This window comes from Bactrocera neohumeralis, chromosome 4 (assembly GCF_024586455.1).
Source record: "Bactrocera neohumeralis isolate Rockhampton chromosome 4, APGP_CSIRO_Bneo_wtdbg2-racon-allhic-juicebox.fasta_v2, whole genome shotgun sequence".
In the NCBI taxonomy this organism is placed as follows: Eukaryota; Metazoa; Arthropoda; class Insecta; order Diptera; family Tephritidae; genus Bactrocera; species Bactrocera neohumeralis.
The window spans coordinates 35,652,388-35,724,476 of record NC_065921.1 but is presented as its reverse complement, the minus strand read 5'-3'; the positions used below and the strand labels follow the sequence as shown (position 1 = coordinate 35,724,476).

The 72,089-nt window shown below is 37.2% G+C and overlaps 2 protein-coding genes across 2 annotated transcripts; both read left to right on the top strand.

The window, feature by feature from the left end:
* The first annotated feature begins 3,857 nt into the window (after positions 1-3,857).
* LOC126755093 (nose resistant to fluoxetine protein 6-like) lies at positions 3,858-24,224 on the top strand. Its single transcript, XM_050467425.1, has 8 exons — positions 3,858-4,332; positions 4,462-4,700; positions 4,793-4,986; positions 11,724-12,179; positions 18,358-18,477; positions 18,558-18,668; positions 22,814-23,044; positions 23,275-24,224. Exons 1-8 carry the CDS (start codon positions 4,098-4,100, stop codon positions 24,005-24,007), a joined length of 2,319 nt encoding a protein of 772 aa, XP_050323382.1. The 5' UTR covers positions 3,858-4,097; the 3' UTR covers positions 24,008-24,224.
* A 30,527-nt stretch (positions 24,225-54,751) lies between these two features.
* Positions 54,752-62,504, top strand: LOC126755095 (F-box/LRR-repeat protein 14). Its single transcript, XM_050467427.1, has one exon. The coding sequence runs from the start codon at positions 55,594-55,596 to the stop codon at positions 57,199-57,201; it is 1,608 nt and encodes a 535-aa protein (XP_050323384.1). The 5' UTR covers positions 54,752-55,593; the 3' UTR covers positions 57,202-62,504.
* The last annotated feature ends 9,585 nt before the right edge of the window (positions 62,505-72,089 follow it).

Genomic DNA, 72,089 nt, shown 5'->3' with positions numbered 1-72,089 from the left:
TTTGTATAAATACATTATACATAAAGATCTTGATTATTTATATACATATATGTATATACAATACAATGTCTCCTACGTTACTACTAATAAGTTAATTTTTAAACGAAATTTCTGTTACTGATTAGTTCTGCGGAAAGTGGTTTGTGGATATCTTCCAGTTCATTACATTTGGTTTCGCATAACAGATGCTCTATAGTCTCCTCTTCTTTTATCTCCTGACATATGACAATAGTCATTGTGGGTGTTGCCATCTTCCAATATTCCATTCTTGCCACGTTTGTGTGCTTGTTGAACAAGTTAGGGATTGACTCCACTGAGTCACAGCCATAGTTTTAACATGTTTGGCGATTAAATATCTACAAGTAGCCAGAGGTATATAAGTTCCCTCTTTCCCGGATTCTAATTGCAGCAGGTGCCTGCTCTGGCTAGTTCATCTACTTCACAGTTGACAGAAATATCATTAAGTTCTGGAACCAGGTTTAAGGTTAAATAGGATGTTAGATCCACTAAGAGATCGAGGAATTTCCTTAAAGTAAAGGCAATATTGGTGAAGGAACAACGTACATCTTGGAACATAATCCATACAGGGTGTATCACAATATTACTTTGAGGTAGTAAGGATGGCGGACAGAACAAAAGGCTTTCACTTTTAGAAAAGTTGGATAGGTGATGTTCAGCCTTATCGTAAACTTACATGAATGCCATTTCACATGGAAAAATATACAAATTCGTGTTTTTTTATCCTGAACTATTTGGGAACAATTTTCAATAAAATGTTAGTATACTTTATTAGCTTTTTATTTGATTTTAAATCTTTTTTATACGAATTAAAATCTATTAACAAAATTCATTTGGTGTTTTTGGTAAGCAGTAACGCCGAAAATCTTGATAAAGGAAAGGGTTTTAAAAAAGAAAACCTCCAGAAAGTGTAAGTATTTTGAATGAAGTTACATGAATTTTCCAATGGCAAGGGGCCAACATGGATTTTAGAATCCTTCGATTTTGAAGTTCTAACTCAATGTGAGGTCATTCAAGTTTTTTATACAGTTAGAAGCCGAAAAAATGCCAATGCCAATGCCAAAACAAAACAATATGCAACAGCTTCACAATAATATTTTCGCAATTCGAACATTTCACTCGAAATTCGCAATACAAATTATTCGTTCGGGTGAAAATAAAAATGCATGATTATATGCGCCGTCACAGGGCATTTGTCCTCTTTTCCTTCAGAACCTTGGTCAAACGGATGAAAGGATAGGCAATTGCCTCGTCTTCAGTTGAGTTAAGATATCTTTCCTTGCTCCCAATGTTTCAATCTAAAAGAAATTGGATCACTCACAATTTTGACGAATCCAGCGAGTTATTGGAAGGTGCTTAATTAAGATTCACTTGAGTGCGTATTCGGTGAAAGGGACCAAACGAGGTAACCCGATATTTTGAAGAAAATTTTTTTCAGCGATGGAGCCTCTTTTGGTTAAATGGGTACGTTAGAAAGAAAATTGTTACATTTGAAGTGATGATAAACCAACATCCATTGTTGAGAATTCGTTACATTCTTAAAAAGTTACACTGGGCACTATAGGCAAAGGGAATATTTGGTCCATAGTTCTACAAAAAGAATGTCGACCACAATGTTACAGTAAATAGCGAGCACAAGAGAGACACGATTAATAACTTGTAGCGAAATAAGTAGCATTTCTTTGAAATCGCACTCTTTATAATAATATGACGCGTTTCAATACATTATTTAGATTATATAATTTCATTTAACGTACTTACACTTGAATTTAACCTGATGGATGGGTTTTACGTTACTTACTATATATAATGTATGTATGTCACAGTTATATCAAATGATTAAGCTTATAACACTTCAGAGGCAACGATTTTGCCTTTATTTAGAAGACATCATAAATATTTGCAAAGCCGAGCCCTTTTCAAATTGGTCAGTTATTTGTGCTTTAGATATGGTAGCACTGTGGGTTGAGTATAACAAAAATCATACGAATAATTCAAAAAGTTCATAAGATTGATTTTATCTTTATCAATCTATTAAGTGATTACTCAAAATCAGGTTCACAGTATTGAGGAGGACAACTGCGTCTTTTGCTCATTTTCATGTTCATAAATTTTTTATTTAATAAATATGGGCAGTCCATTATCATACAAACAGACGCGTATATATGCTTTAATAAACGTGCTTCAAATTAAAGTCAAGGCAAATAGTAAAATTAAACGATATTGTAAGGCCAAATGAGGCAGACAATGTTTTCATTTTGCTTCTCCACTGGAATATCCCCAAAAGTGCCGGAGTTCAACAATATTGTCATATACAATATAAGTTCATATGAACATACAGACGTACATGGGTGACACTGACTCCGTAATCGACTTTAAAATTGCATCCAAACAGGTTTGAGTTAGTGGTCTGTTTACTTTTTAAGAATTTATGGGAAGGAGTTAGTTTCAGTAGTGGAAGAGGTCGTGTGGTTCATGTTGTGAACAGTTATACGAGTATGTATGAGTATATGTATGCATTTCTTACATAAGACCCTTAATGAAAGAAACAAAGGAAGAGAAATATTGTATGAAACGAAAAAGGGGTTTTAGTTTTGAATTTTATGTAAAAACAACAAACATTAGACATCTTTGTTTTTATTATTAGCAAAATGAAGGAAGCCCTAGAAGTCATAAGCATAAGCTTACACTACAGATGAAAGGCTGTACCTTTATATAAATGAAAAGTTGAAAAAATTTTTGGAGAAGGTTTTTACCTTGATATCGCAGTAGATAAGAAATCATAAAATTTTTTTTGAAAATCAGTTTTTAGAAAATGCAACATAATGGTCTTAAACATTTTTCATACGGTTTAGAAGATTTGTCTTTTGCTTCAAAATAGGCCTCATTCTTGGTGGTTAAATTTATAAATATTTTCCTTTAGGATTGAATGGCTCTGGGTCCAGATCTGGAGTAAGCCATGCAGTGTGTGCAAAAGCGATTCAAAATCCAATTTATTCTTTTTTTTATAACTTTTATTGCATTGTGATTCAAAACCCACTTCAGAAAAATATTTACTTTTATAATCATGTTTGCTCTTATACTTTGAAATAAATCCACCGTGCACAGTGACACTTAATCGAAGTACGAGTATTGCACCCATTTAGTTTGCACAGTTTGTGGCTCTGTCAAATACGAATATCAATTGATGATCGACACTTGTTGACCATTCTAATTTTGCCATAATTGTGATGCTTAGGTACACATTCATACATTTTTATAAAGGGTGTTTAAATAGAATCACGAGCCTATCCTCAATTTCTTTGAGAGGTAACTTCGTTTGCAACCAGCTCACTTGGATGGCTGACGCTCACTTCCATGGCTGACGCTCACTTGGATGGCTGACAATGACACGTAAAGAGAGAGTTTATCAATGTACTTTTTCTGAACCTACTGACTAGGCTTGTGGGCAACTGAGCTGTGATACCGTCTCAATACCGATAGTATTGGGACATAACATTATCATCTTTATATTTTCCAATAATTTGGCTATGACCATACAACCTCTTTAACGTACTGGAAATGACTACCGCTCTTGACGTCATTTACCAAAAATTTAGGTTCATTTCAATAACAGTCGATCGCCAATAAAACGGCCTCCGCAGAAAAGTCAAAATTCGTATTACATTTTTGAGACACCCTTTATAAAGCGACGTAGTTGTGCTTGTATGAACAGATTTTGCAATTCATAAAAATACGGATAAGTGTTGATTCGTTTGCGCATTTAAATGAGAAATAATTAATAAAAAGGGAGCAAAGTGCGTTGTTGCTGCAGTTGATCTCCTAAGTGAGTACGCGTAGTGCGAAAACCGCTTGTGCGAATCCCTTCAAGTTAGCTGCGTTGATTAAATATTAGCAACCAGCGATTTAGCGTATTTCCCGTGATAGTGGCTCCAGCAGGAAAACTGCAACGTCAGCGTACGTTTATGAAAAAGCGCCAAACCGACAAATCGCCAAAGCCCGGCAGCCTACGCTAATTTTAGCATTTCATCGCTTTGGCTCCTCAGTCACTTTCCGCGCTTAACAACGAAAACACCAAGATGCGGACAATTGTAGCCGTGATTGTGGCCGCGCATTTGGCAATCGTTGTCGTCGAAGCCACAGTCGCGCCGCGCTCTGAACCAGTCTCTTCGGCGGAGACTTCGCTGGCGCGTCTCAACTTCCTGGTTGGTGTGGCGCAGTTGGGCAAGCTCCGTGAAAACGGCACGCGCTGTGGCAGAGAACTTGAAACTCTGCTGAAGGCTGTAGCGGCCAAAGAGTTTTGGAGCATAAAAGGTCTCTGTGTGTTGATTGCTGCCGCTCAAAGCGGTCACTTTATCAGTGTGTTTATTATTTTTGCCACCATATTATTATTATCTGTTTATGTTTAACTTAATTTCTTGTTTCTTATCGACACGCCGCAAGTGCTCGATTCGTTTGGCGTGCCACCGAAGTCCTTCAGTTGGGGCAATAACCACTGGTTCGGCCCGCAGTGGCAGTGCAACGATTTAAATAGGCCATACGTTGTCGCGACCTCGCCAGAGTTTTTACGCACCTACACCTTTGATCCGTTCAATGTCACCAGCCCTTTTCGCATGCGTCTCACCATGGTGTATATGCGTTTCTCCACGCCCCACTTTATCGACTTGCGGCTTCCGTATGAGGTGATTCAAATCTGCAAACTCTTTCATTTTTTAATGGTGTGCTTATGTAAATCTGTGTCAAATGTGTATTTGTGATTTTTCGTGAAATGTAGTCTTTCATTCATATCGGCCTGTGTTTGCCGCAATCCTGCTCAAGTGCCGCTCTGCGTCGCTACACGGATGAGTACTTTCTGCGCGGTGAGTTGACGATGCAACGCGATTTCGAGCTCCAAATGCAATCCGTTGCGGCCAGAGTACCGTCTTTAGGCTTGGATTTCTTGCAGCAAACCGGAACACTAATTTCCATGTAAGTGTATCAATGTTGTTATATGTTTGCTGTTGAGAAAGTAAGCCGCGTTTATTGGCGGGGAGAGTGGAAAAATTTATAAAAGCTGCTTGTAGTTAGAAATCAAAACAAATTAAGTAACATACACTTAGGAAAAGTTGATCAAAGATAGGTCAATGTAACAAAAGCTGTGTAATAAAGCTTTCTGATAGAGTGAACGTATATATTAACGGTTAATGCAGACAACACTAGTTCAGATATTTACGGCTAAACTCTTTTTACTCTCAGTACCCTAGCCTTTCGTTGTTTGCTAAAAATGTGTTATAATTATATTAAGGAACCAGACGGTTCACATAAACTCAAAAAAATCCATAAACGAGCTTATCTTTAAGAAATAAATAATTGGGCTGCTATTTTACTACGCTGTAAATTTGATACCATATTTTATCGGTGGCCTTTGAGGCTTCTTCATCTGAAAAAATTTTTGTTTTAAAATAGCCCAAAGATGCTCTATCAGGTTTAAGTCTGAGAACTGTGGAGGCCAATCGATGAGTTTAATCCTATTGCATTTATAAATCGCCTCGCCAAAGCTCAAGTCCAAATATGTCAAGACGTGGGAGATATGAGTCCTCGAGGATGTTAAGGGGCTATACCAGTGTGACGCATGAAAAATTAGGCGATTTTCGTGAATTTTTTTAAAAGAAAGTACTAGATTGAATGTTTCGACGTTCTATGGACGTAATAAAGTATATTTTTAGCTATATTAAAAAAAAAAAATTTACAAAAATATTGAAAAATAACGGAGTAATGTGCTGTCTGCGGAAGTGCCAAAAAAAAAGTGCCTCAACTGCTGGCATGATTCCGGTCGATTGAGTAGCTGAAACAAAAAAATTCAAAATGTTTATTAAACTTAAATATATTTTCTATACAATGGACTACGATCTTTGAAAAATATCAAAAATTAAGAAAATGGCGCCATTTTGAAAAAAAAAATCGTTTTTTTACGAAAAAAATTGTCGTTTTTTTAATGCCAAATTGACAATTTTCAGCCAATCAAAAAGATCATAGTCTATTGTATAGCAAATGTATTCAACTATATCCAGTTTTAATTTGAAGTCGATCGGTTAATTTCTCGTTGAGTTATAATGTCAGCAAATTTGAAAAATGTCGTTTCGAGAAAAACGCGTTTAAAGTTTCACTTATATATGTTTGCACCTCTGAGCGATCGCTATTTAGAACGCTGCCATTCAAAAACTATTTAAAATACAACCTCGCCGATTTCACAGGATATTTTTGAATATATAAGCTATCGAAAAAAGCAAAAAAAAAATTTTTTTTTTGAAAGTGTCACACTGGTATAGCCCCTTAATGTAATTATCATTAATGCGTCGAACAACACCTACATACATATGTATCTAACTCTCGCGAAAACATCCACTTGCGTGGCAAAAGTGAGTAAACCTACAACAAGTACATCGAATCAAAAGACATTCATCAAGTCGTCAACAGTATAATGTTCAAAATTATTAATGAATTTAACCGGTCCATACAATGTTATTCACTTAAATATAGTTATTAATTATTTGGTCTTCAGTCGTTTAATAATAATTTTATTAGCCTAGTGCTCTGTGCCTGCAATATAATATATGGTATATATTTAATAATTCTTTTACAAAAAAGTGATATAGATGCGCCAATTATTTCTCACGGTGTAAAAAGTAGCTGCCCCTTAAAAGGGACAAGATTACTCAAATTGTTTCAGGTGCAGTGGATGAAGATATCGCAAATGTTGAAACTTGTGTTGCCGGAAATTTCTAAAGAACCATTTGCTGGGTTGGCTACTGAATGGCTTAATTCTAGTGTTATTTTTCTAGCAAATCAAATCAAATATCCTTGTAGAGATTCTAGTCGTCCGGTGCACATAAAAAAAAAGCATACATGGATGACTAGAAAATCGCGTACTTTTAATCAGTTAATTTTCCACTAGCTGATAACGACACCACCGAAAGAACTCAGTATTCCTTTTTCATAAAATATTGGAATGACGAGTTATTTGTAAGAGCAGCTTACTATACTGTGCCCAAAAAATAAGGTGGCATTGTATTTATTTTGAAAATTCTTTATTTATTCTTCCAAATCAATTTCATCCCCTTCAAAGTAATCCCCTCCCGATGCAATGCACTTATGCCAACGGATTTTCCAATCTTCGAAACACTGGTTGTAGTCACTTTCCGGGATGGCCTTCAGTTCCGTCTTCGCTGCGGCTTGAATCTCCTCTATCGTATAAAAACGGTGTCCCCGGAGCGGTCTTTTGAGCTTGGTGAACGGCCAGAAGTCGCACGGCGCCAGATCAGGTGAATACGTTGGTTGCGGAACGATATGGGTTGAGTTTTTGGCGAAATGATCACGAATTACGAGGGCAGTATGGGATGGTGCATTATTGTGGTGTAAAAACCAAGAATTGTCTTTCCACTATTCCGTCCTTTTTAGGCGGATAGCGTTACGCAAACGACGCATAACGTTCAAATAATATTCCTTGTTGACTGTTTGACCGGTTGGGAGGAATTCATAATGCACAACACCACGATAATCGAAGAAAACAGTCAACATGACCTTGATTTTTGAGCGACTTTGGCGCGATTTTTTGGGTCTCGACTATCTTTTGGCACAATATTCGCTCGATTGATCGGTTGTTTCGGGGTTGTAAGCATAGATCCAAGTCTCATCGCCAGTTATGATGCGTTTCATGACACCCTGGTAGTCGGAAAGCATCGTTTCACACACTTCAACGCGACGCCTTTTTTTCCAAAAAATTCAATGTTTTCGGTACCAGTCGAGATTTGACGCGCTTGAGGCCCAAAACATCCTTCAAAATGGTATTGGCTGAGCCTTTCGATATACCAACTTCAGCAAGGTCTCTAATTGTTAATCGACGGTTTTCAACACCAAATCTTTGATTTGTTGAACGTGAGCTTCGTCGGTTGAGGTTGATGGTCGCCCTGGACGCTCTTCGTCTTCGACACGTTCTCGGCCGGCTTGGAACTCACTATACCACTTGTAAACATTTTTTTTAGACATAGCCTCATCACCAAAGGCTTTCAGCACCATCCTCAACGTATCCGCAGCAAAAAAATGATCCCGTAAACAAAATTTAAAGCAAATTCTTTGCTCAACAAATTTCGACATCGCAAAAAACGAAAAACTCACTTTTAGCAGCTCACAAAACGACACGTATGAAACACTAATGAATATTTTGACATCACCTTTTTTGTGCACATTAGAAAGGTTTGAAACTTCCACGTGTTCTAATGTTCCTTGTCAGATGTTGAAACGAGTCTTTGCAAATAAATCTTCCAATTGAGAAACCATCTGCATATACATAAGTGTCATTTCTGCTCAGCCTAGCAGTTCTCCGATTGCACATATTTAATTTACAATTTCTTCCCGTCTTTTCAATTTTTTGAACTTTCGTGGTAAAGTTTTCAAAAAAGGTTTGCAGAAAATGTGATTGCAAACTATATGTTATTAAGTGATGTCAAATTATTACACCATCAATTTTCACATTTCTATTTTAATCGGTTGATTTTCGTGTATGAGAGCGTTATAACCAGTGTTACTAGAGGAATTTGAATGGATAGTTTCATTCACAGTAGACAGTTTACCAAATTGAAGTGGTTTTCAATGGAAATGGTTTTCATTATATTTTCATATATTCGTACAGTTTAGTCCCTTGCTGCATATAACATGGTTAAAGAAAAAGTAAAAGATACATACATACATATGTATATGATAATATTGGTTCCGAATTTTAGCTGCATAAGAGAGTCTAGGAAAGGTCTTATATGACTGTTGCCACATAGTAGAATAGTTATGGGTAGAAAGTGTAGTTCGGTTAAGACTAGTCTTCTTAAAGAAATCAGTTAGGAACACTCAAAACAACAAGTAAAAATAGTAATTACTAACAATTAAGGAAGGGATAAGTTCGGGTGTAACCGAAAATTTCATACTCTTGCAACTAGCCAGGACCAAAGCTGGGGAAATACTTTCAGATGTTGGCAGAACTTCATTTTAAAAATTTTGCGCAAGAATTGAAAATTCATTGCTTGACGAAATAGAGAATGGATAATAATGTTTTTTTTTTATAAATACCATATATAAATTATACGCTGACTGACATATTCGGCAAAATATTAGTTATTATAACCAAATCATTGTAAGTAGTATTGTATATGGAAGTGTGGGTAATCAGGAGTTGCCATTTTTATATATTTTATGCATTAATATATAACATATGATAATATTTCCTAAAGTAGTTCGAAAATGTTATATAAGGCATATGGAAGATCGGGGTAGTATTAACCCGGTTTTATATATTTTTGTGATTACTACATATTATATTATTAACAGAGAAATATGCTCAGAGTTTCATTAAGGTACCTCACAAACCATCACAGGGCTTTCCAATAAAAGTGATATGATTTCTTAAAAAAAAAAACACACTAATTGTTAAGAATGATTTTGAATTAATTCGGAATATAACGCCATTCAAATGGTCTCCTCGGCTTCTTTTATAAGAACGATCGATGAACCCAATTTTTGAGTACTTTTTTCCTTTGATGAATAGCACGTTTAATATTGACTTCTAAAGAGAAGAAGAGAGTCTGGTTTATTGTTAAAGACCAATGACTTCAAAAAACCCCACAAGAAGTAGTGTAATGGTGTTAAATCACAACGTCCTAGAGGAGGTGAATGTAAGGGTGGTTCATGAATAGTTTGTGGATTTTCTACGCAACGGAATCGACAGTTTTGTTTATTTAACGCACCACTCAGATGAGAGTGAGTCACGTCGGAGAAGATGATTTCTTAAAAAAATCGTTATCAGTTTGTTCCAAGGCAAATTCAGCAAATTCACGACGTTTACGGTGGTCAAATGGCTTCATTTCTTGAGTGAGATCAATTTTATACGAATGTAAGCTCAAATCTTTTTTTAAAATCCGCCAGGTTGTGGGTTGTGACAGTCCCCAGTTCTTGAAAACGCCTTGGAATCGACAAAAGCGCACGAAATGTTGCAATTGGAGAACGATTATTTTGATAATAATAATATTTTAAAAAGGGCCGAAACGACACTTACAAATCATATCATCCCTATTGTAAAGCCCTTTATAGGGAGTAGGTTAACTAGATGTTAAAAAAAAAGTTTATGGTAAGCTTTCACCCGATTTTATCCATTTTACGCAGAAAGATATATAATTAATAGAAAAATGCACTCTCATAATTTTATTAAGATGACTCACCTCTTTGCCGAAATATGCAGTATGAAGTCATGCGGTAGTTTGAAAATCCTTCTATTATTGATCCAATTGAACTCCTCTACATATACTTATGTACATGTTTAATATGTAGAATCAGGTGAAATTTAGAAATTTGTTGTATGGTAAGTAGGCGTGGTTGTTATTTAATTTTGTACATTTTCATTCAGAAACATAGAAAATTTAGTTATACCTGTAATACTACCTTCCTGAATTTTGTTAGAATTGGTTGAGTAGGTCCAGAGTATTGGGTTTTCACCTAAATATGGTATGAAAGGGGCCACACCCGTTTCAAAATTTATACCGGCTCCTATAAAGCCCTTTTGTACCATCTATAGATTTATCGCACTTTTAGTAGTTTGTAACAAATTCAAGCTGATTAAGGAATAAATAGGGAAGCCGAAAAAATATTTGCCCTCAGCGAATTTGGTTATTATAACTTGAACGGCCAACTCCCGTTTTAAAATCTTTTTCAGCCCTCGATTCTCCTCCCTATTTCGCATATATACCGACGGTCATGAGCTAAACCAACTCAGCTCAACACGCTGATCATTTATATATGCATTTACTTTTACTAAAAAACTTGTACTAAAAACAAGAAAAAACGTTAACTTCGGTTGCACCGAAGCTAAATACTCTTCATAGGTGCATTTCTGTTAGTAACGTTATGCATTCAGTTTGTATGGAAGCTATATGCTATAGTAATCCGATCTGAACAATTTATTCGAAGATTATATTGTTACTCTAAGCGGTAATCCATGCCAAATTTCGTGAAGATACCACGTCAAATGCGAAAGTTTTCCTTACAAGCTCTTGATTCCGAACGTTCGGTTTGTATGGCAGCAATATGCTATAGTAAGCCGATCTGAACAATTTCATCTGATATTACATTATTTCTATAAACAATAACTCATACAAAATTTCGTGAAGATATATCTTCAAATGAGGAAGTTTCCCATACAAGAACTTGATTCCGATCGTTCAGTTTGTATGGCAGCTATATGTTATAGTGATCCGATATCGGCCGTTCCGACAAATGAGCAGCTTCTTGAAGAAAAAATGACGTTTGCAAAATTTCAAAACGATATCTTAAAAACTGAGGGACTAGTTCGTATATATACAGACAGATAGACGGGGAGACGGGCATGGATAAATCGACTCAGCTCAACATACTGATCATTTCTGTATATACATATAGTAACTTTATAGGGTCTCCGACGCTTCCTTCTTGGTGTTACAAACTTCGTGACAAACTGAATATACCCTGTTCAGGGTATAAAAATTCGAATATATTCCCCGCGGTTATATGCACTCCGCAATTTGTCTCAAACATACATCTAGTACGTCGTGTGGTGAAATTTCGTTGCATGTACAAACTTAAAGCTCACTACTTGCATTCAACTTGTCATCATGCATTTTTATAAATTTAACATGATTTTTCTCCTCCAGCATTGTTCTCACCACACTGGTTCTACTGATGGCTTCAGCGGAGATGGTTTACCGGTCGAAAGCGAAATTGAAGCTCCAACAAATGTTACATACAAAAGCTCCACACACTACTGTGATGATAGATGACGTGCACAAAACAAATGTTCCGATAGAGTCCGCATATGAAAGTACTGCAGTTAAAAGCTCAACGGTTGAAGAGATTTTATTATGTTTCCGTTTTACTGAGAATTGGCAGCGCGCTTTGAAAGCCGACCGCATGAATTCAAATTCAAACTTTGTGGGTGTTATTGCCGGCGTGCGCACTGTTATTTGCCTGTGGGTTTCCACTTTTCACGTATACTACTATTCGGTCTTCGCTCTGTCCAATGCGCCGATGCTGTTCGTGGCAATGGGGAGTTTTCTTAACCAACCGCTTTTAGAGGCCATTTTTTTCGTGGATGTTTTCTTTGTCATAAGGTATGTATTACATATATATTAAAAAAAAAGTCATTGGAATTTAAATCAGATGTAACTGTTTATGCGAGGTAAACTTTAGATTTTACTAACATTGCATAGGAGTTAGACATAATTCTACTCTATGGCAGAACAATTTGATAAGGTTCTCATCAAATTGAGGGGTGGAAGATATTCGTGAAAAAAGTTTTTTGATTATAAGGAGTTATTTGTTTGAATGAAAAAATTCAAAGTTTTAAAACCTAATCAACGTGATTTCACTCACTGAATCAAGTATTGATATTAGCGTTCGGTACTAAAGCATCGCAGAAAGATCGAAGAAATCCGGTGTTCGAAGCAGAATACGCCTATTCTTTATATATGTATAAAAGAATCTGTTAGTTACGCTGGTTATAACTCAAAAATGGCTAAACCGATTTGGCTGAAAATTGGTGTGCAGGTAGCTTAGAACCAGAGGACGGATATACGACATTTTTATGTATTTTCTATTTTATCACTTTTTTTAATTTTTCGCCAGCAGGTGCTCCTTTCTACAGCAATTTTATATCTTAATTTAGTGCTCCGATTATGCCCATCTACGAACACGACACATTTTGTTTGTGCCAAAGAACCCACATACCAAGTTTCGTTAAGATATCTCAATTTTTACTCAAGTTACAGCTTGCACGGACGGACAAACGAACTGAAGGGCGCACAGACAGACATTCACCCGGATTTAAACTTTTTTCGTCATCCTGATCATTTATATACAAGGTGGTTCCAAAGTAAACAGGACTTTTTGAATCTAGCGCCCCCTGTTGGCGCCATCTATATACTGACTGGTGCGTTAGAGTTTGCTATCGATCTTTATCGATTGTCCAGTGAGAATTTCATGACATTTCATGGATATTGAAGTGAAGTTATTGTGTTTTAAGTGTCAGTATGTTTGTGTTATGTGCGAAAATGAGCTTCGAACAAAGAGACAACATTAAATTTTGTTTTAAAATTGGTAAAACTTTTACCGAAATGTTTCAATTGATGAAACAAGTTTATGGCGATGATTGCCTTTCCTGTAGCAGAGTGCACGAGTGGTTTCAACGTTTTCAAAGTAGTCGTGAGGACATAAATGACGATCAACATGTGGGCCAATCAAAATCCGTGATCACCGGAAATTCCATCGAAACTGTGCGTGAATTCCTCAAAAGTCAGCCGAAATCATCATTGAAATTCATGGAAATGGAATTGAACATCTCCAAAACATCGATTTATTGCATTTTGACCGAACATTTGGGCTTACGAAAGGTGTGTGCACGGTTTGTTCCGCACAAATTGACTGACGACCAAAAATTGCTCAGAATCCGTCTCACCGATCGACGCTTGTGACCGATTATTTGACCAAAAATCACATTTTAACCAATAACCACTCCCCGTATTCACCTGATATGGCACCGTGCGACTTCTTCCTTTTCGGAAAAATGCATTTGCCCATGAAAGGAAAGCGTTATGCAGACTTAGAGGCCATTCAAAAGGCTTGCACTGGCATACTGGCGGCCATACCGGCCAACGAGCTAAAACACTCCTTCGACATGCTTTTGGACCGTGCAAAAAGCTGTATTGAAGCAGACGGAGACTATTTTGAATAAAATAAATTGATTTTGCCGAAAAAACCTTTTGCCCCTTTTTTTTAATGTCCTGTTTACCGCACCTTGTATATACTACATATGTATATAATCCTATATCTATCTCAATTAGTTTGAGGTGATACGTACAACCGCTAGATGACCAAAATATAATACTATGTAGCTACTGGTTGCAAGCGTATTAAAAATATTAAGAATAATAACAACATTTAGTTACTGCAAGAGTACAGTAATTTTCGTATACATGGATTATACTGATTGTTGCTACTGAACAAGGCGATTTTGTTTTAGGGCGCACCATGTGGAACCTGTAATACACTTTTAATATATTAACAACAATTTGCCTTGATAGTTGTTGCATCGCCAAGTCATTGCTACATGCTAGATTATAGGCGAACGGAGCACAAAAAGTAGTGAAATAGCTGAAGTAATGGTAAAAAGTTCAATTATAATTATGCAGTACAATGCAATATTTAAATGGCAACGATGCAATTTTCAGCAGTGCTATCTGGAGATAGCCGACAGCCCGGTAATTTTTCGGTGTTCTTAAGCCACTGAGATTAACGAATGAATCGTTTTTATAGTGGAGTGTTGAAATACCTCAATTTACCATAAAAGTATGCGAAGATTTTCAAATAGATCCACCTTCAGATATAATACGATATTGGGAATGGTAGAACAGAACTGGAACCAAATTGATTTACGACAAAAATTGATTAATTAAGAGTACATTCCTTAAAATAAAAATTATTTGTTTGGATCATAATTGGAGGATGGAGTCATTTGTAAAAATTCACGCAAGTGAAGAAAGTTCTCTCACTGTCATTCACTTTGGAGTGGCCAGAAACGATTATTTTATGCATCACAGAAATAAGCATGCACTGTGTTTATCCGTTTTTTCGTGAGAAAAATGTGCCTCAGAACTAATAATAATATCCATTTTTTATTTCAGTTATTTCATATTTTAATTAAAAGCAAAAACAAAAAAACAGAAACTTAAATTAATAATTTTTCAAATTAGAGAAAAAAATGTTTAAATAGCTAAAAATTATGTCACCAAAGTATGTATGCAATAATAATAAATTCCAAACAAAAAGTTCCAACGGTTATATTTTTGAGCTTTGATGGACCGTTAATATTGTGTTGGATAGCCATTGGATTTTTTTATTGCACTCAATCTGGATGGCATGGACTTTACCAGTTTTGGGTCACTGAAGATGGAATCTTGCCCCATTCTTCGATTAAAGCAGCTTTCAAAGATTCTTTGCTGGTTATTTGGTGTCTTCTGATTTTTCTCTCTAAATAATCCCACAAATGTTCAATAGGATTCACATCAGAAGATGTGGCTGGTGTTTTTAATTGTTTGGGTGTCTTGTAAAGTAGCCATCCCTTAACGATGTGTGCGGTGTATTTTGGATCATTGTCGTGTTGACATTTTTATTTCAGTACGCACTTTTGGTGCACTTTTTTTGTGTGATAATACGCCGCTGCTTGGAATCAAATATGTTTAGTCGTCCAGGTCTTTCCTTATTTTTTGTATTCCCCTTTTTTTTATATTTTTCTAATATTTTTTGAATAGTAGAATTACTTTTATATATTATTTTTCCAATTTGCCTCTGACTTTTGTTTTCTTTATATAGTTTTATAATAACATCCTTCAAATCTTGTGATAATTCCTTGCCTCGTGGCGCCATGATAAAAATTTAATAGCAATTACAGATGAAATTTAATGAAAACTTTGGAAAATTATTATTTTGTAAAAGAACAACTACTTATTGCTTCAGAAACGTGTGAACACTGTGTATCAAACGAAACCATACTGAAATGGTAAATTGCATACATATTTATGTGACGTGATTTTCGCTTTTTACTGAGAAAATCTAACGGTTCTCAATAACGGAATATGTCAATGATATCAGTCTGTCATATTCGTGAAGGAATGAGTAATTGTTTTTATAAAAAACACAAAATATTTATTTTTTTATTTTGCAAATAATTTGACTTTTTTACGCCAATATATTAGGTTGTCAAATATCTCCCTTCCGCATTTTTGTCTTTAAGCACTACAGAGCTCGTATCTGGCAATACTACAAGTATACATCTTTGAAAGATCTTGACATAACCTACAAAACGACACATGATTTGTTGGATATTGCGTTCAACATTTATAGACGTGTAAACATGGAGTTCACTAACGCCGAAATTCGCGCTATTTTAAAGTTTTCCTTCGTTAAAGGCAAATCCGCTAGAGAAACGTTCTGTGAGATTAATACTGGATGATACTGGATCACTTCGAATTGCGGAGGGAATAACGACACCATGGATAAGCCAGCCGGCGGAAGACCTGTGACGACGAATATCGATCAAATCATGGAAAACATCGAGTTAGACCGGCATTGTGACATCGCCCAGAAGAAGGAAGTTAGTCACCAAACCATTTTAAACCATTTTTGAAGCGGATGGTGATACACGAAAAAAGATCTTGATGTTTGAGTGACATGATTTACCAAGCGAAAACGGTGGTGGTCGAAGGCCGCTGAATCGTCCCGACTCATTTTTGCCAAGCGGATGGTGACGGCGACGAAAGTTTTGCTGTGTGTTTGACAATACCAAGCGAAAACATCGTGGTCGATGGCCGGTGAATCGTCCCAAACATATGGCCAGACGCTTAATTCTACAATCTACTGCGAACAACTGGACCGCTTGAAGCAGGTGATCGACCAGAAGCGTCCAGAATCGGCCAACAGGAGGGGTGTAGTATTCCACCAGGACAACGCTGGACCACATACTTCGTTGATGACTCGTCAGAAGCTACGGGAGATTTGATAGCATCCACCTATAGCCCGGATATAGCGCCAAGTGATTACCACCAAATGTTTCTGTCCATGGCGAACGCCGTTTGATGGTGAGAAGTTGAACATCCAAAAGAGGCTTGCTCCCAATGAAAGGTGGCTCTGAGAGTTCTTCTCAAATAAGGATATATACCTGGAATTTCGGGTCCCTTAATTGGAAAGGTGCCACTGCCTAGCTGGTTGATGTCCGCGTTAGAGTGCAGGCTGACATCACCGCCGTCCAAGAAATGCGATGGACAGGACAAGGACTGAGGCGAGTTAGTCCTTGTGGCATTTACCAAAGTGGCCATATAAAGGAGCGCAAGTTTAGTGTGGGATTCATGGTGGAAGAGAGACTCCGTCGCCGATTATTATCATTCACTCCAGTGGATGAACGTCTAGCCACAATCCGCATCAAAGCGAAGTTCTTCAACATATCGCTGAATTGCGCCCACGCCCCGACGCAAGAGATGGACGATATGACCAAAAATGCCTTCTATGAGCGTTTGGAGCGCACCTATGAGAGCTGCCCCCGCCACGATGTCAATATCGTGCTTGGCGACTTTAACGCCAGTGCGGTGGGTGTGAGCCTCCATCTGGATTCATCCCCAAATAAGTTGAGGCTAATCGACTTCGCTGAGGCCCGAAATATGGTTATCTGTAGTACTAAATTCTAGCATAGAAAAATTCACCAAGCTGTCTCCGGATCGAAAGGCCACCAACCAGATCGATCATGTTATGATAGACGTGCGTACGCTCCGAGATCCTGACGCATCCGCCTCAGTGCGGCAAAAAACGCACTTCAACAAACAGAAGGAAGGTTCGACGTCGAGAAGCTGAAATCACAACAGATATAAGGACAATATGGGACGACATGTCAAGCTTCTTATGTATAGCTGCAACCGAAACCATTTTTCGGTAAATGCAAAGAAACAGCTGGTACGACGAGGACTGCCGTGTCGCAGCGGAGAGAAAACAGACTGCATATCTCGCAACGTTACGATCGACCACAACACGTGTGGGATGGGATAGATACCAAAAGTTGAAGAGGGAAGCGAGACGCAGTTGTAGACAGGAAAAGAGAGAGGCCGAAATGCGTGAGTATGAAGAGCTTGACAAGCTGGTCGACAGGCGTAATGCTCGAAAATTCTACAAAAAAATGCGGCGGCTAACAGAAGGTTTCAAGACCGAAGCATACTCTAGAAGGTGGAGGTGATCTGGTGACTGACGTCTAAAGCATACTAAAATTATGGAGGGAATACTTCTCCAGCTTGCTACCATGAGATGGTTTTTCAATCTACTGCTTTAGAAAATAATTCAAGCTGCAGAGTTGTCGCGTCGTTAGTTCTGCAATCTAGAGACTCGATAAGGAGGCACAAGGTGTCTTGGTCTCTGTTCATTCAAGTGTAATTACATCTCTAAATAATGAAATGTAAGAGTTGATTAGACCTGTTCATTTTCAATTGAGAGATTTTTGTGACTGTCACTTACTGAATGGCAAAATCGTCTCAAGTCACAAAAAATTTCTCTAATTTAAAATCTCAATTTTAGAGACTTGTGACTATGTCACAGTCCAGAATCGCACGATTAATACTATACCCTGTTCAGAGATAATATAATTGCTTATAATTACAAATCTGTTCAATATACATACATATATGGACATATGTATTTAATAAAAACAACTAATCTGTTATTGTAATCACTAAACTCACATTTATTTAATTCCAGTGCGTTACTGCTCGTCTACAATTTTCTCTCTTCCGAGTCGAGATTAAAGGAGATTCGACAAAATGATTTCGTACAGAATTCGAAATTATTTGGGAAACTTCTATTGCAGCGGTATTTGCGGTGGGTATGCGGCAATCTATTTCAAAGTACTAATTGAAGCTGCGTATTGTTTCCTAATTGCTCCTTGCTTTCGTTACTAGACTCACGCCAATGCTGATTACCACAATGCTTCTAAGCGATGTATTCTACGACTTGACCAACGCATATTCACCCTTTTACTTGGGAGTGAACAGCGGCTATTACTGCAAGCAGTGAGTATATGCAAGCTAAACACGAGTAATAAATATACATATACATATGTATATATTACCATATATGGCAGATAAGCACAACTAATTCATAATAATTTGTACATTTTTTATTGGTTGAAGAGTTTTCGTTGATTATTTAAGGCGAATTCTGAGGGTTATTTGCTCGTTAATTTATTCAAATTGTTACAAAATAGGAGAATGCATGTTAATTGCAAGTGCATATGTATGTATGTGTGTATGTATATATGCTTTTGATATGGGAAAAATAACACATAACCCGAATTAATTTAAATCGGATTTGGTTATGCGTGCATATGATTTAATGAAATATATGTTGATTAATGCAATGATTTTCAATTAAAGGCGATTCAGAGCCGAAAAAAGGTTTAGCAACCACACGTACAATTTATTTTATACGGAAATGCTCCAGCGGCTGCCACACACACGCACTTACATATGTATGTATATGTACATTTTAGATGAATGTAATCCTTGTAGACACACTTACATATATAAAATATTTGTCAAACGCTTATCATACGTTGTAAACCAACCGCTGTTCCATTACATGTAACGGTTATGTAATCGAATGCGAGATTTAATTACGTGGATGCAATCAAGCATAAATTGTTTAATTTTTTAGTTGAATAATAGGCGGAATGTTTTTATAAAGTGTGGCAAAGCAAGCTAATTCAAATTAACTTTTTTTAGGAAAAGTTTAGTAGTTTTATATCTAGGAGCGCATCCGTAAACAATATTATTGTAAATATCAAATACTCTTCTCAAGTGTCGATATCTCTAAAAATGAAATTGAAATCAAAACATTAACTGAATTAAATATTTGTATACGTACATATGTATTTAATGCTTTGATTTTCGCATCTCCGAATATCTCGGTGTACTAGTTAGTGAATAGTTTTGGTATGGTAAGTGTTCCATTCATATGAAACTAGGTCTGAATAGAAGTAGGACTATGAGAAATTTTTAGAACTTTTTAGTATTGCCAGACCCTATTAAAATTAGTGAGAAATGTCTTTGAGTTCAAAGAAGAATATTTTAATCAACTCAATCATTTATGGGAGTAAAATTCCTTTTCGTAAGTTCAAAGTCTCCAATCCAAAGAAAGCTAATAAATCACATACGAGGGCTGCCTTTTAAATTTCGGTATGAGAGAACAAAGTAAATATTGGTCTTCATTTTTGTTTTTAATATTCTAATTGTCGGAGCACTTTGAATAAGGTATCTCCTAAGCCTGCATTCTGAACAACTTAACCGACACTTCAGGTGTAGAAAAATGTTGACCTCTTGGTTTATCTTTTATAAAATATACAAGCCAAGACTCAACAACGCCGAAAGAATAACCGGGTCCAAGGGAAAAAAGAACGGGCCCTCCTTACAGGAATGTTTGTGATAATTTATATATTGTATTGGCTATCTTGCCACTTAATACTTCAATGGCTTTGAAGAATAAGTCAACTATAACGCAGTGTTATATGCTCTCCTATGACATATTAACAATACTATCTTTTTAATGTACGATGGAACAAATTTGTTTTGTACGATTTTGAAAACCAATAATAAATACAGCTCAATCAGGTCAGATAATACCGGAGTATGTGAATACATATAGGTATTGTAAGACTTGAACGTTAATAAGTAGACAGAGACATCCCGTTTTCGAGCTTACCTTAAAATAAAAATTCAAATTTCATATAATTATTTTGTTCTACAGTATACAAATCAAGAATAAATGAAGATATTAGGATAATACTTTGCACAAATTATGACCACAAGTCGAAATCGAATCATAACTTATCAGGCCACCTGCATACCAAATATGTGGACATAAGTCAGCGGTGAATCTGTGAGATTTAACACCGAACATAGAGAACGGTTTTTCTTGGTGACAATCGTGTCCTTGTGCTGAGATTGGGGGAAATTGGGTCAAAGCTGCTGATAATCCCAATATACCTAATATAAGGCTTTTCCAATTTCCGCTTGACTTTATAAAGTCTATACGTGAGTTATCTTAGTGAAACTCAAAGAGCATCTTTTTCTGGTTGTAGTATGTCTTGATGTCATTTAAACTTGAAAAACTTTCTGTTAGTAGAAATTTGTGAATGTGGAATTAAGTGGAGGCTTTTCCTGAACGTAATGTACTTTACGTAACATACATATATTATATCAGTCTAGGCATTGGTCTACAAGAAGAAAAATATCCGAATGAAATTAATTGTGTCTGTGACCTATGGAGTATGTACTATAAGTGAATTATAGTCCGGCCAATCAAATGGCTAAAGAACTGAAAATATCCAACCGCAGCATCCCACGCATATTGAAAGAATGAGGTCAAGGTCAAGCCTTACAAGTTCCAAAAGGTCCATGATCTCACACCGAAGCAGCAACAAGTAAGACTTGAGAGAGCGAAGCAATTGCGGTCAAATTCCGAACATTGTGTTTTCTGACGAAAAATTTTTCCAATTGAGCAATTGGTAAACTCTCAAAACGATGGTGTTTACTTGACCGATCGTTCATATGAGAATCAAAGTCATCGGTTGGCCACCAGGAGGCAGCACCCGCCACAAATATTGGTTTGGGCCGCTGTCACCGCAGATGGGCGCTCTCCAATTGTTTTCATCGAGCCTGGCGTCAAAGAAAATGCGACATATTATCGGGAAAGTATTCTGGAGGCTGCTTTGAAGCCGTGGACAAACAAACATTTCGATCGCAAACCATGGACGTTTCAACAAGACTCAGCACCGTCTCACAAAGCGTGAGTGAACCAAGAATGGCTGAAAAACAACGTTCCGAACTTCATTACGACCACACAATGGCTCTCGAATTCACCAGATGTGAATCCAATGGATTATTCTCTCTGGGCCATTTTGGAGAGCAAGGTCCAAAGTAAAAAAAATATACCAGTCTCGAGATGCTGATGAAAGCCATTGTCCGTGAGTGGGCCAAAATATCGGCATGTCACATTCGGGCAGCTTGCGATTCGTTTTTTGACCGTCTCAAGGCCATAGTTAAGGCAAAAAGTAGTCATATCGAGCAAAAGTGAATTGGTCCTGAATTTATGATTATTTTCACACATTTTGTACCTTAAAATAAATAAAAATAATTTTCCAAACCGAATTTATGGCTTTTTTAATTGGTTACACTTCGAGTGCTAGACCCTGTAGATATAAAATTTGATGTAATCGGATTCGTTGAGTATTGAATGCTGTATTTCTGTGCAACATTTTTATACCCCTAACAGTTTGTAACGCGCAGAAGGAAACATTGGAAAACCTATAAAGTATATACGTACATATGGTATATAAATGTATATATAAAATATACATATATATGGCATATGGCATATAAATGTTAAATGTGGGGACCTGAGTCCATTTAGCCATATCCATTTCGTTTATCTGTCCTTCTGTTTGTATATACGCAAAAGCTGATGGACTACAGTTTTTGAGGTAACGATCTAAGATTTGGAAACGTCCTTTCTCCCAAAGAGGCAAACAGTCTTTGTGTATTTGTCCAACCTGCCAATATCGGACCACTATAGCATATAGCTGCAATACAAGCTGTTCAATCGAAATCAAGTTCTTGTTTGGAAAACTTTTTTATTTGACAAGAAATTTCACAAATTTTGGTATGTTTTAGTGCTAAAAGCAACGCAAGAATCTCCGAAAAAATGGTTTAGATCGGACAACTATAAAATATAGCTGACGTTCAAACTGTCCGACTCAAGATAAAGTCATAAAAGAACTTTTTTCCTTAGCAGCTTCTTAGAGAGAAAAGTACGTTGCAAAATTTCAGATCGATATCTCAATAAACTGAAAGACCAATTCGCGTACATACAGGCAGAAGGGCCGCTCGTTACGCTGATCATTTATATATATATTTTATAGGGTCTAAAAGAACTTTTTTCCTTAGCAGCTTCTTCTTGCAAAATGCTTCTGGGTGTGAAAGACCAATTCGCGTACATACAGGCAGAAGGGCCGCTCGTTACGCTGATCATTTATATATATATTTTATAGGGTCTAAGGTCTTTGCTTCTGGGTGTTACAAGCGTGGAAACTACCACATTCCGGGTATCAAAATTTTTATATTCGCATATTTTTGATGCTTAAATTTTCGTATTTTGTTAGACGCTGGTGGCACAATGTGCTCTATATACAGAACTTCTTGGACATGAAAGACATCTGCTGCTCGTGGACTTGGTATCTGGCGTGTGAAATGCAGTTCTATCTGCTCATAACTGCTCTGCTCTTTTTATATGTTAAAAGTGAGCGTTTTGCCAAAGTCGTCTTCGTCACACTTGTCTGTGGATTTCCAGCGATCGGTTGGCTCTGCAATTATTACAATGGCATAACATTCGAGTAAGTATTTACATGGTAATCTTCAAATATGTATGTTTGTATTGTATGAAGTTGCATGCGGTTCACAATTTAGACGCAACATGCAAGATTTTGATACCGTTAGCAGATACTTTGCTACAAGAAAATTGCATGCATACATACTTACATACATATTTGCATCGTCTACATATTCCTACAATCATATAGTTAGTCTAAAAGTACTCACATTATTCAAATAAATTGACACATAGCATTGACAAAATACACTCCACGCTGAATCAGCTGTACGTGAAGCCATGGGTGCGCATCAATCCATACCTCGGCGGTGCCCTTTGCGGCTGGCTACTGCACAATCACGCCCAGCAGCGGCGACACCGATACCATAATCACCAACAGACAAATCAGCAGCAGCAGCCACCGCACTCACACTCACAATCAGAGCCACACGTGCCAACGCAACAACAACAACACCAATCACCAAACCGACAGCCATACGAGTCGTCGGCGGCCACTGCAACGGTCGATTCGTTGGCGAGCAATAATATTAGTTGGTGGCGTGCGGCTTTCTGGCTTTTCGTCGGCATCGTCTGTGCGGTGGCAAACTTCATGAGCTACTGGCACAGCACACCCACATGGCTGGTGGCGACAATTATGTCCTTTGGCAAATTGCTTTTCGCACTCAGCATCGGTGGCGGCATTCTGATGTGCGCTTGGGGACACGGTGGCCGCTTGAATGTGTTGCTGAGCGCGCGCCTCTTTCGGCTGCTGAATAAATTCTGCTTCAGCATTTATTTGCTAACGCCCATAATTACATTGATCAGCTATGGTCTGCGCAATGAGCCGACCAGCTTCAATGAAATTGCCTCCGGCTCGGACTTTATTGCGGTGAATGTGTTGGCGGTGCTGTCTTCGTTTTTGGCCTATGTGCTGATGGAACTGCCCGTGCAAAGAGTGTGCAACAAATTGTTGCATACACGAAAATAGACCATGCCACGTGCGAGGCACACATACTTGTATGTATGTATATCAGTGAAAAGGACTTCAAGGAAGTTCAGGAAGCCCTGGATATGAGAGATATTTCATGTACGTGTATATCAGATAAGTTTTGTAGAATATATTTTTTTATTATTGTACTGTATTTGTATAAGTTTTTTACAAGGTTTTGTTTGTATTTCCATACCATCACTAGATATCCATCAAAATAAAGAAAGATTAAAATATAAGAATTTATTACCGGTTAAGGAAGAAAGTAACGGAATCTTTAGAAATAAAAATTTAGTATATGTACTTGGTATTTTACAGAGTCCTTAACTTGGGCTCTGCAAACCGAATATTATTATTAGAATAATATCCTATCTGGTTAGTCGATTAGTCGAATACCAAGAGCTCTATTCTAAACCATATATCATCTAAGTTAAGATTGATGCCAGGTGACGCTGCTGTCGACATTTTCTAGCGTCTTCTGCGATATTGCCCCAAAAAACAAAGTCTACTGTGTGTAACAAATATTTATTTCTTAAATAACAAGTATTAATTAATGCAGCAAATAAAATATGTTCCAAACGTGTAACGTTAGAAGCGTTATTGTTTGCTTCTGTCAGCGACGACGAGACTCGTAAGGAGAAGTCATCTCATCTGCTGGTTCGACACTTTGCGGTGCCGCCGTGGTGGAAATCGTTGAAGACGGTGTAGCCGCAATATCTTAAAATCTACATTAATGGCGCAATTTGCTTAATTTTTAGGCTACGGATCATAAAGAAAGGGTGTTTTTGGGGGTGAAGTTTTCAATGAGACAACAAATTTTTCGGACTCGATCTTTTCTACAGGTATTACTTCATTCACACTTAATTTGTTTTCACATTTCATAATGTACAGACTTACTCCGGAACAAGGTTTGCAGATCGTGGAAATTTATTACCGAAACAATGGTTCGGCTCTCGCATTGATTCGTACGCAGCGTTTAATATTCGAGCGACTCAATCCATTTCTGAGTCAAGACTACTTCCTCAAAAGATTCCTGTTTGGTGTGCTCTATGGCCATACTATTGTCCATATTTCTGCAAAAATAAAGCCGGCCTTAATGTTATGGTCAATGGGAAACGCTATAGAGCCATGATTAATGTATTTTTCTTGCTTTAATTGGATGTTGTTAATGTGGACAATATTTGGATACAAAAGATGACGCTACTTGCCATACAGCCCGTGAAACAATCAGTTTATTGAAGAAAGCATTTGGTGAGAGTATTATTTCGCGTCGAGGGCCGATTTAACACCGTTGGACTACTTTTTGTGGGACTAAGTGAAGTGACTTATCTACGCGGATAAGCTCGAGACGATATACACCTTGTAAAATATATACGGTGAGTTATTACTGACATAAAGCTCTATTTGCAGAAAACTGTGGTCGAAAGTTGGGCCATTTGAATAAAATTTATACCAGCCGGGCCACCGTGACTTGCCCGAAATCAGTTTCTAAACATAATGCAGGTCCTTATCAATATATTAGAGCTAAATTCTTGCCCATAACATTAACTTCTATACCTTTTGTTTCTTCTTGAAAGCCGCATGCTTAAAAGAACGTATATAAAAAAGTAAAATTTTATCACCAGAATTGACCTCATGGAACTGAAAATATTCTTCGTAAGCTGCTTTCAAAAGTCGCAACGACAAGCAGTGATAATATGTGAAATCACGAGAAGAAAGCCGTAATTTCCATAAGAAGGCGTCACAATTTCAGTGAGTTTGTGACATATATCAATTTTAGAAATATGCTATAAGTTTTGATATTTAAAAAGTAATAATTGTGTGATCATTATGTGATATATATAATATATTTATGAATTTGCTTGAAAATATGTTCTCAATTATAGTTGAGCAACTCCTGTGGAGTGGTTTTTGACTTTTCAGCTGACTTTAAACCGTTTAGGTTGGTCAAAATGTGAGATACTTTATTCGGTCGAACAATGATTGTTGAATTTTTTGCAACATTTTTATACTCTTGAAACCAGTTGCTACAGAGTATTATAGTTTTGTTCACCTAACGGTTGTACGTATCGCCTAAAACTAATCGAGATAGATATACGATTATATATATGTATATATAAATGATCAGGGTGACGAGAAAAGTTTAAATCCGGTTGATTTTTTGTCTGTCCGTCCGTTCAAGCTGTAATTGGAGAAAAAATTGAGATATCTCGATGAAATAAAGTATGTGGGTTTCTTAATACAAAAAAATACGAGTTCGTGGAAGAGCTTAATCGGACCACTGCCACGCCCACAAATCACCATTAAGCGAAAACACATAAAGTGCCATAACTAAGCACTAAATTAAGATATAAACCTGTAATTTGGTACAGAGAATCGCCGTAGTAAGAAGCACCAGATATCTCTTAACCCACTTACGCTACAACAACCAAATTTGCTGAGTACAAATCTTATAAGCACTTCTATCGTCATTGTGAAAATGGATGAAATCGAAAGATAACGCCGCTCACTCCCCATATAACGGTACTGTTAAAAACTACTAAAAGCTCGATAAATCAATAACTAAATACGCCAGAGACATTAAATTTTACCATCGAGATGGTATGAGAGAGCTTTATGGGAGCTGGTGTGGAAATTGGACTACGGGCGTGGCACCGCCTACTTTTTGGTACTATCTCGGGACCCGACCATCCGAATTTTACAAAATTTCGTACGTGACATTCTTTTTATATTCTTATGTCACATTATACATATGGATAAAATCCGATAACAACCACGTCATCTTAAATTCCACTTCATTCGTTCAGTTTCCAGTACACAAATCAATAATGCATAACGGGATAAACCTTTGCACGATAATCCCTTTAGTGTATGCCACCTTATGATTAAAAATTAATAAAATCTAACAAACACTGTTCAAGCCCCTAGGTACCGAATATTTTAATCGAAAATATCGGCCAATGTCTGAGATATATAATTGAAATTCAGGGATACTTAGTACTTCTCTGACAGTGGTATGTCTGTATGTCAAAAATTGGTTGGGTCAGACCTATACTTCCCTTAGCCCCCATATACCTAATATGAAAGTAATCGAACTTCCGTGTGACCTTGTACTGCACATATCAGGATTTTCGACTTTACTCTATACGATTCGTTTTTTTGTAAGTGGCATGTTAATAGTATGTGGTATTGGGCAAAATAGATAAAATCTGGTCGATACTATCCCAACATCCATTTACTTCATATTGATATAATAATAATCAAACTTTAACTTATTTTTTTTAAGTAATAACGAACTTTAATGAACCACATATGTACCACTTTGGTCGACCAAAACTGCGACAATTAATTTTCACAGGATTCTCTTGAAGCCAACTTTACTCCATTAAAGGAGTTCTGCATTGACCGAAACAAATGGTAGTTCGATGGTGCAAGGTCAGGGCTATATGATGGATGCATCAAAACTTTCCAGCCAAGCTCTCCCAGTGTTTTACCAAATCATCAAAGATGTGTGCGGTCTAGCGTTGTTCTAATGGAAGACGAAGACCTTTTATGTGACGGTCCTGGTCAATATTTTCCATAATCTCATCGATTTTTTCAACGATAGGTCGACCAGAGCGAGGTGCATCTTTTACATCGAAATTTTCAGAGCGGAAGCAAACGAACCATTGTTGTGCTACACGAACTGCTGCAGCATCGTCTCCATAAACTTTACAAATTTCATTGGTGGCTTGCGTGGCATTCTACCCTTTTCTATACAAAATTTCAAAATATAGCGAATTTTTTCATTATTTTCACTCATTTTTGAACAGCTATAACTTTTTTTGAACTTCCCCGAATTAAATTTTTTGGTTAAATGAACCCTAAAATCTCACCTATCCAACACTATATGGTATGACACAATGTGATTGGTAGCGCTGGAGACATACATACGACTGTAACGATATCTATTGACAAAATACGAAGAGACTTTTCCAACTACCCAATATAATGGTTTTCGTTTTTCTAGCAAACCTTATGTGCCTGTCAGTATAGGGGTTATATATTGTATATGCACACATATATAAAATTGCTTGGATTTCGATCCTGTTTTACCCCATAAAGTATATCCCTGGCTTTGATTATTGTAAATTGCAAGAGTATAAAATATTCGGTTGCACCGGAACTTAGCCCTTTATTACTTACACAGTTTTCCCAACACCTGGTAGTATTTAACCGGCTGTATGAGGTATGTGAAAGCTCTTTGGAAAGGTAATGCGGAGCTCCCAATCAACTAAAAACAACAAAGAAGTCGAAACTCTTAGCGTCGTTTGGAAGTGTGCGATCGTAAGTCAAACTAGTATCGCATTGATACGTGATAATGGATGAAACCTCTCTGAATTATTTCACTCTGGAATCAAATTGAGAGTCATCCGTCTATCTCAACAATTTTATCTTTTTCTCAGACCTCAAGAAATGCTTGCCGGAAAGAATTATTGCAAGAATAAGAGAAGTAATCGCAAATTGAGGACTATTTTAAATAAATGACTAGAACAGCTGCAATAAGGGTATCTAAAGGGCTTTCTTCATTAACACCTTTAATTCGATTTTTTAGTAAAGTTCAAGTTGAATTGTAAATGTATTATCTTAGAATTCTAATTTAAATCATAATTTCTTAATAGTCTGTAAGAATTAATGTTCATAGATTTATGTAACTAAATAAATAAATAAAAGTCAACTTTCATTGAACTGACGAAGGTGACTGCTAAAAAAATTGTATACCCTGAACTGTTAAGTTTGCCACGAAGTTTGTAACACCCAAAAGAGAACGTTGGAGACCCTACGAAATGTAAATGAGCGGCATGACGAGCTGAGTCGACAGGGCAATATATGCAGGTATGTCTAATACTAACCCCTCAGTATTTTAGATAACTTTCAGAAATTTTGCACACGTCGCCGAGATGCTGCACATTTGTGGAAATTGTCGGCATCGGACCACTATAGCATATAGCTGTCATACAAAATGCACGTCCAAAACCAAAAATTCGCAGAAATTGTTCCGATTTGCTCCTATTGCCTATAGCTGCGTATAAACTAAATGTTCAAAATAAAGTTCCCAGGATCAATACTTCCCTTAGCCTCCCTATACTTACTATACAGCTTATGTATCTGTTTTTTCAAACTTTCAGCTGACTTAATGAAGCTCAGAAAGAACTTCTTTCTAATAACAATTTTATTCCTTGCAACTTGCGTTAGTATAAAATATTTGGTTAAAATTCCTTATTGGTAATTTTTTTTGTGTTATATGGATTATAATTTTTCTAGAACGATGCCAGAGTATAAAATGGCGAATTTCCTACAGCCCATGAATAATCAATAATATGTCCTTGTAACTGAAATTTACTAACTTTAACAAAAGAAAAACATTAGTTATTAGGTAGTTTGTAGAAATATCAGAAATATTTGACATGCAAATTTCACATATATTTTTTAATCTACCTGCTTTTGTTTCTCGTTTCTAAGTGATCAAGGCGAATACCACGATCGCTAAAACGCCCAGTTAGCCTTGAATTATTAGGTGGAAGTAAAGATTAAGTCGAAACAGAAGGTTAGAAGAAAGGGACCTCAAACCGCCCTTCATTAAAATTTTAATTTTGCATATGGAAAGGTATTTTTAATATTCACTCCTCTGCTAATCGTAAACAACATAAAATTTTCGAAGATCAAACAAATGACTAAAAATTATGGCTTTGTGTAAGCGGCACGCCCACTTCAATTTTCATTCTATAGAATCTGAAGTTGTTATTGTGTTTTCAAGGCTAAAAATAAAAAAATCCAGCGAACTAAAACAAACAGATTAAGAAATGGGCAAATTGCTAAGTTCAGAAATTTGGATAACCATTCAGACTAAATGTGGCAAACCAAAGGAAAACAAGAGGTGTTTTCAGATTCAAGGTATTTTGTGTAGTTAATGAAAGATCCAAATAAAGAAACTACTCTCGTATTAAGCATACACGCCTAAAGGACAAAATACAAAGCAACAACTCAAAATTGGCTATTAAGGAGGTTTTGAATTGAGTGTCTCGCGTTTTAATAACACTATTATGAAATTATTTGAGAAGTATGTCCCTGTAGTAATTGTTGTATATAAATTAAAAAAAACAGAAAACTCAAGATTTTAAACTTTTTTAAGGAACTGTTTCACTTGTCGACTATTCCAAAAATTCTTTACTGCATCGACAGTATTCGGACCTAAACAAAAAATGTTAAACAATTTACTTAAATAAGGTAAAAAATGATATCCAAAAATGTTTTATGATTTTGTTTATACGCAAGGATTTCCATATTTCCGTCCATGATGAAATACGAATATAGTCTGAAGAAGTCTTACATAGTTTAAATAAGTTAAAATCATCTTTTAATTACGGCCCAGATATGATATTCTCATGTTTCCTGAAAAATAGTGCCAAACACATCTTGAATTTGTAAACCATGTACCATTGGGTTTTAAGGAACATAAGCATACGGATGTTATATGCACTGACCTTAGCAAAGCTTTTGATAAAATAAATATCTCGGCTCTGGTACAAACACTTGATTTTCTGAGCTTTCAACCAAGAATTCTTCAATGGGTATCTTCTTATTTTTATTATAGAACACAACGAGTGATATTAAAGGATACTCTTTCAGATTCAATTAATGTCTCTTTAATGATTCTGTTCTTGTTATTCACCTGGGAGTGGCCAGAAATGATTTTTTTTACATTTACCGCTCACAACGTCCGGTCTTAGATCAAGTATCCTCTGAAGAACATCCGTTTGAAGGCCAACCATCTTTCTGTTCTGTTCTGTTCCGTTGTGCGCTGGGTTTGGGACCCGCCACATAAAAAAACGTCCGCAATGAAAACTAAACAATAACCTCGGACCAGAGACCCCTCCCTTTTGATGACGACCATGGCAAATTCATCAATAATTAAGATTTGAGGGCATGCACCTGGAATGTCCGGTCCCTTAATTGAAAGGGTCTCGCTACACAACTGGTTGAAGTCCTCAAAAAATAAAGGCTGACATCACCGCCGTTCGTGGTGGGGGAGAGGCTCGCAGAATCCTGGCATTTACCCCGGTACATCTTTACATCTAGCCACAGTCCGCATCAAAGCGAAGTTCTTCAACATTTCGCTGATTTGCGCCCAAAATACCTTCTATGAGCACTTGGAGCGCACCTATAAGAGCCATGAAACATCCCATAATGGGCTGAGAGTGACCGACTTCGAGGGGACCTAACATATGGTAAAAAAATATTATTAATTTTAGAGAAAGGAAAATATATAATGACTAACATTTTTGCTCTTATGAATAGCAGCGCTGTCCTCCTGAAAGATAACATCCTCGCCAATCAATCGGCTGCCTTCATGTATGCTGACTTCTTTCATCAAATTAAGATACACTTAAGCATTAACGCTTCGTTCAAGTAATACTATATTGCCTACCTCTTCGACAGAGTGCAGCTCTATATTATGACACCCCTATTGTATTCTTTAAGTGTAGTAAATCATTGATTCGTCCGTCCAAAGAACTTTTTACCAAAAATTACTTGCTTTCAAGACATGGACTGCATCAAACTTCTTCCGTTTTGCGAATATAACCTTGTTTATATGAGGAATTTTCTGTGGTACCCTATCGCAGATATCCCCTTCGTGTAAGCGTCTACGAATTGTAGGAAAATACGATGAACTTTTCCTTCCGCCACCAGCAGATGCCTAATTGTTTGGTTGAAACCGAAATAGTCATACAGAACAATACACATCATTAAATAGTGCCTTCCGCAACTTCAATTTTAAGTCATGAGCAATTCAAAATTGGTTCCAGATATCGATCTCAGTTTTCCATGTGGGTTGCCTTAGAAATTTCTGACTTTGGCGTCTTTTAGTGTTGGTGGATAGTGCGAAAGATATATTTCGACAAACAGTTGAAGTAAAATGTTAGCAATAATAAGGCTTTCACAACCTTCATGTGCCAAAAGGAGTGTTTCACATAAAGTAAACACAGGTGATATTATCAAAACTGTATCGGTCAAGTATCAAATATATACACAAAACCCCAGCGCAAACCCTGAATAAGTAAGACCCACAATAGATTCCACGTCCGACATGTAAATAAATACAAATGAAGAAAAATTATGCACCGTTATTATTGAAGGCTAAAGTAATGACTACAGAACAATGTATAGCTAACAAGTAAGGAAGGGCTAAGTTCGGGTGTCACCGAACATTTTATACTCTCGCATGATAAAGTGATAATCGAGATTTCATTATACGTCATTTACATATTTTTCAAATACCGTATTTTTGTAAAGTTTTATTCCGCTATCATCATTGGTTCCTAATGTACTATATATTATACAGAGAAGGCATCAGATGGAATTCAAAATAGCTTTATATTGGAAGAAGGCGTGGTTGTAAACCGATTTCACCCATATTTCGTACATGTCATCAGGGTGTTAAGAAAATATTATATACCGAATTTCATTGAAATCGGTCTAGTAGCTCCTGAGATATGGTTCTTGGTCCATAAGTGGGCGGCGCCACGCCCATTTTCAATTTTTAAAAAAAGCCTGGGTGCAGCTTCCTTCTGCCACTTCTTCCGTAAAATTTAGTGTTTCTGACGTTTTTTGTTAGTCGGATAACGCACTTTTAGTGATTTTCAACATAACCTTTGTATGGGAGGTGGGCGTGGTTATTATCCGATTTCTTCCATTTTTGAACTGTATATGGAAATACCTGAAGAAAACGACTCGGTAAAGTTTGGTTGACATAGCCATAGTAGTTTCCGAGATATGTACAAAAAACTTAGTAGGGGGCGGGGCCACGCCCACTTTTCCAAAACAATTGCGTCCAAATATGCCCCTCCCTAATGCGATCCTTTGTGCCAAATTCCACTTTAATATCTTTATTTATGGCTTAGTGATGGCACTTTATAGGTTTTCGGTTTCCGCCATTTTGTGGGCGTGGCAGTGGGCCGATTTTGCCCATCTTCGAACTTAACCGTCTTATGGAGCAAAGGAATACGTGTACCAAGTTTCATCATGATATCTCAATTTTTACAAGTTACAGCTTGCACGGACGGACGGACAGACGGACAGACAGACATCCGGATTTCACCTCTACTCGTCACCCTGATCATTGGTATATATAACCCTATATCTGACTCTTTTAGTTTTAGGACTTACAAACAACCGTTATGTGAACAAAACTATAATACTCTCGTTAGCAACATTGTTAGTATAAAAATAATCCTGTTAGGATTTGAATAATTAAACATAGACCTAATGTTAGCAAAAATTAGTAAGATTATTTAGTTTAAATTTCGTTTGAAAATCCATTCGTCGAAATATTTATTTTCTAGGTTGGTATGACTGTCCGTGACTTCTGTGCTAAATGTCATATCAAAATAACCATTAGTCTTTAGTAGCTTGTCTTTTTGAAGTACATTATTCTAAGTTCTATTAATTTTTGTGCGCGGAATCAAATTTCTGGTGCCGAAAAGCTCAGAATATTGGAAAGACCTTCGGTGTTTGTCAGGAGCAAGGGTTTTTGAAAGGCGGTTAAGAACGCGTTGACGACGAACCACGTCTAGGACGGCCATCAACATCTACCGATGATCAACGCGTCAATAAAATAATGGAATTGGTGGTTGAGAATCGACGATTAACAGTCAGAAATCTTACTGGCAACTTTGGAATATCGGAAGGATCAGTGAAAACCAGTTTTAAGCAACATTGGGCTTAAGAAAAGTGAAAGCTCGATTGGTGCCAAACTCACTAATTTGTTTGAAAAACAGCGTGACCAGGATGTAATGAAACATATTATTACTGGCGAAGAGTCTTGGATCTATATATACAGGCGTTCGGACGAATATCGTTGCAAAGGTGAGTCGAAACATTAAACGTGAATTGCTACGCGCATTGAAAGCTATTCCGGAAATTAAATTTAAGGATTAAAAAAACCTTGCCCAGTGGTTTGTAGCCAAGGAGAAATAAATTCAGAATTTTAAACAAAGTTTTACTATTTTTTGCTCATAGGAGAATATAAATTTTAATTCGATAAAGCTAACCATCAGACCGTTCTACATACCAAGATGATTACAAGAAATTCGTGCAGTTTATTCCCACACAACATTATTGAACAAATACAACAATTTAGAAAAGCAATAAAGTTTCTTTCATATAGATAACCAAATATCCTGAATATGTTTGAGATGGTGCGTAGTTTCTCGCCGTAATTTTTCTGATTTCCTCCATCGAGAACCTGATTTGTTTCTGCCAGACTTAAAGTAAATACGAGGGCTGCTATATATATTCTGGCCTAGGGCAACACTAAGTGTTGCCAGGTGCAATCTGACATTTCCATTGGAAAGTTTGACATTGTTTAGCATAACATCACTCAGAACGTTTTGGCATTTAATCGTGAATTGTTTTATTTACAGGGAATTAAAAAATTCAACTCGGCCAAAAAATGGAATAACCTCGTGAACATTTTCGTGCGATCATTTTTCACAACTTTCGACGTGGATTATCACGACAAGAGTGCATCGATGAACTAAAATCTTTGTATGGCTATGAAGCACCATCCTATAGCACTGTGAAAAACTGGTACAACGAATTCAATCGTGGCCGACGCTCGCTCAAAGACGAATTCCGTGAAGGTCATCCAAAAACAGCCGTTGTGCCAGAAAACATCGATGCCATACGTGAACTGATAATGCAAGACCGTCATGTAACATACCTTCAGATAGAGGCATGCCTATGCATTTCTCCCACCAGCATACATTCGATATTGCATGAACACTTGGCCGTAAAAAAGGTTGTTCTCGTTGGATCCCGCACAATTTGACAATCGCTCAAAAAAAGGCTCGTGTGGATTGGTGTAAAGAAATGCTGAAAAAATACGATCGCGGTGCTTCAACAGACGTTCATAAGAGAATCATGGATCTATGCGTATGAGCCCGAAACAAAACAACAATCGACAAAAAAAAAACTCGTTTTGAAAAAATGCAGCCGAGTCGAGCAAGAATGCGTTTAATACTCAAAGTATCTACCAAAATCATTCGAACGGACTCGCGAGAGTTCTCTTGCCATTTTCCTAACACTTGCCTAATGATTTTCAAGCACAATATCCTTCACTTTTTTAGTATCTTCATCAGGTGAAGAGGTTGAAGGCCGTCCAGAACGAGACATGTTTTCAATAATCTATCTCCCGTCTTTGAAGGCTTTGTACCACTCCTAGGCTTGTGTTTTTGATAGTGCTCATCAAACTTTTATTCGAAATACAAAATTTGAGATATATTCTTTGTTCGATACTTTTATCCATTGCAAAAAGCGCAAAACCCTACTGAGGTGTTCCGAATTAAGCACCTGCTGTAAACCAACTGGTTGTCGCGCTCATAATTGATATAGCAATTAAGAATACTCCTGCTTACTTAGGAAAGTACATTTTATTTTAAAATATCATTACAACTGGAGAATTTAATTACAATATACGGGTGCTTTTTGTCACGATGTACACTTGATAATAAGACCATCAAAAATTTGGTATTCAAGCCAAAATAAATGTCCTGTAAGATAAACTTTGCGAAAGGCAAGTAGTTCAGTAGCGGATTCTAATTCGAAGCTGGCCGTAGAATGAAAGATGACATTTCACATTCAACTGGTTTCCACTCCGATGTGAGCGGCGCCGATAATATCTTCGAGTGCTATATGTAAAATGGCAAAAAGCGCTAAAGTTGGTGTAGTCCGTAATATAGCGGTTAGACCTTTATTAGCTGTGTGAAGGTTAGGTTGCTCGGTAAAAATTTCTCTTAGCTTTATTCTCCGCGTGGATGTAGACTGGGTAATGGGTGTCGCTGCTTACAATGTTATGGTTGCAATTTTGCTCTGGCTGAGTCACGATATTACGAGTACAAGCAGGCGAAACCTAACCAATTCATCCCCTTATGGCGGACTGCTTTATATGGAATCTTACAAGGAGGTGAATGGGTAAATACAACTGGCATTCCTAATAAGTTACTTGACGATAGTTATAAAACGCTTGGGGTAGGCATTCCCGAATTTAAAAACTCAACTTGGATGTCGACAGTGGACAAAAGCGGACAGTGATATCATTCCAAACGTCGGTGAAGCGAGGCTGCAACCTCCGGCAGGTACAGCAATTTCTCCAGCGCATGGGTGCCGCAGTCGAAAAAGACTCGGAGCAAGAAAATGATGTGACGTAAACAGGTGATTCCAACTCAGGCAATAAGAGAGAACACCGGAAGAAGCCAAGCAGAGAGGGATTGAAGGCATAGGCACGGTACAAGGCGGCGGTCGGTATGAGTAACCGAGGGCAAGTCCAACCTGAAGAAAGAAGAGGTAAAACGGTTGACTTGGACCAGGGAAGGTGAAAAACGACCGAGGACACTTCGCTGCTCGCAAGTGGTGCAATGTCTCAGATCCATCGTTTGTAAATTGAGGAGGATATTAAGCGTGCGATGGAGAGCGAATCGAAGGCATTAAAATCCTGAATTGTAACGATGACTTGTCTCCAACATGGCTAGGAGAAGTATTCAGAACGCTTCCAAACCTACGGAAGAATGCAAAACTGGATGGTGGACCGGAGCAATATTCCACATTGCCCAAGGTCATAGTAATTATATATCGCGTGGTGAATCCGGAATATGCGCCACGGCTACTAAACTACAGAATCCCGAAGGACTAGCGAATTAAATGAAGAAAGAGACCAAACCCGTCGACGGCACCAATAATACTTGGAGAAAAGTGAAGTGGAGAAAGATCTCAGCGCAGAGAGAGATCATGGCGACTTCATTTGTTCTACAGGAGGTGGAGAAAGAACCCATTCAGCATGCTGATTATCCAAAACCGACAGCTGAAGGTCTTTCAAGTGAATCTCCATAATGGTAAGATCCCTCTGCCGATCTTCTTCTGAACTTATTGATGGGCGGGGATGTCATAGCCTTTAGTTTTCCACAGATAACCTGATGGTTGTGACAGTGAATGGTGTTTAGGATGAGCATTTACACTTTGCACGCTGCCACACGATTGCGAGGCACCAATGGCAGGTCTTCAAAGGCTGGTGGCTACATGCACTAGAAGGAAGCAGGAGTTGATGGCGGTTAGATCGAAAGCAAAATTCAGAAACGAGTTAAGAAGAAATCTCAGAAACACAGGCAGATACTGTTATGCGAAAGACATAGACCTTGCGTGTATACATAACTAAATGAAGAGCTTGAAGAGGGCGTGACTTTATGCACGAATACTTTTAATACCGCTTTTCAGTACGCTTGCTCTACGCTGCGACTCAAGCACAAAACGAAGCCACCTTACGTTATAAAAATCTCTCACGGGGTACAGAACAAAACGAAAATCCTTGAGGAACAGTAGCATCTTTAAATAGACCAATGACTGTGAGGACTCAGTAGAAGAAGTACTCAGTGGCTGTAAGGACGCAGTAGGTCCTAGCTATGAAAATAATAGTTCTGCAATCTTTCCCGAATACATCTTTACGGAGAGTGCCACACTAATGAAAAGAGACTAAGGTAGTTTTCATACCGAATGTCAGTAGAAACAACGCTACCCAACCTACTTGAAAGAGTTTGGGCCTATTAGCTTAACCCCCTTCCTTCTAAAAAAGTGACGATGGACATTTCTAGAGCGTGCAACAACGTTTCTACAGAATCTATTCTGAATTGCTCGAGGCTTGCCGCAGAACGTTTGACCTCTGGACAATAGTGGTAAATAAAGTGTTAAGGAAGGTAGACGGCAATGCCCAAAGATAGTAGCATATGCAGACGACATTACCATCTTAATATCGGAAGGGTGTCTAAACATCATTCGTAGTATTATGACCACTACTCTCAACACAGTCCATAATTTGTCTAAGTTGAATCCAGAGAAAACGAATCTCTTTATGTTCACTGGAAAATACGAAATCCTTCGATAAATGGGGCAAAACTCTCTTTTTCTGTAGGACCACAAGAGTGAAAAAGGCCAGCAGTGCATTATATAAGTACATGTAAGCAGATGCTCGGTACGCCATCTATTTTAAGCGCAATTCTGTTCTACGGTGCAGTAGTGTGGTGGACACACGTACGTTACTCTACCTACCGGAAGTCACCTATAGATCTCTACGCGGAAAACTGCGATGCAAAGTCGGCGGGGCGACTACTGGCTGCGGAATAATTTCCATAAAATACCTTCGGGCATAGCTCGGTGGGCAATGACGGTATGGTAAACCCTGACTATGGTACATGCTACCACTTTTAAATTGGGAAATAAGATTCAGAGTATCCATATATAGAAAAATATGATTGGCGTAAAGGTATGTTAGTTGTGCGCAAAAAGAAAACATTTATACCCATGGCTCAAAACCGGTGTATGGAGTTGGAGATATACTGTCCAGAGTTAGGCATAAGACAACCAGCATCAGTAGACCACTTCACAGTTCATATCTAAGACAGCTGACAGCTAAGAGGAATCACGGCAGTAAACTCGGTTAGCATATCGGCCAGAAGTGTTTTCGGAAGCAGGACAGCAGTGGAGAGTGTCGCCCGGAACAAGCGACTTTACTTCCTTTGGGTGCAAGGTTTCAAAGCCATCGATGACAATGAGGTAGTGGACGAAATTGCCAACAGTGGTGTACGGCTGCCAACTAATAACGTGACCACCATTGATAAACCTATACAATGCTTTTACGACGTTCTAGACAAGACCATGGAAATTAGGTTAAAATACTATGGAATGATTTATCGGAATGCAAAACTGCAAAAGTCACGTGCAAAGCGATAGTTAAGAAATACACAAAGTACCTACTACTCTTAGTAAAAAAGACTTTAGAAACATGTTTGGAATAATACCTCACAGTTTGGTGGTTGCAGACGCCTGCATAATGGTCAAATCGAGATAACTGCAGGAAATGTCAAGGGCAGAATAAAAGGGAACTTGTCTCGCACTATGAAGACAATGCTTAAAACATTTAGAGGCCCTACGATTTCGCGTCAAACGCTGGCATTCTGAAGGATGACTATTTCTCATGTACTACGTAACGGCACTCCAATGATCCAAATTGGCATCGCTAATGACCAAAACTGGCCGATAGTATATAGTTGACAATGAGGGATATATGGAGAATTCTATAGGAATACTTAAACAAAATTTGGGTAAAATTCTTTCATAAAATTAAATTACGCTTCAATACGATCTATATTTTGCACTGCGCCAAATCCATTTCATTTCACTTTTCTTTTGCAAAGATCTTATGAAATTTGGTGCTGCCAGGCAGAAAGGAACGACTAATTTCACTTTTAAGATTATGCTCGTACTTTCGTTTGTGGCAGTAAATGCAAAGTATAACTTCTGAAACAAGAGGCTAACCAGCTGAGCAATAAACTTTGAATGTCTGTCTATTGGCATCAGCATTTGCCCGCTTTATTATGACGCCCCTAACATTGCCAATCAATTTTATTGCCGTTTTATGAGGCAGACAAACGGACGAACGGACGAGTGAGCAGTGCAAACCATTGGCCGACAAACGTCAGGCAACCGTGGCGGATGACCAACAAATTTACAAATCGTGTTTACATTCACACACACAATCAAACATACAGTTGTGTGAACATGTGTAGACCATGGCGCCCAGCTGATGTGAACCAGCTTTGTTGCTTTTTACATCACTTTTGTTGTTGCTGATTCATTCATTGCTCGTTTTACTGCTACTGCTGATGCCGCTCGCTTTATTAGCGTTGTTGTTGTTGTCGTAATTTTCATTTTATTGTTTCCATTTGCACATAAAAATGGAGTTTTACATTCGTTAGTTACTTAGCACGGTTGGTCCATACTGCCCGTGAGCTGCCGCAGCGTCGGCCGATTGGTGGGCTGCTGTGCCTTTAAAATGCTGCGGCCGATTCTGCTGCGGTTTATTGTGGTCAGCAACTTGTTGCGCCGAGTATGAGTAGTTCTTGATTTCTTATTTGCGCGTTCTCCCATCGCTACATTGTTGTTGTTGTTGCCGCAGTCGTTGTGCATTAACAGTTGTCACGACCGGTTAGACGCTTGACAGCGCACATTTTATGGCTCAAGTATGCGCGACAAAAGCGTACAAACAACCGTCATCGCATGCAAATTTTTCCACATCACAACAACAATGCAACAACAACATGTGTATGTTTAAAAATAGCAAGAGCACTTAATTGTTGGCTAACAGACTGTGTGGCGGTCGGCTGTTTGAAGATGGTGGGGATGTGAGGAAAATACTCAGTCTGCGCACCTGAGCTCACGATTGCACATACATATGTACATATGTATGTTAATATCTATACTCGCTCGAATGAGTGCTTATGTATGCATGTGTGTATATGTGCATGCCCTCTAGGGAAGTCCTTCGTGCATAGGAAAAGTTTAATATTTCGTTGCGTGAAAGCTTTGTTACATTTTCTGTATAGTATTGGAAATTGAAAGCTGTCAAGAGTAGGTAAATAATTATGAAACTTAAAAAGCCTAAGTTGAAATTACAATTTTTACACTGAATAGCGATGTGTCGTTCTTTGCTAAAGCAACTTGTAATGACAGAAGAAGATTAAATAAGTGCATCTTGGTCTCTCTTATACCTTAAGTAAGGTATATTAAGTTTCCCCCGAAGTTTATAAACCAAGAAGGAAACGTCGGAGACCATTATATGAAGGGTGTCCCAACATTAACGCAATATTGTAAATAAATAGAAAGCACAGTTTTTGTTCTTTCGATTGTAATATTTTTGGCGGATAGAGTTATTTAGTGAATAACATATTGGGAAAATGACTTCAACGTCTGTCCATACACATATGCACTCGTTTTTTTTAATTTTTACATGACCCTGTGATTTCAAATAAGACCATAAAAACAAATTTAAATCACACGATTTGATGTGTACGACATGTGGCACCGTCTCTTTGAAACCACTTATTGGCCACGTGAATATCATCCCATTTCGACAAAACGAACTGGGTTATCACGGCGCGATATCGAGCACCAGTAACAGTCACTGCTTGATCAGCCTCTTTTTAAAAAAAGTGTGGTTCAGTTATGCCTCCAGCCTGAAATCCACACCAAACAGTGACACGTTGTGGTAGCATTTGCTTTTCGACAATCACATGTAGGTTCTCAGAACTCCAAAAACGGCAACTTTGGCAATTAACAAACCCACCACATAAATGGCGGCAAATTTAAATCTTGCATTAATTATAAACAAGTAAGGAAGGGCTAAGTTCGGGTGTCTCCGAACATTTTATACTCTCGCATGATAAAGTGATAATCGAGATTTCATTATCCGTCATTTACATAGTTTTCAAATGCCGTATTTGTGTAGAGTTTTATTCCGCTATCATCTTTGGTTCCTAATGTACATATAATTATACAGAGAAGGTATCAGATGGAATTCAAAATAGCGTTATATTGGAAGAAGGCGTGGTTGTGAACCGATTTCACCCATATTTCGTACATATCATCAGGGTGTTAAGAAAATATTATATACCGAATTTCATTGAAATCGGTCTAGTAGCTCCTGAGATATGGTTTTTGGTCCATAAGTGGGCGGCGCCACGCCCATTTTCAATTTAAAAAAAAGGCTGGATGCAGCTTCCTTCTGCCACTTCTTCCGTAAAATTTAGTGTTTCTGACGTTTTTTGTTAGTCGGTTAACGCACGTTTAGTGATTTTCAACATAACCTTTGTATGGGAGGTGGGCGTGGTTATTATCCGATTTCTTCCATTTTTGAACTGTATATGGAAATGCCTGAAGAAAACGACTCTATAGAGTTTGGTTGACATAGCTATAGTAGTTTCCGAGATATGTACAAAAAAATTAGTAGGGGGCGGGGCCACGTCCACTTTTTCAAAAAAATTACGTCCAAATATGCGATTACGTCCTTCCTAATGCGATCCTTTGTGTCAAATTTCACTTTAATATCTTTATTTATGGCTTAGTTATGACACTTTATAGGTTTTCGGTTTCCGCCATTATGTGGGCGTGGCAGTAGGCCGATTATGCCCATCTTCAAACTTAACCTTCTTATGGAGCCACAAAATACGTGTACCAAGTTTCATCATGATATCTCAATATTTACTCAAGTTACAGCTTGCGGAAAGACGGACGGACGGACAGACAGACATCCGGATTTCAACTCTACTCGTCACCCTGAGCACTTTGGTATATATAACCCTATATCTGACTCTTTTAGTTTTAGGACTTACAAACAACCGTTATGTGAACACAACTATAATACTCTCCTTAGCAACTTTGTTGCGAGAGTATAAAAAGATCAGCGCGACGAGCTGAGCCGATTTAGCCATATCCGTATGTGTAAAAGATATTATTTTTAATGTGGTAAACATGAAAACGGTGTTTTATTCATACTGAACTGTTTGTTCCAATACGCAGAAGAGTTAGGTTTAACCGTATAGAGTTATACTTACATGTTTTCAGAGAGAGAGAGAGAAAAAAAGAAAAAGAGAACTACGGAAATTATTGGAGAATTTGCCTCAGTACGTAAAATAATTCAGGCTTTGCATTGCTTATTTTGCTGAAACGTGGTGGTATTAGGGTTATTTCGAACTATATCATTCCAATATACAATGCTGAAAATGGCAAGCAAACGAAAAAAATCCGAACTAAATTGGTGTAAGTGTCTAAAAATTATCCTGATAAAAAATAAAATTTCTAACTAAAACCTTTTATCACGACTATTATTTATATTTCTTTATGCGGATACTGTTATGAATGAGTTGAGAGAATTAACTGCTCTCAGTTGGCTGTCAGCGCAGTGCTAAACACAAAACTACTGACCTTGAAATTTGCACTCAATGTTGATGACTATATCATCACAATATCGTTGGCGGTATTGAATATTGGGGTATATTATGAATATGGAAATGCTACTTATTCAGAACTAAAGCTCTCGGTGCATCAATAGCGATTATGAATAAATACTTATGTAGAATTCTCCTCCTTGCACCATTCTAACATCTTCACACCGTTCGCCACACTTACGGAGTATGGCCACTGTATGTAGAGTTTTCAAAAAATCGTTTTTCGCTTTAACTATGCTTTATAGTCATAAAAATATGTATCGAGCTGATTTGTAGTGAGGAACATTTTTTCAAATGCCTTTATACTTATATAGTAAACCCACCTCCGGTTCTGCTAAAAACATATATGAAACTTTAAACTCCTTTTTCTCTAAAGTACTTTTTTTCAATTGGCAAGACAAATAACTTTGACAATTTTTATCCGGTCGAATTAAAATGTTGTGATTATCTTTAAAATTTGCATAGAAGCGGATGTTACACGTCTCGCCGCGGCGCGTTTGAAGAAAAAAATTATCAAAAAAACATTGCACGATTTGTTAATACAATCAACAAAATTAACCGACAAAGATCATTTTTATCAGCTTCAGATTCATACTTGTTAAGCTTTTCATTAGTTCAGGAAAAAAATCATAATATTACGAAAAAAATATCGGATCTACACACGGTTTTATATCCGTTGCAGTGACCAGAACGTATTATATAAAGTATTCACTGCTGAAAATGTTCTCCACAGGGGAACTGGTATTCCAGAAATTGGGACTTCATTATCGCACTCGTTTACGAATTATTCATATATATGTTTGCGCTGAGGTTCAATACTGTTGCGTTGTTGAATTCAAATTGGCACTTCAGTTGTAGAGGATATCTCCCACATGCACATCACCCACCCACCTACACACACATATGTATGGCATAATATTGTATGTGCGAATATTATAACTTGGCACACACACAGCTTGCACCAGACTGGAGGCTCAATAAACAAGCTTTATTGCATGTGCTTGTGCCTTAACGCCGATTTCACTTTTATCGCGGTTGCAACCAAAAATATACAGATAGATATGAAAATGTATATATAAATGTACATACATAACTATACATCTCTTGCTGCACCTCTGCGCATGCGTGCGTGTATTTCATTCTACAGCGCTGCGCATTAATGCGAAAGTGTCATCATCACAATCAGTGTTACAAATCTCTACTGATTTGGGTGCAGCAAAACTGTCAATGTGAGCCAATCAGACTGCATTTAGTTGTTGTTTTTCATATTTTTACAGCATTTTTGAGTTTAGCGCTGTAAAACGCCCACAATAATTTAATATGAATGGTTTACGGGGTGCAGAGAGTGTCAGTAATCATGGTGAAATAGTTTTTTGAGATAAGATATCTACTGTGTAATTTCTGAGATTTTTTAATAGATGAGTTTGGATTATACTTAGTCCTGCCGTATACTGCTATGTATTTTAAACTAGAGCTCGCACAGATCCATCATCTTCAATACTCTAGAAGTACACTGGTTGGCAAACTTCCACATTAAATTAAAAAGTTGAAATTTTCAATATTTAATCCAAAACATCTTGGGCATTCCGATCGGCATTATAAAACTAAAATATAATTTAAACATAATTTGAAGTGAGAAATTTGCAACGCTGGATTTGATGACTCTGCTCGAATTAAAGATTTTTTGAGAGACTCTCTAAATTTCTGTGTGGTATTCGATTAGCTTTGTTCCCCAACTCTGACTACTATCTTTAGTCCAATGGATTCAAATCTGGACTTCCAGACGGCCAATCATCTGGAGCTATTAATCCAGAAATTGTGCTTTTAAGTCACTGCTGTGTGGTTTTTGCCTTGTGTACAGGAGCAGAATCATACTGGAGGATCTATTAATCTCCATCGAAGTTAGTATTGCTTAACTGCTTTACGACGCCTTCAAGAACATTTTGCAGCAACACTTTTCCTTAAATTTCAACTCCTTTTTCACAAAAGTAAAGATTTGTAATGCCTTAACAAGAGACTCCCCACCAAATCATTACAGCAGCTGGATGGTTTCGACGTCCAACCTTTGGAATACAGTTTTCGGCATCTTTAAAAGTTTTTGTTCAGATTTGGTCAATATATTTATAAAAAAAACTTTCTCAACAGTGAATACTTTTTCGTCAGTAAATATTGGCCGCGTGCCACTGAAGAAGCTACTTGCCTAATTTGTTTAAAGGGTGTTTTCAGAAAATGACCATTTCCGCCGGTAGGCTTTCATGTGTCTTGATTGATCTACTCATCATATCCATTTCCTTTTATATAATTTTGTTATTCCTTTAAAGTCGTGATGGCCATGTGGCCTTCTTCGATTCAGCTTTTATATCCTCAATTGAGTCAAAACGGTGTCCTTGGAGTGGTCATGTGAATTTGCGGAGTGAATTTGTGTAGCCAGAAGTTACACGAAGGTAAATCAGGCAAATGCGGTGGTTGCGGCACGATATTAATTGAAAATATGAATAATCAATGCAGTATGAGATGGTGCATTATCGCACTTCTTTGTTCAATAAATTCAGACATAGTAAAATTCGAAGAATTCACTTTTAGAGCCTCACAAAACGACGCGTATCGCAAATACTAATTAATATTTTGACGTGAAATTTAGCATTGATGTCAATACAATATTACCAACTTACAGAAAAAACAATTTACCGATTCGACCTTTCAATTTGATCACAGTAGTATATCACATAATCAGGAAAGACATTGCATACATATTCGTATCTTTCATAGATGCATTTCTTATAGCAACTATAAGTATAAATTATTCTGAAAACCTAACCAACGGTATGCTTTTAAGATAAAATTTTGTTGGTTTTTCTAGCCATGTTGTTTGATATAAACGATTTTCAAGACGACTTAAGAACACTTAGCAAAAAAAATGTTTTTTATTAAGATCATTATCTTCATCTACTCTTCCGATTTGAACAATATATATTGTATTATTATCTGGGGCAATAATCCATGACATGACGCGATTTTCCTATATTTCCTATATATCGGTTCAAACAAGAGCTCCCCAACGAAAAAAGACGTGTGCAAATTTACAGATCGGTATCTCAAAAACTCAGGGACTTGTTCGTGTATATATAACCAGACATGGCTAAATCGGAGTCCAAGGAAGACGACGACATGGACTTCAGTCTCTTTGACTAAACAACTGAGTTTTGATCAGTTTACAGGCGAAGGAAAAACGATATACAATAATAGAAACCACTCATATTGAAACAAAATTTGAGTTTTGGTTATAAAATGGTTATATATTGGTTATATCTAACAGTGGAAGCCGAAATTTTGTGCTACATATATGTATGTAGTAAGAGTGAATCGTAAACAATTTCGATTTTTTTGATGATACGCTGTTTTGCATTTTAGTTGACGACATACTTTATAAGGATTCGGGCGTTATGAATGTTTATGTTGATGATGTTAGCCAGAAAATTAACAGTTCTGAAATATACGGATCCTGAAATTTGCACTCAATGTGGACTACTACAAGTATACTTTCATTATGTCATTGACAGTGTTGAATCTTCGGTTGTGTTACTTAAATTTAACTCTATAGCGATCGACGAACTAATGCCTTATATATTTTCACATGCACTGTTCAATTCGTCGAGCTTCTTGCGCAAGCAAACTGACATTCTACTGTTTTCTCCGCCACCACAACGACCGCCACACTTACTAAATATCAGGTTAAGCGTAATACAATCGATTATTATCTGCATGCACTTTCGGGGTACGCTTTCAGGTGTTTTCTCACGTTTGTTCCTGTGCGCTGGCTTTTGTGCGCGTCTGCATTCACCTCCGATATTTGTTCACTTCGATCGTTCCGCCGCTCCCCCGTGTATTTTTCAGCGAAAAGATTATTTTTCGAGTTCAAAATCTTTCATTATTTACCCCAATAAGCGTAAGTGTGCGCCGGCGATGTGGGGCGAAACCTGTTTCGAAACGCTGCACAGCGGCATGCCAAGCAGGTAGAATTCATTATTATGCGAAGCAATGATCGTCGCGCTGATCGTCAGTGATTTTACGTCCGCACGCTGAAAGCGGAGAAAGAAGATGCTTCAACAATTGCATTTCGTTAGCATTTTGGTTGAAACGCACACACATACACACTTATAACGAACATACATATGTACATATGTATGTATGTATATTTGTGTGTCGGACAAAATGCGATGGCACGACGAAGGATGCTGAAAAGGAAGGGACTAAAAGTGTCGATGGAAATCGTACATAAATCAGCGACTTTACACATTTTTCCCCCGAAGCCAGCACTGCACGGCCATAGGCGGGTACGGTCGCAATAACTCAGCAAACTCGAACAGGTAGATTTTCCGTTAGGTCGTCTCTGTTGTCTTTACGGGATTTTTTGTTTGGTATAACTATAAGTATCGAGGCAAACAGTGCCAGCATTTCTTAGAGATATACGAAACTGAAAAGATGAGCCCACCACTATTTCTAAGCCGAAGGTTACCCGTGTATGTGTGTGTGCTATACAAGTTATATTGGATAGGCATAGAAACACTCAGTTCCAATCGAAAGGCAGTTGAGAGTATTATTACTACATAGTTGCTGTAGAAGAAAGGATCCTTTGCTCGTATAATATACCCATGTACCAACTTTGCACAACAACAATACATGTCAGATTATAGCATTCGCAACAGCAACAATAGCCGCAACCATGTGCACGTTAATAATATGGCAACGAGAACAAAAGGTTTACTCAGCACCGGAGCTGCGTTGGCTTGGCTGGCGCGGCAACTTTGTATGTGTTTCTTGGAAATAAGGTACAAGCAATGACGAAGACAGTCTGGAGTTGCTGCTCCGACAATACACCGTGGTTAGTACATGTATGTACGCATGTGTGACTGCATTTAAGAGATACAGCAATAGTGCTTAGCAGACCACCACCGCCGACTCATACTAACACACGCTTCCTTTCTCGTGCTGATCGGACTGCGGCAGTGCCGTGCACAGTGACGTTGACGGGAGTGTCTGAGGTTGAGGTACCTGCTGTATAATTGCTAACGGGGCGCATCAACTCTGTTCGTATGTCCATCTATTGTTTGGCATTCACTAAATTGCTTTCTATACAGTACTCGTTTGTGATTGTTATTAGGCTTTTAGTCTCTGGTTTAAAAATTCGCTTACATAGGTACTTATTTTCATAAAATTTGAGAAATTTGTCAGGAGATCTTATTAGAACAAGGTCTGATCAAAACTCAATATTTTCTCTTCAAAAAGTTTATCAATATAAAGATATTCTATTAGGCAAGTGCTTTCAGATCACATTTAAATAAAATTTAAATAATATCTTTATTTTTTTTATTATATTTTTATGACTTAACAACTAAGTATATTATTACCCAAATCCTAACTCATGTTGCTTCAGAAACTTTTTAAAACGAGAAATTGTGTTACAATTTATAAATAATATTACATTCACAGGTCTTTTTAATATATTATATAACTTCATTTCAAAAATTTTAAAGTTTATTTGGAATACGATTTAAAAGTTCCTGCATTACTGCTCATTCTCATATACAAGGTCTGTCGCAAAAGAAACAGGACTGTTAAAAAAACAGCAAAATATTAATATTTTTCAAAAGTTATATTTTTTTATTCAAAGTAGTTTCCTTGTGCTTCGATACAGCGTTTAGCCCGGCCAATTAGCATTTCAAATTAGTGTTTAAGGTCATTTTTCGGAATGCTCTTGAGAATATCGGTCGTCGCCTTTTGGATAGCTGAAATGTCCTGAAACCAGTGTCCTTTCATGGGCAAATGAAGTTTTCCAAATAGGTAAAAATCACAGGGTGCCAGATCAGGTGAGTAGGGTGAGTGATTAATGGTTAATATGGAGTTTTTTGTCAAAAAATCAGTGACAAGCGTCGGCCGATGACACGGCGCATTATCGTGCAACAGGCGCCAGGACCCTGCCTCACGGAAAAAGCCGAATATCTCGAGAAGTATTATTGATAGCTATTTTGACCTCGACCTTTTTTATAGAAAATAAAATTTCCTACAAATTTGTCATTTAAATTTTTTCTATAGCTCCTGTCATTTACGAGATATATACAAAATAATGCGAAATTCTTGGAAAAATCGGGTTTAGAACCCCGTACTACCTCGACGGTGTGAGTTACGACTTTCTTGCACTAGGCACTTTTGTAGAGTGAACAATTCTGAGAAATATGCGTCTCAAGTCAAAGCGATGCCATAAAATACCTCTGATCTGTAGGAGTTTAAAGATAAAAACTCACGATTGCAGTGTATTTTCTATGGAAAATTTTTACAGGCCTTGGTCCAGTTCTTAATGTTAATATTAAGAGCTAAAATTTTCAGGGATTTTTTTTAGGGTATTTCCAAGGAAATTTCGTGACGGGTCTGAAAAAAAATTAATAGTTCAATAAAAAAAACACCCTAATACATATATATCTATGTATCTCGATTATTCAAACGAAATTTATATAATCTTTTCTACTTTCTTTAATAATATCATTTGAGTATTTTTTGATTCTTCTTAGATTTTTTATTGGTAGGTCCGTTTAAAAAATTATGATTGAATTAACAAAAATTGATTTTAAATTATTAACCAAAGGGAATCAATCCGATCTTCTCGGACTTCAAAAATCCATACAATTGTAAGAATTAGACTAATGTGAGTCCTAAAAATAACCAATTTTTTGGGATATTGAATAAAATGCACATTATATTATCCTTGAAAGTTATTATTTATTCATAATAATAAAATATTTTCAAAATAGGACAGTGTTATTCGACACCGACGAGAGCACTCAGAGCTACACTCTTTCTAGTAGAGTACCGCAATTTTCGGTTTTAGGACCATTACTATGGAATCTGATGTACGACGGGGTGCTAAGAGTACATCAACCAAAATATGAAAAAACAATTGCATATGCGGATGACGTCATAATGGTAGCAGTGGCTAAACATCTGGTTGGCCTCCGGATCAAATGCATTTAATGCATAAATGGTTTGCTATCATGAGTCGAGGGCTCGCTGAGCAGAAAACAGAAGTCTTACTCATAAACTTCAGGGAAATTGAAGAAAACATACATATTGCTGAACATAGGAGATTGTAAGATTACTTCACAGTCTAAGTTGAAGTACCTTGGTGTAATAGTGGGACTCTGAACACGTACTCTATCATTGCCCTCGGTTTTCAAGTAAAAATAGGGAAAAGTTGAAAACCACACTTGGAGGTAGTCTCACCATCGAAAATTTTACCGCCTCTATATACGACTTATCCGTAAAATGAAAAGCTGTCAGCAAAGCGTCAGCTCGAATTATGATAAGATTGAAGCATTTGCAATAGATCAGGCGTCAGTCAGTCCGTATAATACAGGAGACTTAAATGTCTTCTTCTCTCACATTAGGCAATATGTAGTCCAGTAGTTCTGTGGGAGAGACATAAGATGGGAGTAGGTTAGGCTTAGCGGATTTAAGTTCTGCACTCTGGCTTTCGATACTTCCTTCTACTATAAAAAAAGAGGACGTTTGGAACGATCCACCAGCGCATGTATAGATCTTCGGCAACACGATTGCGCCGGCTGGTATATTATCATTAAATGCTCTTTTCATGTTGATTTTTAGTTTTTGATATTTTAAATAGATCAGGCGGGTGCTGAATGGGGTTAATGAGAGAAATCCGTTTCTTCATCAAAAACTCGTTCACTTTCATGGTCTTCATTCAATTCATGTAAAAAAAAACTCTGCTACTAGTGTTTTTACACGTATTTAATCTCTCAGTCACATTTTTCGTAGTAAAATTTGCAACGAAACCAACGATTTCACGGAATTTTTCAACCACTATTAGGTTAATTTAGCACGATTACTTGACCCTGAATGACTTGGCGGTCACTTAGTGGTCGTTTAAATCTTCAGCACCATTTTTAAATAATGTAAACCACGTATAAACTCGAGTCCGTCTCATACAGTAATCACCATAAGCTTTTTTCATCATTGGTATGTTTCAGTGAAGTTTGTTTCAAATTTAACATAGAATTTTAAATTGCTCTTGGTAAAAATGCAACAAATAAAATATACATACATATGTACATAATGGGTTGTCAAAAAAGTCTTGCGGTATTTTTATTGATTTTTTTATTTTTATTGAAATTGAAATGAATTTTTGATGACTCATGCCCAGCTCTTGACCGATGCTACGACTGCTACTATGCCGGTCACTTTCGACCAATTCAGCGATTTTATCGCAATTTTCGACGACAGGCCTTCCGGAGCGTGGCGCATCTTCGACCACCTCTATACCAGAACGAAAACGTTGAAACCATCGTTGTGCGGTGGAAATGGAAACTGTATCGGGTCCATAAACTGCACAAATTTTATTGGCGGCTTGAGATGCATTTTTGCCTTTATCGTAGTAGTACTGTAAAATATGCCGTATTTTCTCTTTATTTTGCTCCATGTTTGTGACGCTATAACTCACGAACGACTTAAAAGAAACGACAATCAATCAAACATGTGTTAGCGCGTGAAATGAGCTTTCTAAAAAGGTATAGCATGACACGATGCGACGAATAAAACTAGAACTACGCGCTTTCAGCGCCAACTAGCGAAAATACCGCAAGCCTTTTCTGACAACCTATTATAATACTTTTATAAATAGTGCTTGGTAGACAACACTGATTGTTGTATGATTCAAATACAAAGTTGGGTTATTTTTGTGATATACCTTGTATATTAAAAATAAAACTTTTTTATAATAGTAATTATAAACAAATATTAATTTTCATTTCTGTGTTGTCGGTTTAATAGATAATTCAGGTAATAAAATGTATAACAAACATTAAAAAAATAAAATATATTATTCTGTAAAGCGCAATCTGCTGCAGGTATCAACTTACTTCTACAAGAGCAGAAACAAAGAGTTTAGCTGCAAAATTTGTAATATATATTTTTAATACAGTCGAACTTCTATAACTCGAATCACTATTATCCCAAAAAAAACTTCGACTTAGGGAGACTTCGAGTTATAGAAAATTTTTTTTTTTAAAGAAACTCAATTGCTACTTTAGAGTATATTAAATGATGAATATGTATTTGTTGTTTAAAACACACATTACAGAAAACTGTAATAAGTTACAGTGAAGTGAAGTATTCAGAAATTAGTGACTGAAAATTTTCTTTTTTTTTTGTATTTTCAGTAAAAAATGACTCTAATTTGTTTAAAGCCGTATAGTGCTCATCAGTTGTAGTGTCATTTGTTTGCAAATATAAACTCATTGTTCGGAAAGCATTTGGAGGCGGGTGAATAGTTTCTTCTACCGATCCCTCGCCGTCACTCTCCGTTCCGCTTAATATTGGATCATCTAATTCAGGGCAGTAATTCTCAACAATATCAGCATCTGTAGGAAAGCCAGTTGTGCAAAGGTCATTATCTACTGCAATATAATCCTGAAGAGTAGCACTGCAAGTTTTTTTGTTTGCTTTTAACCATGCTTCGTAATCAGCTTCAATTACATTTCGATATTCATCAGTAGTACTTAAAAACTCAGAGGTACATATGTCATCTTCCTCTTCCCATTCAGAGTATTGACCAAATCCAGCTTTTTTGAAGCAATTCGCTATGGTTTGATTTTTGACGTCAATATCCCAAGCTTTTGTTACATGATTGATGCAATCCGTAAGTGTAATATCTTGTTTTTCGTTTGCCTCTATACGCTTTAGTGCTTCTTTAACTATTCTGGTACGATAAAAAACTTTCAAGTTTTGAATTACTCCCTGATCCAGCGGCTGTAATTTAGAGGTCATATTCGGTGGAAAAAATGCCAGTTCAATGGCTTTCAGTTTGCTTTGTACGTCTTTAGAATGTGCTGGGCAATTTTCAATAAACAATAAAATTTTTCGGCCAGTACTTTGAAAGCGCTTATCCAAATTTAGAACCCATTCTTCAAAAATTTGGCCAGTCATCCAGGCCTTGGAGTTATAGGCCAGGATACTGCGAGTTGTAGAATGAGAGAAAAGCACATTACTTCGAGTTATAGAAGTCATAATTATGTATTTTCGTTCGAGTTATGGAGAACTTCGAGTTATGGAAGTTCGAGTTACGGAAGGAAATTTATATGTTAATTACTCTCTTAATGCTACTGCCAACCCATTTAGTTCGAGTTAGAGAAAATTCGAGTTAAAGAAGTTCGAGTTATGGAAGTTCGACTGTATCTAAAAGGGACTAATTGGATTCTAACTCGCATTCAACTAATATTTTACTTTAAGGCATGGTAATACTTTCTTGGAACTCAGCTTAAATGTACCTGGATCATAGGACATGGTATTTATTCAGTCAATGAAATTAATGGCACTTTTACGGGAACACTTTACAGAGAAATTTAGGGAGAAAATAAATTGTATAAAGCATTATTTGTTATCAAAAGTGTAGTGTCTCATGTCTCTGAGAAATTTACACGTAATCGCAATCTAAACCGGATACCTTAACCGCCAAAAATATATCCATATTTCCACTTATTCCATGAATTTAAAAATGTTTGAGAGCCCGTTTGTCACCAAACTTTGGGAACAAATCGCAGTGTACTTGTGTTCTGATTACTAAGGAAGCATTAAAATAAAATTCCATATAAATAAGCAGGGCATTTGGCGTTTAAAAATTTCCTAGTATTGTTTAATAACTGTAAAGAAATAAGCCTTAGTAAAAATATAAACTCTTCAAACCATTCTGTATTACGAGTTTTCTATATAATGATGTTGTTTTTGTCTCCTTGAAAATCGCCATATGAAAGTTCGACTATATATGCAGGGTTAAAAATAGAGTTGAGGATTCTTGACTCCTTTTTGGGATTGTTGGTCCGCTCCCCATGTTAGTTTACTTCAGAAACTCCATCGTTTTCATAATATAAACTTTAGTAGTATCCTTAATATGTATTCAAGGTCTTCAAAGCATACTCAACTGTAGATAGTCAAAACAAAATAAAGTAGATTAATTTGAAATTGAACAATTGAACGGGAATCCGGCTAAAATCTTTGAATAATTATAGCCTGAATTGAAAGAAGATTTAGCAAATTTTATACCCTCGCAAATAGTTTTGTTATTATTTGACTTTAGTATGTCTTCAAATAAAGTAACGAAATGCACTTGCATTGTGTTCCCTATATGTACCCCTTTCATTATCGCTCCAAATGTAAGAAGATCTACATACTAGACGTGACGTAAGATGTTAAGTAATCAAGATTTGATACCGCTCTAAACAATAAACATCATATATAGACATCGACACATATGTATGTACATACATATGTATGTTTATGCATACATTTGTATTTCAGAAACAAGCACACACACACTTATTTAGGAGTGTACACAAATAAAATAAATGAATATTCTAAAGACGTAGTATTTCTGGAAAAAAATAACAGAGAATAAAGTCTCAAATTTCTTATCTGGTTTTCTTTCGAGCTGGGAGCGCACGAAAGAAAAAGCAGCCCAGCAGACAATGCGCACCGACAACGAAATTCAAAGTCAAAGGCAATACCTACCTAGCGTTAACAATATTTGCCCGTTCTTTATCAGAAGACTTGCTCTTCACATGCAAGTGTGTGTGCATCTGTGAGCGTCACTCGCATGTGTGAGTGAGAAAATTAAGCCATCTTCCTTTGTTTTCCAACACTGTGCTCAGTGCTAGCGAGAGATTTTGCATTGCTCCTTAGCGCTGAAAACAGCAGCGTTGCTCACGAGAGCAAAGCGGTAAATTCCGCTCACTCTCAGGTATGCAAGTGTGTGAAAGTCAACAATTCATTTAAAAACTAAAACACACAGAGCAAGCGAGTTTAGTCTGTGAAACATTGCTGAACATAACGGTTAAAAATTCGGAGATCGTTGGCGAAGTGTAAAGTCAACAACAGAAATAAGAAATTACCGCTGGAATAGTATAAACCAAGCCACTTTCAAGCTCAATGAGCACGTGTACAGTGATTAAATTGAAAAATTGCAGTAAATAAATTGAAGAAATAGTCGCGTCGCGTCCTAAAATCCTAGGAGCATTAGTCAGCACAAAATATCAATATAAAATATATTATCTCAAGTGTTTTTTAAATTTGAATTGTGAACTGATACGGTAATTTCATTAACAAAGCGGCAATCAGTTTTTCTCGTAGAAGAACCATAGTGAGAGTGTAAGAAAAAATTACGGCTGAGTAGATAAACTGGGAAGTGAAGAAACATAGTCAAGAATTATATCGAACGCGTACGGTAGTGCCGCGCAGAGTAGGGACCGAAACGTATCAAATCACCTTTATGCACAAAGCGTCGCTTTAAGTGTACGAGCAAGAATAAGAGACTTTAGAAATAATAACACCGACCAGCTCAAATTGCCCCTTTGCGCAGGTTTAATCAAATTACGTCACGTCAAGGTCCGTATCGCAACGCGTCGCGACGTCCAACTGCGTTACTAAAGACAAAATGTGCCCCAACTGATAGCCCCGAGAAGACAACCAATAATCAAGCTATCTTGGTTGTTCGCCACTTAAGCTCTGAAATATTCTATTTGGATTAAGTTGACCTTCAGCGCCAATTGTAGCGGCAGAGCGAATATCATAAAGCGCACACAGTTCAGCACTCTAACTGTTTACTTCCCTGCATTCGTTTCAATCAATTCCGACACAGAGCTTCCAACGTTACACACAATGGCTACAAACACGGAAATACTACCCTTCCATCATCACACAACTATTTCTCTACAAACTGCCGCTGCACTGACCAGCTATCATGGTGGTGGCAGTGGTGGCGGCGGCGGCAATGGTAGTGGCGGTGGGGCCGCTGGTTCCGTACTGCCAAATGCTACACAACTGGCCGCGGCCGCTTGGAACATGGAGGACTGCCTCTACCAACAGACTGAACTTCCCGCCCTCACACAGCGCGCACACCATCTGCTGCGCTTCACGCCCTACGCGTTGCATCATCGACCCCAACTGCAGACATTACCACCCGCGTTGTACCTCCAGCACGCCGCGGCTGCTGCCGCCGCTGCGGCCGCACATGCGCAGCATCATCACCATCATCATCATCTGCAGCATAGGCCGGCGTCGCCGGAGAGTCCAGCGCCTATCGAGGGTACACACATCAGCAATCTCTTCCCCGAAATACTCGAAATGATCTTCCAGAAGTTGCCGGTACGGGATTTGGGTCGCGCTGCTCAGGTGTGTGTTGCTTGGCGTGATGCAGCATATGCGAAGAGCGTGTGGAAGGGTGTTGAAGCAAAGTTGCATCTGAAGCGTTCCAGTCCTAGTCTCTTCAATTCGCTGGTGCGTCGCGGCATTAAAAAGGTGCAAATACTTTCGCTGCGCCGTTCGTTAAAGGATCTTGTACTCGGCGTGCCATCACTAGTCTCGCTAAATTTGAGCGGTTGCTTTAACGTGGCCGATGTGAATTTGGGTCATGCTTTCTCCGTGGATTTGCCGAATTTAAAAGAGCTGGATCTTTCGTTATGCAAACAAATCACCGATACGAGTCTCGGACGCATTGCACAACATCTTAAGAACTTGGAGACACTTGAACTTGGCGGTTGCTGCAACATTACTAACACCGGTTTGTTACTCATCGCGTGGGGTCTTAAAAAATTGAAACATTTAAATTTACGTTCCTGTTGGCACATCAGCGATCAGGGTATTGGTCACTTGGCTGGCTTGAGTAAGGAAACAGCCGAAGGTAATATGGAGTTGGAATATCTTGGTCTGCAGGACTGCCAACGACTCAGCGATGAAGCGCTCGGTCATATAGCACAAGGTCTAACGTCACTAAAGTCAATAAACCTGAGCTTTTGCGTCTCCGTCACGGACAGCGGCCTCAAGCATCTGGCGCGTATGCCCAAACTCGAGCAACTCAATTTACGTTCCTGCGACAACATCTCCGACATCGGCATGGCGTATCTCACCGAAGGCGGCAGCGGCATTACCTCACTCGATGTCAGCTTCTGCGACAAGATAAGCGATCAAGCGCTCTCACACATCGCACAGGGACTCTATCGTTTGCGCTCGCTTAGCCTAAATCAGTGCCAAATAACCGACCAGGGTATGTTGAAGATCTCGAAATCGTTGCAAGAACTGGAAAATCTTAACATCGGGCAATGCAGTCGAATAACGGACAAGGGGTTAGAGACGCTAGCGCAAGATCTGGTCAATCTAAAGACCATCGATTTGTACGGTTGCACGCAATTATCTTCAAAGGGTATCGACGTGTTCATGAAATTGCCGAAGTTGATAAAACTGAATCTCGGCCTATGGCTCGTAAGATGATGCGTCTCACGCAGCATAAATCAACGATGCGCCAAATATTCTTCGGCGCGACAATGCAACAAGGTTTGTTTAACGAATTCGGTATGGCAGCGCAAATTCGGAATTCAAGGTCCTATGAGCAACGTGGGTAGAGCAGCCAAAGGGTTAGTAAGGAAGAGACCAGCAAGCAGACAATTTGCAGATATTTTCTAACATAAACACACTTTAATTTCGGATGATTAAGGTGATCAACCAGCGAAATCAGCTCAATCTCTTGCGTCTAAATTTTGATCTTGCCTCGCGCCTAATTGCTTTCTAGAATACACCACTGCAACCATGAGTCCGGGAATAATGCAACAAAGCGGCAACCCATAATTATGCAAAACACACATATGTATATGTCTGTCTGCCTGAATATATGGGCGTGTGTGCACACGAATGTGCACTCGTGCGGCTAGTAATGTGTATCGTCAGCATGCAAACTCGCCATCGCGCCACTAACTAAATGCGCGCACGAGGCTCGGCGGCGGAGATGGGGACAACTGCAACGCCAAGGAGGAGAGGCGGCTTTGAGAAGGGTGCAGATCGTTGGAAAAAATTAAAATACCGACAAAATAAGATGAATAAAATTAGTAAAAAAGCATGTTCGAAATAATAAGAGTGGTACAATATAACAAAGCCAGCGCAGACCGACCAACAACAACAGCAACGCATGCATGACTTTCGTTTCTCATAAACACGGCGTGTACTAAATTTAAAACAGCAATGAAGAACCCAATAAAAACGCGAATAGGAGAAACATTGAACAAAGTGAAACGAAACACCAACGACCAAAACAAGGCTGCGCCAGCAAGAACGGCAGCAGCAACAATGGCGATTAACTTGGACGCGAAGTCAGGCACGCAACACAGCGCAGTCCACCAGACAGACAGCGCACAGCAGACCATGCGGACAGACAAGAACACACACGCTGAAACTCATATGTATGTGCTGCAAGCCTTCATGTATGTACATACGTATATCCGTATGTGTGTGCATTGGTGTGCGCATGTGTGTAGATATGTAACAGCGCTGGAATTATGGCTACTGCAAAGGCTGCTCGCATGGTTGCCTTGTTGGCTGACGAACGGTGGACCGGAAGGCTCGGCTGGCATGGCAGTACCTCAGCCAACGCGACTTGACTTGGCACGGCTCGGCTGGCTGGCTGAATGCATGGACGTATGGCTAACCACTTGCCTTGGTTTGCGATGGCGGCTCACCGCTTTGGTCGCGCTTACTTTGCATACAACAAACACACATGCAAATGCCTGCGTATGTGCGGCACATGCTTGTATGTATGTATACTGGCGATGCGTGCAGACAGCAAATATCGCGGCGGCAATTTGGGTTGATATGGCCGGCAGCTAAGACCTGGAGCATGATGCGAGTAGAACACTGGCGTAAAGGCAAATGTAACGGTTATCCAGCGCTATTCCAATGACTTGAATTTAAATCACAACTTTTTCAAATTAAAATATATATAAAATATACACCAAACCACCACCAACAACAACCAACAATTCCAGTAGACGAAACAAAAGCCAAAGTAGTAAAATCAGCAACAAACACAGGAAATACGTAGATGCAATGCAAGCAACAACGCCAGGAGAGTGGACGTTAACAACAGCAACAACAAATCGATGATAGTTTGCCCGCGACAACAGGAATGCAACCAACAACAAGACAACAAGTAGCAGCGCGAGACCGTGGCGGCGGCAGCGTAGCTACAACAAAAGCAACACAACAACTGGCGGTGCCAAGAGTCAGTTCTAGCGGCGCAAGGTTCACTATTTAGTTCACCTCTAGTGTATCAAGTTAAGGCTGAGCTCATTTTTAACAAAGTTAAGGCGCAACAACAACAAAATTATAAAACAAAAACACAACAATAGCAAAAGTAAATGCACGAACGACCCTCACTTTTGTCTGTCTGTCTGTTGTACACACACACATGCATATACACAGCAAAATGTATGAACTAAACCAAACAAACGCATGAACACCTGTAAAGCTCTGAACCACTACATGCATACATACAACAAAACTACTAAAAAAATCCACACAGTAATCCAAAAACAAAAAAATAAAACAAAAACAAAAACAACACACATATAAAAGCAAAAAACACACGCTGAAAGAGTGCATATAAAAACGATAGAAAATATTAAAGTAAGAATCGTTGGCAACAACAACAGTGTGGCGCGCCTTCGCTGCGCGCCTGCTGCGCTCGTTCTGTACACTGTGTAACAAAGCGCCAGCATGCAAATTGAAATTAAATGCGAATACTCAAATTAAAGCATTGGCCACAGTTGAGTTCGTGTTGGTTTTGAAGTTATTATACCCTGAACAGGGTATATTAAGTTTGTCACGATGTTTGTAACACCAAGAAAGAAGCGTCGGAGACCCTATAAAGTATATATATAAATGATCAGCATGTTGAGCTGAGTCGATTTGACCATGTCCGTCTGTCCGTCCGTCCGTCCGTCGTCTGTATATATACGAACTAGTCCCTCAGGTTTTAAGATATCCTTTTGAAGTTTTGCAAACGTCATTTTCTCTTCAATATCGATATCGGACCACTATAACATATGGCTGCCATATAAACTGGACGATCGGAATCAAGTTCTTGTATGGAAAACTTTCACATTTGACAACGTATCTTCACCAAATTTGGTATAGATTATTTTCTAAGGCAACAATGTAATCTCTGAAGAAATTGTTCAGATTGGATTACTATAGCATATATGTAGCTTCCATACAAACTGAACACATAGTTACTAAAAGAAATGCACCTGTGAAGGGTATATTAGCTTCGGTGCAGCCGAAGTTAACGTTTTTTCTTGTTTTCACTTATAATAATATTGGTCTTTAATTTGTTTGTGAATTTGAAAAATTGTATGCAAAATGTAAGCAAACACGAGTTTTGAATATATCAAATTTCAGTATCAGCTTGATTGTGGCAATGCTTTTATACCCGGAAAAAAATCCTGCAAATGTTATAAATAAATTTAAACGCAAACAAAATTAAGTATCGCCAACATTTCACTCTTCATACCGTTTTGTTGAGTAGTGTAACTTGCACTCGTATGCAAATGCCGAAAAGTTGTGTGGAGCGACTGTCTTCGATTGTGCTTCTGTGCTCAGAACACTTGCTTGAAGAACTGGATGGGATGACTCATGCCAGGGAGGGTAGCAGTAATGCCATTGGCTGACTGATTTTGTTGTAACTGCAAAAAGTTCGACTCACAACTCTTTAGGCGAGAGAAAATCAAATAAGAGCAGACTAATATTTTAAAGTATAATGAAAATAAAAATAAATTTATAAATACAGCAGCAAACAACTATATTTATTATGAATCAATAGCTATTAAAAGAAATAACACAAATTCTCTGTAAAAAATACACTTAAAAAACGCAAACTAAAAAATAAAAATTCATTGAAATAAAACTTTGCATGAAAAATAAAACAAAATATTGGAACTGCAAGAAGAGGGGCTGGAACTGTGGTCGTAAGAAACAATTTGAGAAAATGTAGTGGCGTATCCACGGGGGGATTTTGGGTGTCAAAACCCTTCTACGAAATCGGAGATTTTTTATTCAAATTCAGATGAATTTTCAAAGTAAAAAAATACAGAGAGGAATTCTGAGTCCGCTACTGAGTAAATGTAAAGTATACTTGTGGCAAAACTGTAGTTTGTAGTTCGGTTGATTTTAATTAATTTGATACCAACATTTTCCGTAAAATTTTGTTTGCATTTCGATAAAATTTTAAATTTTTTGGCTTAAATATGCTTTGATTCCCCACACGTCTTGTGCATTCATTCGTGCGATTACTCGAGATCACTGATAAGTACAGAGACACAGTTTTTAAAATTCATCAGTTAGCTTATTAGCTCGCTGAAACTTGCTGATTATTGGCTGCGATAATAAAATTTTATTACTAGATTTTAATCCTTGACTATAAGGTTACGAGGGTCGCAGATGTCAGTATGAAAGCAGACTGTCAAGAACCGAAATATGCGCTTCCAACGTCAAACTACTTTGAAGGTTGGAAAGCCATTCGAATTTATGCAAAAATGAATTTGTTCCTTAGTCGTATGTGTTTCCAGCCGAAATACTACAACAAAGTCAGTCAAACTAACACTAGCTAGTAAACAGCATAAAAGACAAAATGTAAAGAAAATTTTCCGAATAATTTCTGTTATTAATACCGACTGGTAAGAAGTAGAGTTGAAAAATAACTTTTTTTTATTGCTGAGGGGTATGAAAAATTCAATAAAATAAGAAGAAAATGTCTTGTGTTGAAAAGTTCCGCTAGTTTTTTGTTAAATTTTGTTTAAATTTAGTTTAAATATCAAAACCGAAATTTAAAAACATTGAAAAAATGTAAAAATTGAGAGAAATTAGTGAGTACATATTTACTTATGCTATATGTAATTCAAGAAGCAAAAAAAGAGAACACGAATTCTTTTCTATTGTGATATAAAAATTTATTAAAATAAACTTAAAGAGTTAGTTTTATTGAATAAGCTATAAATGTATTTAGTAAATCCAGAAAACTTTAAAAACAAAACTAAGCACAGAAACTATCTGAAAGCGAGTTGAAAACTGTAAAATTCTGTGCTCAGCAGTTTTAGAAAAATCTGTAAACTAATTACTGTTTTATTTGGTTTCAAATTTCGTTAAATTCAGTAAAAGCAATAACAAATAACTGAAAAAAACACATTGATACAATTATTTCAATCATTTGGAGTTAAAAAGTTGGTGTCCAACAACAGCAACAATGTAAAATTAAGACAGAGCAACCAGAAAATCGAAACCACACCACAATTTTGCCTTATTTCTAGCTTACTTACTTTTTGTAATGTATATATCTAGATCTGTTTTTTCTAATCTAAGTTGTGTTTAGTTCGCTAACTGTTAAATATTGTTTGTTTTGCTTATGTGTTTAACAAAATGCACTACTGTAAGTCGTCTTACACCTAATCTATTCATAGTTGATTTAGTTAACCGTTATAGTCTTCGTTTGTATGTGTACGTATATTTAAGATTATGTAAGTAGTGTTTTGTTATAGCATAATATTGTAAGAAAACTAAAAGAAATAAGACAATTACATAAATACTTCGCCTATCAAGCAAATATATAGCATACATACGGGCGTGAGTGCAGGAGGAACAGCGTTTGACAGTTAATCTACTGGCAGTTCTTCGGAGACATGCAACTAAAATCCTAAAATACAAATAAAAATTATTAAAATACAACCAAATCGAAAAATTAAACAAATTAATTGTATTGTTTTTCTTTGGAGTCACATGATCAGGGTTCAAAGTCTGCTAAGACCAGTTGTGGGTTTTCCAAATTTTTTTCTTTTGTTAATTTTTGTGCCTTTTACTTCACTCTGAAGCCATCAGAAGTCGATGAAAGATGTGTTCTCTCTTTCAAAATTTTCAATTTTGAACTGAGTCCGTAAGAGAGACGGAAATCGGGGAAAATTCTACATGGGCCAAGAGCTCACAAGGCACACCGGATCTTATAACTTCACCTTTGAAGGCTCTTTGAACGTAAATTTTTATAAAGAAAGAAAAGAATTTTCATAAATATAATCGAAAAATTAAATTAAGTGACTTAGTTAAGATCCTTGGTATCTCAATGGAATATTTAGTTCGCATCCTTCCCGATTTTTTACTATTGAAAATTATTGCGTCGATGGGGCTGCATTTTGAGCTATGGAGTAGATCACTAAATTGAAAGTTGTTGCTTTTCCCACGAATCGTTTTAAAGGATTCACCAAAATTGAGAATTTTAATTTCCTGCTATTTTGGAAAATTTTAATTGTTTTAAAATGTAATCCCATATTTTGTCTGTGGATATCAGACTTTTGTACATGCCGAAGGCCGCAGGCTTTCATAAACTACACATAGCCTTTTTTTCGGTTAGTGGTGTTTTCTACTTTGGGATCAAGGAAACATATTAACCATTTTTTTTATCAAATTTATTACCTTCTTTTATAATTTCTTTTGTTCGTATTTTGAATTGTCGGCATATTGGCTTGTCGGAATTCTAAATTTCGAGATTTTGATTGTCGGCATTACGTTATAAACCCCAAATCTCTTATCAAGTTGTCATACAAATATGCTTCCATATTTTTCACGAGGTATACTTGAGCACTGAAGAGCTGAGCAGTTTTAAAATGGGAATATTGATTTGGATCAGAAATTCAGCAAAGTGATAATGGTTTGAGAATATAACGTTTTCTTATAAGAAGTGAACCTCTTTGACTGTTAAATGTGTCCAACTGTTTTCAAACTTATATTCGAACTTATCAAAAAAATGTTTGCGTATTTAACTTAAAGTTTTGAGTAACGTGATCTCAAGTACGTACCTATACCCTGCACAGTTTATGTTAAGTATATACATAAAGTATATGTAAATACGTATATATCCGTCTATCTTTCTGTCTGTATATATATACACGTACTAGTTCCTTAGCTTTTGAGATTTTAATCTGAAAATAAAAAAATAATCCAATATTGACTAAGTTCGGGTGCAACCAAACATTTTATACTCTTGCAACTTACAAAAGTCAAAGCCAGGGAAATGCTCTATGGTGTAAAACGTCAACCTGAGGATCTAAATCCAAGCAATTGTATAAATACATATACCAACTATAACTCATATACTGACAGACACATACATTTTGTTAGAAAAACGAAAACCATTTTATGTAATATAAGGGAGTTAAGGTAGAATCGACCAGATTTTAAATATTTTTCCCAATATCACATACTATTAACATGCCACATACTAAAAAAATATATATAAATACAAGGTGTTTTACAAAGTAAACAGGACTTCTTGGATATAGCGCCCTCTGGTGGCGCCATCCAAATGTCGACTGGTGCGTTAGAATCCGCTATTTTTATCGAATGTCCAGTGAGAATTTCATGACACTGAAGTGAAGTTATTGCGTTTTAAATGTCAGTATGTTTGTGTTGTCGGCGCGACAATGAGCTTCGAACAACGAGCCAACATTAAATGTTGTTTTAAAATTGGTAAAACTTTCACCTAATCGTTTTAATTGATGAAACAAGTTTATGGCGATGATTGCCTATCCCGTAGCAGGGTGCACGAGTGGTTTCAATGTTTTCAAAGTGGTCGTGAGGACACAAATGACGATCAACATGTGGGCCAATCAAAATCCGTGATCACCGGAAATTCCATCGAAACTGTGCGTGAATTCATCAAAAATCAGCCGAAATCATCATTGAAATTCATGGAAATGGAATTTAACATCTCCAAAACATCGATTTATTGCATTTTGAGCGAACATTTGGGCTTACGAATGGTGTGTGCACGGTTTGTTCCGCACAAATTGACTGACGACCAAAATTGCTCAGAATCCAATATTATTTGAACAAATATCACATTTTAACCAATAACCACTTCCCGTATTCACCTGATATGGCACCGTGTGACTTCTTCCTTTTCAGAAAAATGCATTTGCCCATGAAAGGAAAGCGTTATGCAGACGTATAGGCCATTCAAAAGGCTTACACCGGCATACTGGCGGCCATGAAATCATAGTATTATTTTCAATGAAAAATGATTAAAAACATTTATTGTTTGAGAGCCGAAAAGCTTAAATCCATTTATTGGGAATTGAAAGGCCAGAAGTCAGTTGTTTTAACATACCATATACATATTTAAATAGTTTCTCCATATGTTAAATAACCACTGTATAGTATTTTTTTTCGTACTAAATGTTAGGTGTTTTAATGTAAATGCCCAAAAATTATTATTTTGTTCGATCTGGCCATAATGGAAAATGTTATAGAAAGCGCTACTTTTGAGACGCTCTCACACAGGCATAAGTTGGACATCACTTTATTCCTGGCTCACATATTGGCCGTTATATGCTGTACAAAGTCACCCGGAGGTTCGAAAATCTTTATTTTAAGTATATGCGGGCTAAGGGAAGTAGTGGTCTGATTCAACCCGTTTTTGACATACAAACATAACATTATAAGAGAAGGATTATCCCTTAATTTCAGTTGTATATATCACACATTGAGCGACATTTTCGATCAAAAGTCAACCATAGAGGTCTAAATATTCGGTAACTAGTCGTTGAACAGTTTTTATTGGATTTAAATAATTTTTGAACATATGGTGGCACATTAAGGTAATTTTTAAAGTGTCGTAAAAAAAGGCAATTAATGTTTTTACTATCCATTTTTATGGTGTTTTTATTGATATCTTAAGAATACAGAAAAAAAACTTTACAAAGAAATATTAAAAATTAAAATAATTAGAGGGGGGAGAGACAGGTGTAAAAAAAATGGCGCATCCTGGTGACACTGATCCTGACTCTCCTGGTGGTCTGAAAAAAAAATCAAAAGAAAGATCAGTAAGGATGCTGTTATAGTCCTTATTTCAGAGAACACGAAAAAAAAAATTTTGAAAAATGGCGACTGCCTGAAAAAAAAATAATTTTTTACGGTTTTTTGTTGAAATTCCTGAATTTTTTTAAAACATTAAAAACAAAAATTTTGACGCGATGCTGGTAGCAACGATAAAGGAATAATATAAAGAAGGTTCACACAAAATTTCAAGTAAATCGGTTGGATAGAACTTGAGATAATGCCGGTACCGTGTGAAAAAAAGTAGTTTCGAGAAAAACGCGTTTTAAAAATTCGATACGGCCGAACCGGGATAGGTACTGCGTCACTAAAGTAACTGTAGCTCTTAAAATAATTTTAATTTTTAAAAATCCTTTGGAGTATATGTTCTTAAGGGTCTAAATTTTAAATATGTGAAAAAACAAGTAAGGAAGTGCTAAGTTCGAGTGTCACCGAACATTTTATACTCTCGCATGATAAAGTGATAATCGAGATTTTATTATCCGTCACTTACATATTTTTCAAATACCGTATTTGTGTAAAGTTTTATTCCGCTATCATCATTGGTTCCTAATGTATATATTACACTGTGGAACATTTTTGGGATTGTTGTCTGGGGGGTGAAAAATTCCAAGTAAGGGTGATGGTACTAGGTCGGTATAGTGAAACCCTCAAAGGGTTTGGCGTTCGTATGTGTCAGTTTTTTTTTATGACCCTTTAAATTTTTTACTTATCTTGATGTTTTTCGCTTAGTTGTAACATTTTGGCAAAAACGTAGTTTAACATAACTCGATATGTCTCAACAGATAAAAAAGGGGAAATTTCAGTACTGATTTTGTTCAAATATACGAGATGTACTTCAACTAAAATGTTATAGTGAACGAAAATTGGGTACCAAATATAGTGTGTAAAAGCAACCGTCTAATGGATTGGTAAAATAGAAGACGTGAAAGTATGCCATTCGGTATCCCAATAACTTGGACTAATCCTGGCGAAGATCACAATCCATTGAATTGCTATTTTTTTCCAAAAAATTACGTCCTATTATGCCCCTCCCTAATGCGATCCTTGTCAAATTTCACTTTAAAATCTTTATTTATGGCTTAGTTATGACACTTTATAGGTTTTCGGTTTTCGCCATTTTGTGGGCGTGGCAGTGGGCCGATTTTGGCCATCTTTGAACGTAACCTTGTTATGGAGCCAAAAAAATACTTGTACCAAGTTTCATCATGATATCTCAATTTTTACTCGTAAGTTACAGCTTGAACGGATGAACAGACGGACGGACTGACGGATTTTCAGACGGACCTTTATAGACAGACATCCGGATTTCAACTCTACTCGTCACCCTATTCATTTTGGTATATATAACCCTATATCTGACTCCTTTAGTTTTAGGACTTACAAACAACCGTTATGTGAACAAAACTATGTATAATACTCTCCTTAGCAACTTTGTTGCGAGATATAAAAAATCGAATTTTACAAAATTCGAGAGTAGAATACCCCCTTAAGACATTATTAGTAGAAAGTTTTATCCCGTTATATTAATTGCTTCTTGATTTGTGTGCTCCAAACTGAACCAATGAAGTAGAATTTAAAGTTGTGCTATATGGAAAGTAGGCGTGGTTATTGTCCGATTTCGCTCATTCTCACAATGTGACATATAAGTATAAAAAACATTCTATACACCTATTTTGTTGAAATCGGTCAGTCGGGTCTCCAGATATGGAATTTCACCAAAAAGGTTGGCAACATATGAACAAAACTAAAATACTCTGTGAAGGTATTTATAGCTTCGGTGCAGCCGAATATTTAAATTTAAACCATTTTAACCCTTCCTCCACTAACTATTTATGCCGACAGTGTAATAGCACATTATGTCTCTCGATTAACGGCGTTTTGAGGGTGTGCAATGGTCAGGTTCAACACATACGCAACATCAATTTCCTCAGAAAGCGAGTTTCTGTAATTGCCCGACATTTCTTTAACTGCACGAATGAGTAATATACCGATACCTCAACTAATATACCAGTAAACATATTATATATAAAAGAGGAGAAAGGAAACGTTTGTAATTCTTTTTATGGGTCCCCTTCCCATGACCGAATATTTTTGCAAATTTTGAATGAATGCGAAAATAATGGTTCAGTTCGGTCGACATAATTGCACAGCAGAGTCGGTAATTAAACAAACCACGTTTACTCCAGTGCAAAATACGCATCCCCAGAGATGCCTTAAAGTGAACACTGAAAATGTTATTGCTGCTGTGGAACAGAGTATCGAAGAAGACCCGACTGAGTTCATCCGCCATCGTGCGGAACAATTGCAGCTGTGCCCGTTCACTTTACCGAAGATTTTGCGTAAGGGTCTTGGCTTGCATGCTTACAAAATCCAACTCGTACAAGAATTGAAGCCGAACGACTATCAAGTACGCCGCACGTTTGGGTCCACCGATCCCACTTTTCACAAGAAAATTATTCAGGAATGAAGCTCACTTTTGGTTGAAGTCACTGTTTGGAGCGCTCTATGGACAGATGGAATCATATGTCCATATTTCTGCAAAAATGAAGCCCACCAATAAATTACAGTCAATGGGAAACGCTATAGATCGCAATTAATGACTGCTTTGTTGCTTAATTTGAGGATGTTGATATGGATGTGTTGTATTTGGTTCCAACTAGACGACGCTACATGCCACACAGCAAAGTTTTGATGAGCCTCCAAGTTCGTGCGATTTAATACCGCTGGACGATTTTTATGGGCTTATGTGAAGATCAGCCCGAGACGATTGACGTCTTGGGAGAGCATAATAGGCGTGTTATTGCTGACATGTGGCTCCATTTGCTGGAAAAAGTGGGCGAAAACTTCGCCTCTCGATTGGAATTTATTCGAGCCATTTTAAGACATAATGGCAAATCATTTAGCTTTATAATAAATAATATTAATATATATAAAATATAAAAATAATATTCTCCAAAAGTCACAAGTTTTATAAGAGTATTTTTTTCGACTTTAAGACCACTACCATATTGACATTTTCCTACTTCTATGATGCGTTCTTGTAAGTCAAAAGGACTCTGAAATGTTCGATCTTTATAAATGCTTAGGGAAGCCGAGTTGCCTTAAGCAGCTGCGTGCATTAACTGGCATTCAATTCATCTTATAAAATTGACATAAAAACTTTGAAATTTAAATGCTCAACATTTGCGTCCATTATCCTGTCATTTAAAGACATTTATTGAAATTGTGGCTTTCTCTGAAAGCATTTTTCGATTCGCAGATGTCTCACTTTCCTTGCCTAAGAGGCTTTCATTAAGGAAATTTCGTGCCTTCCGAGTGACAGCTGGCGCTTTGCCGCCAGCATACTCGACTAAACGACCGCCCAGCGAGTGCAGCAGCTATAAATACAACAACAGCAACAGCAACATGGTTAAATTACAACAAATGACATTGTCTTGACAGCGTGGCCGAACATTTTGAAGCAAATGCATGCTTTATTTAGATATATACGCACGCATGAGCATATTGAAAAGCTGATATACATACATACTATACTATATATATGTAAGTTTATATTATATACATATTTACATGCAAGTGTTAGGTATATGCGCATATATTTATTGTGGTATATGCGATAAACATATACAAGCTGAAATTTAATAGGTGGCTGCGCTTTGTATGTGGCCAACAGGACATTTCCAGGATGCGGCCACACACGCGGCCATTTCGGTATGCAAATCCAATACATGTGTATGTGCGTACGTAGTTGGCTGACGTTTGTGGTGCGTTGCGTCGTGAATGCAAATGAGAAATTAAGTCTTTAATATTAAAGCGAACAGTTGTGGTGAAATTGGGAGAGCGTTTTATATATAAGTATTTGTGTATTTTTGTTGCCATGGGATGGTTTCAAAGCTTTGCGGTTGAGGAAAGTTGGTCAGGTGGAGATTATATATATGTTGATATATCAAGAAACTTTAATATAAAATGAAAACTAATACAGTTAGAGGTATGTTTTACAATATATAGTAAATAAATATGTGTGCAAAGAGTTTGTACGGCTTTTTGAACTATTGAATGCTCTAATGGCGTACTCCAAGTTTGGAGATATTCTCTTCTTCTATAGCCCTTTTTTGACAGTTCATATTTGGAATTTTAACATGGAAAGACTTGCACCTAAACAATGTTTACAAATCATTCAAATTTATTAAGAAAATTCACGCTTTGTAAAGAGTGTGTTTGAAAATTGTTCAGGAATGAAGCTCAGTTTTAGACCAACTCACTGTTTGGTCAACAAAACCATTACCAACTGAGCGTACTAGATCGCAATATCTGCCCATGTTGCTTAATTTGAGGATGGATTTGATATATTCGACCGACATAGAACAAGTTCGTGCGATTTAATACCGTTAAAGACGATTTTTAGCTTAGAATGTGAGATCAGCCGTGACGATTGAGTCTTGAGAGCACGAAGAACATGGAGAGTGGTTTCAGCGCCGTTCTGCATTTCCGACATTTTAACGAAATGGCAAATCATAATACAAAAACTTATTCTCCAAGTCCCAAGTTTTATAAAGCTTTTTTTCGCTCGACCTTTCCAAGCGATATCGCCTCGCTCTATGAGCTCTTAAAAAGTTCCAAGGAGATCCGACGTTTTCGCGCCAACTTTTGTTCAGCGAAGAGACCTTTTTCTGGCAGCAATCAGAAGAGATTTAAGAGCTGCCATTCTCCATTACATTTGAAGTTTCTGTGTTTTTTCTTTAAAAAAGTAGGGAATCTCGAAACGGATAACCTTTTTTATTAAACCAAATTTTCTTCGCCTTAGGGTAGTATATACAGTTTTCTGAAGTACGCCCTTGTATTACACCGCTATAAATTCATTAGTTGTCTTATATATAAGGACCTACTTCATTTTTGAAGCAAATCATGCTTTTTTAGATATAAGAGAAACATGCCTTATACTACCCAGGTTTATATATACAGAAGCATGTTTTCGATTCCATGTTTCATCAGCAAGTGTATGTTAAATAAATAAAATTGGATATGCGATAAACATACTGAAATATCACGCCGCTTGGCTGCGACCAACTTTGTACAAAACCAACAGTACTTTCGCAAATATACACACGCGGCCATGGAAATCCAATAATGCGAAGAAAATAAAGCAGCACAAGCAGAACATGGAGAGTCGTTTCAGCGGCATTTCCGACTGACGAAAGGTACAGAATGAACGATATCGCCTCGCAGTATGAGCTCTTGTGGAGATCCGACGTTTTCGCGCCAACTTTTGTTCAGCCAAGTAGACCGGTTTCTGCAGCAATAAAAGATTCAAAATCAACAAATTATTTCTCGCAACAAAGTTGCAAAGAGAGTATTATAGTTTTGTTCACATAATATTAAAATACATGGATATAATTGTGGTGGTTTCAAAGCTTTGCGGTTGAGTAAAAGTTGGATATCGTGATGAAATTATACATATATGTTGATATATCAAGAAACTTTAATTAAAATGAAAATCTACAGTTACAAAATTTTATATTAAATAAATAAATAAAGATATTAAATGCTTTTTGAACATTGAATGCTTAGGAACAAGTTGTGGAGATATTCTTTTCTTCTATAGCCCTCTAAGTTTTGACAGTTCATGTTTGGACTTTTAACATGCTATAAACCAAACTTACAGAGTCTTTTCTTCAGGTATTTCCAATTTACAGTTGAAAAATAAGAAATCGGATAATAAGAAAATTCACGCCATGTAAAGCGTGTGTTTGAAAATCACTAAAAGTGCGACCAACTTTTGAAACAGCGTAATTTTACAGAAGAAATGGCATTTTTTTTTAAAATTTGTGGACCAAAAACCATATTCAGGAACTATTATGCTGATTTCATATAAAATTCGATTTTCTTAACAGTCTGAGTAAGAAATTTAAATCAGCCGTGACTTCTTACAAAGAAATGGATAGTCATTTCGGCGGTGTATATACATTAGGAACCAATGATTAGCGAATAAAACATTACACAAATATGGTATTTGAGCTGAGGTAACCCTTGTGGAAAAATTCGTGATCGGACTATAACTTTCAAGCGATATCGAACGCGAAGAACTCTTATCCTAACATAACCTTTTTTTTCCGAAAATATCGGTAAATTTTCAGATATTTTTATGTAATTCAGAGGGCAGAGATATACTCTCAGCAAAAAGAGATTAACAGTATCTGATTATCACTTTATCATTTGAAGTATTCTGAACTTAGCCCTTTTTTGTTTTTTTTAAAAAGTAGGGAATCTCAAAACGGATAACCTTTTTTATTAAACCAAATTTTCTTCGCCTTAGGGTAGTATATACAGTTTTCTGAAGTACGCCCTTGTATTACACCGCTATAAATTCATTAGTTGTCTTATATATAGGACCCATACATCGACAAGAGAAACATCTCCCAACAGACAGCATGTTTTCGATTCCATGTTTC

Bases quoted from the DNA above. Each gene is read 5' to 3' on its own strand.
- LOC126755093 (XM_050467425.1), top strand. From the start codon at position 4,098: ATGCGGACAATTGTAGCCGTGATTGTGGCCGCGCATTTGGCAATCGTT. The intron at 4,701-4,792 runs GTGATTCAAATC...CGTGAAATGTAG, and splicing joins ACTTGCGGCTTCCGTATGAG to TCTTTCATTCATATCGGCCT. The intron at 4,987-11,723 runs GTAAGTGTATCA...TTTCTCCTCCAG, and splicing joins ACCGGAACACTAATTTCCAT to CATTGTTCTCACCACACTGG.
- LOC126755095 (XM_050467427.1), top strand. From the start codon at position 55,594: ATGGCTACAAACACGGAAATACTACCCTTCCATCATCACACAACTATT.